A 62,275-nucleotide genomic window follows, 5' to 3' on the forward strand; every position below is an offset into this window, starting at 1 on the left:
TGTCATAATTGTGGAAGCTTCTAGGAGAAAACAAGGTAGGGCAGGAAGGGCACATAACCTGAATTCCAACTATCAAGGATATTTTCACACCAAACATATACTGCAGTGACATCTTTTGCTAAAATGATGGGAAAAAAGATTAAATCAAACAATCCATCAGAGAAGACTGATTAGTACAAAAAAGTCTGCAATAATTCATTGAAACTGCTTCTGCAGTTCCCACTACAAGCTTTACTCCCATTTGTGTCCCTTGTTTTTGATGTCATCCATGGATATCAAAGTCAGGATAAAGCAGTTCAAACACTCACTGAAAACCAAGTATTACATTAAATGTCTAAGTGATGACAGCTCTTGGGTTTCACAATCACATAGCAGTATTTTGTGCAATACATTGGATTTTATACTTGGCCTGTTTGAAAGTGAAAATGAATCTGTATGACATGGGACATTAACAATGAAAAAACATACTGAAATAAATACCAAATGTTCATATAAAATTTAGAGTAGATTTTTATCATAGAATGTTTGAATACTTCTGAAAAACAATTGAAAAAAAGTAGGATATGTTTTGGTTATCCTGTGAGGAGAAAAGGAAATAACATTCGAATTATTCAAAATGTATCATTAACTTGAGTTTAATTTCAAGGCTAACAGCATCGCCAGTTTATTAACCTTTAAGGAAGTATTTTTAACATGCTTTACAGCTCTATTCAAACTATTAGCATTTTTGATTAAACAAGCATTTTTCCTGGATCGTACTGCATACCCCAACTTTTTACAAGGTTTATTCAAGCAATCACTGCCTAGAACAAATAGCAAATTTCATTGAGAACATTTCAAATGATTTCACATACCATCTAGCAGCTGCTGTACTAGTAATACCATAAAATAAATACCAACATCTTCTATAATGATCTTCTTTCATGGATTTGAATGTGTTCTGCACTGAAAGACAAGCACTGGCTGCCACATTTGCCCCCTGCTCATGTGCATATACTCTTCAGTGGTGGCTTATCTTGTCATTGCAGGAGACAGAGCAAACAGCAGGTGGAGGGAGACAGCGCTGCAAGCAACCAGGCTCTCGAGTTCTGCTTAACAATTTCAGGCATTGATATGAACTGAATGCTTAAGCCACCCTCACCCAGCTTGACTATCGAACTGCTGACTGGGAAAGGCATGTGAGCTGTAAAGCTTGTCTGTTTTTCTCAGCTATCCAAGGAAACTACGTGTCTTTCCCTATTAGCTTGGTCTCTCACTTATCCATGCATCATTATGGCTACAGCAATGCTGATACCATGACAGCTTTGATTCCAGTCATAAAGTACATTAACTTTGCGGTTTGAGTTCTGCTAACATAAAACATGGTGGGACAGGTGTTAGTTTCCAAGTAAATTGGTCTGTGCTGAAGGTAGCAAAAGCAGCAAGTATTAACAATCTAGTCTGCCTATGAGAGCTTCCTCTAAGGCAGTTTTAGGGCAACCTTAATATTCTTATTACATCTTAATCTTCATGTCATTTAAATATTCATTTTCATAAGTCAGTGTGTCATTTCTAAACATACTTACCAGTCTTTTAGTCTTTTATTCATCTGAAAAATCATTCTCCCTCTTCCTTGAAAAGTTGTTCTCATCACCTCCTTGTACAGCAGGCAGCCATCACACAGAGGCTGCTCCTCCTACTCAAACCACAATGTCTCCTGTGCAGTGTGTTCCTGGACTTATTTCCTTAGACTGATTAGGACTAGTCTCAGCTGTATCTTGCCCTCTAAGTGGAGAAGAACTCTTAATCATCCCTTTCACATTTCACTGCAGAAAGCTCTCCCTTTTCCATTCCCTTTCCCATCCCCTTTCCCATTCCTGAGGTTTATCTTTCCTGAAGGTTACAGCATTCTCCAGTGATTTAGTCAGACAGTGGTAATGAAGACTAGCCTTAGGAAATTAGGTCAGGTATCTGTAACTTTCAGAATTAGCATCACAAATGCCATCATGTGAGTTCATGCATAGGTACATGGCAGCTGATGATCTGCAAATCAGTATTGGGTTTCCTGATATTAATATTCTCTTCTTGTTCCCTAGTGTCCAAGGAATGCTAGTCCACGTATAGTCCTCCTCTGAAACACTGTGCCCTTGAGCAACTTGATAACCAGGGAGGTGGATAAGCGGCACGTCCCCAGAACCTTCCTCAGGTTTCTGGAGGACAAGGGCTGGTGACTGCCTGTGAAGGCTCAGACTCATTCTGAAACTGCCTGAATTCAGAGGGTTGGGCACAGGATATGATCTCAGGCATGACACTCAAGGGAGAACTTGCCAAAAGGTTATGTGGTGAGTCCCTTTATGGAAAAACGTTGCTTAGAAAGACCTTAATAATGAGATGTATAAAGCCAGTTCATGGGTAGAATACATCCACCCTGGGGACCTGGCAGCCTTTTCCAGTAACCTACCTCTCCAAATAGTGGGGTACAAAGATGTGGCTACTGTCAAACCCACTTAGGAGAACAATTCACTCTGAATGCCTGTAACAGTCCTTCCTGCTCATCTAATCAGTTTGTCAGCCTTTTAAGAGTCCTTTCTTACTTTTCCTAAATGCCCCTGTCAATGTACTTATGTTCCCATAGCACTTTCTGCTGTTGGCCCAGTTCAGTGTTTCCCGATAGCTAATCTAATTCCAGTTGCTCTGAGTAAATATTTTCTACTGTGTCTGCCTCTTAGCTCATTCCTTACCTGGCAAACAAGAAAGTTAAGAGCTGAATAAATGGAAGCCCTGTGGGTTTTCTATCAATGGATGAGCCTTTGTTCTCATTCCTAAATGAATCTCACATTCAATTTGTGTGCATGGCTGAAGTGGCTCCTCAGGTGTCTAAGCTGGGGACTATGAATCTGCTGGGTAAGAAAAACTGGAACATGAACAGAGATAGCAAAGTAGACTCAATGTGTATACAGCACATATACAAGAGTGGTACTTAAACAGCTGTGTCATAAATATTTTTCGGTGTCAAAGTCCTGACATATACAGAATTTAGTTCTTTGGGGGTGGGGGACTTGAGGGCAAGGGAGCTGAGGAAGAGTAAGACAAAGGGTTTGGTTCCAGGTACTTTTTTATTTCTGACAATGAAGCTGTTTTAAGAGGTTATCCATCAGCCTGTTATTATCCTAGCCTGTTTGTCCGTTCCTTGCACAGCAATCTATAACTACTGCAATAGTACTTATACACAATTTGTTTTGGTGTCAATTCATAAACTGTGTCATGGAAATGGTCCGGGTAAACAAAAAATAACTTCAACCATTTGTTGTTTTCTGCCACCCTCAGCTGTGTGGATCTTTCCTTGTCATTTACCTTTGGAGATACTAACTTGTTGGCAAAGTTGTGCAGTTCCTGTCAGTCAGCTCAGTTCCAACACCTGGTGCTAGGCTGAAAAGACAGAATCTGGGGGTAGTGACCAGACTCTACTGCATTTCTGTCTCTACTTTGGCACTATTTTCAGCAGTATACTCTTCACTAGCAAGAATAGAAGAAAGAAGTTTTTCTTCTACATGACCTAACACTGCAGGCTTAGTAACAACCCACTGCTGCACATATGATTCAGCTGAAACTGGCAAAATCAAAATGAAAGCCACTGTATTAGTAATGCGCATTCAGACATTGGCGTGATATGCCAGCAGCATAAATGAAAAGTACAAACGATAGAGGAATTAAGTAATCCTTAAACTACATGAAACATGTATCCGGTTTGGCTAACCACAGAGAAACAAGGGCCTATTCTGAGAAAAGGCAGGAAAGATGCTCAGCATGTACTCAGCAAACAAATATTTTCCTAGTATATATAAACTGAGAGATTTGTTTATCTTTTCATATATAAAAATAATTCTTACTGATAGCATGTATGTTTACATCAAGCACAGACTAGACTAATTTGGTGTGTTGGCTATATCAAATCTTCCTTGCTTTTAATGTCACCAGACTATCAAAGATCTGTGAAAGTAACCTTCATCTCTAATTATTTTTTTAGTTCTTTAGCTAATGTGCTTGTTATTATTTGTGAAAACAAAACTTCAACTGAAGAAAAAGTTTGGACTGCCCTTTCTTCCTTCCTCTCCTTCCTCCAGATGAAAAATCAAATACTGAATTACGCAGATGAAGGCTTTAGCCAACAATTTCAACATCATGAAAACAACAGTCATCACAGTCAGCACGGCTGGGAGGTATGCTTTCCAAAATACCAAGGGAGGAACAAAGAATCATTATTTTCCCCCTTAGAAGGGACTCCTCCATTGTCAGATTTTGAATTCCTCAAACAATATGTAGCTCCACAACTTCAAAAGGATTATGTGAAAACCAGAATATTTGTCAAAAGAAGGACAATAGATTCTGATTCTATAGGCCGTATGAAGTACTTTAATCTCTTGCTGCCCTTGTGCTGGGAGTAGACCACTTCAGTGCTCTGGAGATCAAAACAGCTGAATGCTGTACTATTTCCTGAATTCTATACTAACACAAACATTTTTGAGGAAAACTAAATAATTAAAACAAGCCAATGACATAACTGGAAAAAAATTATCTAGTGGTTTGAATAAGCCTCTCATTCTCTTATTATGTATTTAGTCTAGCATATAACTCACCCTAATTTCACTCTCCTCCTTCTGCTGCTCAGACCTGTACACTATTATACTAATTTGATGGGAGCTGCCCACTATTAACATTATTCTTAGTTGCTTTGAAGCTGAATTATCTGAGACTGAGATGCATCATACTTTTTTCAAGCTTGGTTCTTTGCAAGAGCCTTCTTTTGAGTGTCTTTTAATGTGTCTGTATTTCAGTGGTGAGTAACATAAAACTGAAAAAAGGCAGGAACTGAAGCAGAATTAACATTTTCTTTGGGCACTTTTAAGTTTCTACTACTTTCATGACTATGTCTGATATTTTAGATGCCCATTGCTGCCTCAATATATACAATAAGAATCAGACTCCTGGAACACTCCATCTTTTTCTTATTAGGATACCATTCCCTTTTAATTTTGTAGTCACCACCCTCCTTTCCACCTGGACCCTGGTGCCCTGTCCCAGCATAGTGGAGGAAGAGCTTGCTGCTCCTACTTTCCTTCTTCCTGTCACTTATACAGAAATGCTGATGCCAACCCACTCCTCTCCCTTCACATGCAGCCATGGTTTTCCAGACACACTGGTAGTCTTACAGCGCCCAGTCTTACAGGGGAATGTGTGACTGCACCCTTAGCTGTCTGGTCACACCCATGTCTTCCATTACTTCCCTGTCACTGCAAGAAAGGTGACACACAGACTTAGTGAAAAAGGATCCCACAAACTAAGACCTTGTAGGGGGAAAGGAAGATCCCCTCCCTGTTTGAGAACCATTTCTTTAAGATGGTCTGTGTGACCAGCACTGTTTGCTGAACTGGTCGTTTCCTTGTCTCTCTGAAATGCTTCACAGTACGCGTTGAGAATTCACACTCCAGACTGGAAATGGTTGGTTGTACAATCCTAGCCTCCTCATACTGGTGCAGCTGTGAACTGAGGCAGGATACTCTGCACTTGCTTGGATGAACATCAGGTTGTAACATCCAGACAACAAAATAAGACAGCGTATGAAACACTAAAGCACTACCCTAACATTTGTTAATGAAGATTCAATGGCATTTTTATATGTATTTTTTAATGGAATTACAATCCAAGTGAATAATGAACAAGAACTGGGAATACATGCTGGTTTTCTGCATTTTTTACCAGTTAATGTGTCCTATCCTATGTTTCAGCAGCTGCAGACAATGGTGGTGAATTGTAGAGCCTGAACATTTTTGAACTTTGCTTTCTAAGGCTGACAAAAATGTGGACTGTATCGTGTCATGCTAGATAATTTGTAAACATTGAAATAATACAGCCCTTATCCTGAAACCCTTATGAAAAATGAAAAACAGACAAAAGGAACAGATCATAATAAGAGAATGTTAGATTCTCTGCAAAATTCATGGTAACTTGGCCACCGCTGGCTTTACAAAATGTTTTAAATGGGGTTATTTTAGAAGGGGAAGTTTGAACAACATAAGGGAAAGGAGAGCTGGCAAAGGTGGGAGCTGTGGACAAGCAGGTGTAGGAGCTAGGACATCAGCAGTTAGCCATCAGAGAAGACAGGCACTATCAATCAGATGAGTGCTCCAAAAAGGAGTGTTTTCCACAGCTGCTTAGCAACACTGAGTTGCTGGTAGGTTCCAACTGCACTTTTTTCCCCATGAAAAATCTATCCTTTTGTGCAGCCCTGAGGAGATGCCACACAGGCCTGAGTGTCTTTAGTGGACATTCACGCACAACCCCAGCCTTAGTACAGCAGTAATCATATAAGCAGTTTGCATTCTGCAGATGCTGAGGCAGCAACAGTCTCCAAATCAAATAGGAAATAAATGTGTGGCTACAGAAGATCACTACAGTAAGCCCAGTTCTCCTGTGCTGTGCTTCATGTTTGTATTGCACTAAGGAATGCAGATATTGTGTAAATTACTATCATTCTGATTCAGCGATATGTTACACTTGCTAAGCATAAAGATTCATAACCAACATTTGCAAAAATCTTCAGGCTAAAGGCACGATTAAATCTTCTATTTATCTTGACTAACTATGTTGGACATATTTACTGCTAGTTATTTCATTTACTTCATTTCCGAAGACTTTAAGACACGGAGTGCAGGTGTAAAACATTGGAGTTGTGCAAGAAGGTTTCATAGCTTCCAGAAAAGAGGGGATTTGTGCACTGATGATAAGGATGGACCTTATTTTCTTGTAAAACAAGTGACACAAACCAAACATTAAATATTAGATGCTTGAGCTGCTACTGCAAAACAAGTAACAGGAGGCAGGAACCCAGGGAAGCTGTGGAGTATCCCTCTCTGGAGATATTCAAACACTGCCTGAATACTTTTCTGTGTAACCTGCTCTAGGTGGCCCTGCCTTGGCAGGGGGCTTGGACTAGATGGTCTCCAGAGGTCCCTTCCAAACCTAATGATTTTGTGATATTTTATTTTTTTATCTATAACAAAACTACATCACTTTCTGTATTTGGTGTAATCTTTCTTTTGGGGCCTTTAGTCTTGATGCTAGAATGTTGTCCAAGGCATGGTTTCATTCAGAAAAAGAAATATTGCTAGTTTTATTTACCACTGAATGAGACCTTTTCTTTATTAGGTTAATCTTCATTGTACTGCTGACCTTGGTGATTCTCTTTTACACTATTAAAAAAAGAAAATCATTTTAAAGCTGGCATACGTAGCCAGCCACTTAGTCTAAACTTTGCTTCCCAGTTGTGGTGTGGGGAATAGAATATGAATGAAATAATTACCCAGAACATGCAGTAAGCCTGGGACTTGTGACATGAAGTATCGCTTAGGTCAAGAGTCCAGCAGAACTCAAAAAAGTCTCGAACATTTGTCGGTAACAAGAACATCCAAAATAAGCATTTCTGAAAGCCCACAGGAGTTTGTGGAGGGAGTTAGGCTTCAAGGCAGATATCAACATCTAACAAACATGGGTTTAGAAGAATGTTTCTGTGGCCAGTGGGTTCTGTAGCATTTTCTGAAGCAGGATAGAGGTCCTTGTCAGAGACAGCCCACTGAACTACTGGCTACTGGCACGAGTGTGTATGCCACTATCAGATTTCTTGCTGCAAAAGGGAGATCTGTTTTCAGATGTCACAAATTCCAAAGTAAACATTTCTGATGGTATTAAAGCTGGGGGAAGTATTTCTAAAGGACTACTTGGTGAACGTTGGCATTTCTTTTTGCAAATTGACTATTATCTTTGTTTTCTTCTGCTATATCACATGAAAAAAAATCTAAAATGCATGAGATGTTTGCCATGTAAAAAAATGAATTCCTGACAGAAGAATGTTATATGATGACAGGGTATGTGAAATGGTCACAGTGATCACATGGTGGGATCATGAGACACTGCATTAGGGTTGAGTGTAGTCTACTCAGATGTTTTTGGGATCCCTGTCTTGGAATACTAATGGAAAGTAAAACCACATGCTCTGGGAAAAAAATCAGGACCTTCCCCGCCACCTGACACCATCAGGGCCTAAAGCTTTGGTATACAAAGTATACAGACTTATTGTTTCTAATGCTAATTTAGCTGATAATTAAACTGTCTCTAAATAGTTTAAGAATGGCATAATTTGGGTGGTATGCTCTCTTTTTTGCAGCTCTGGCAAATTCTCTTGGGATGCAAATAAATCCTGCACTGCTGTCAGAAATCCTTGCCTCTATTTACGCATTTCAGGAACCATTTATGTCCAGCACTTTGTGAGGAGAGGTGACACAGGAAATATCAATACTGAGCTTCAGCACCTGATTTTTCAACACTTTTTTGCAGAGGCAGACACTGTTCCTTCAGTGTTAAGAAAATCTTTTACTTGGGCTGCTTTTGTTTGTTTTGCTACCAAAGGAAACAGACTAGTGTTTCAACTTCAGTATCTTTGTTTCATTTCTCAGAAAAGGTAATGTAACTATGATACATGTACTCATGGCCATAATGCAGGAGGAAAAATCAAAAATGACAAAACTAAACAAAAATTATTCCTGTGCAGTACTTTTGAGGCACCAACAGTGCTAAGGCAAAACAAAAAATGGTATGGATTCTGTCTTAAAGAAATTGAGTCAATAGGAACATCCTGTGACCTCTGAAGAAGCACTTCATTTACATCTGGATATTATGGTTTAACTGGAATAGCACATGCTGGGGTCCCATGAGCAAATGATCATTTCCCATGTCCATAAGTTTCTCAAAAAAAAAAAAAAAAAAACCCCAAAAAAACCCTAAACATTTTGTACAACAAAAATACTGGAATTTTATTTCAAAGGACAGATAAAATTCTACTTTTAATTCACAGCGCTTTCCATTGAAGTAACTTAGACAAGAATATTTTCCTTTTTTTTTTTTTTTTGTTCCCTTGGAAATAATGGGTTTATTTTTTTATTCTTTACTCTTTTTCTTTTCTTTTTAACTTTGGATTGAAAAATGATCCTTTCAGTGCTTTTAGAAAGAATCATTCAAAAGGTGTTTAAAGTCTGAGAAATCTGTAGTTAGGCAATAGCTTCACAACTTTGTCATTTAACTTGGACAATACTAAGTTAAAACACAGTGGGTTAAACAGCACTCAGCAGTTCCACGGATCTTACTGTAGTTTAACTCTTCATGTCATATGTTGCACCAATGAGTGTCTGCAAAACCCACCTCCATAGATGTAAATCTGGTCAAAACCATTATCAGTACCAGATAGGATCTCTTATCAGTGAACTTCAGTGACAACAGGGACTTCTGATTTCTCTCCCTGTGCCTTCTACTTCTCCGTCATCTAGTCAATTGAGCAAGCTAACTAAGCATTTGAACAGCAGAATTTATTTTCACTGTATGCTCACTGTATGCTTCCAAGACTCATACATGAGTAGTGCTGGACTTCCTACAGAGCACATGGAGACCAAAGACAGGTTCTGGTTTAGCACCTATATTTAATCACCATAAACTATAATAGAGCTGCTGCCTAGGTTAGTGTACCTGTAGACAACCAGGAAGGAAAATTAATGCATTTGATTAACACTTTGGCAACTGTAAAAATAGTGGGTTTAATACATGCTTTAAACCCCAAGCTAATAGTAAAACCTATTTTGATTCCCTGACACCTCCTGTTTAATGGCCCTTTTTCAGGTACTTGTAGCATTGCCAAGCTTCAATCACTGGGGTTAAAATTTTCCATCTTAGATGTCTCCATTGGATCAGTTTTGACTTTCTGTTTGTTTGTTTTGGGAATATTACAGCAAAAATATCTTAGCTGCTTTCAAGGACAAGGTTATGGAAAAATGAGTTTTGTCCATGTGAACTGACTCCAATGACCTTAAACCAAGTGTTTCAAGTTTCAGATTAAAACCAGGGAGGGAGGGAATTAGGGAGGGAGAAAAGAACTTTGGAAGAGAAGAGCAGAGGGAGGAGTAAGTGCACTTTGTATCAAGGATGTGCTTTTTGCCATCCCTCTGAAATCTGACCCTAGTTGATTAAATTTTGTACTGTTGGAGGTGGGGGAAGGAAGTTCACACATGTTCAATAGATTTAGCTTTTAACAGTTTAATTCCCCAAAGATGTCATCCACAAAGGACTGAACATGATGTTCTCACAACTTATGCTGTGAGTGCTGAGTCTAAGCACCTAAAATGAGGTCAGTAAACACTTCTTTTGGTCTCCCAGTGATACCTCTGATTTAGGAAGTTAAAAGTGGAGGAGAAAATAACTTTGCGAGAGGGAAGGGAGTAAATTGTCATGAGAGTAAGTCACAGGGTATTACTGAGTGGGATGGAAATAAGAGATGAGACAGTATATGAAAGCAGGGGAGAGAGAGCAGGTACAGAGGATAAGGAGTGTAATAATAACTGATGAAGTAAAGAAAGGCTTGGACAAGGAGCCTTACAGGTTTAAGACTAACTTCCATCTTGAATTTTAACATTTCATAGCCTCATCTCATAGTTTTAATTTTTAATATTCCTTTATTGTATGAAACTGCTTGTAGACATGATACAATATTACTACAGCTGTTTCACTCTCTTTCATCCTTATCCTCAGTTTAATTATCTGCCGAAGCAAATGCTCATGAGAGAATATAAATCAGTTTCAGTCAACTAGTTATATCTCTCTCTCAGAAACTACAAGAAATGTTACTTTGTAAACAAATGTCCAAACTTTCAGAATCATTGTAAATTATTTTTTATTTCAGTCATTGTAAATAAGCAGGTACTGTGAATAATACGAATTAAACTTTTAAATGTAAGCACTTCACATTTAAAGAATGGAAAAACACTAATGCTTTGTAAGCTGTTTCAGATCAAGAAGCCTAGGGTAGCACAATCCAAATGGATTCAGATTCAGACAGTGACCTCCCCAAGAAATACCCTATACCTTAGTGAAAATTAACTGTGTGCCCCTGATTTAAATTCTGCATAGCTATTTGTTCATCAGTTACTTATCAGAGAAGTCTGTGCCAAAACTGGTTCAAGGGTTCAAACTGGCACCAGTTCTGAAGACAAAGGTGTCTATCAGTCAGCCCAGTGTCATCATCCCTTCTGTTCCCAGCAACATCTTTAAATCATATTTTTCAAACTTTTTCTCTTTTCTGATCTTGACATCAGCAAGATTAGATTTTCGAAACTAGCTGAGTGTGACCTGCCAAGCAATTTGGCCATGATTCCCACACACAGCTTCAGAAACTGCTATTGGACATGTTTAGTGTTTGCCTCATCAAGTGACGGGCAGTATCATTTCAGTCTTTTACAATACTGATACCAAAAAAGTGTGATGCCACCAAGTATTTTTATATTATTAAATGTTGTTAATAAAGTGGTTGACAGAACTCCAGAAGAATGTAGATGACTTTCTTCTCTCATTAACATCTCTGACCTCCTGAATATCTTGTGGAGGTCTAGGACATATCCTTGAAGGACATCATACCATTATGCAAACTGAAGAGTTAAGTGGTATTGGACCATGTTTTACACTCCAAGTCCTCCCTAAGGTATAGCAACTACATACTCTCTTATTCCTTTAAAATATTGCTCATCATAACCTATGCTCCGTTAGTAGATGTTTCTAGGTTTTCTTCTTTATTAAGTCGTCGTGCACCCTGCATTTGAAGAAATACAGAACATTGCAGCTATAATCCATATTTCTTCCCCACTGTTTATCTCCTGTACTGTTAAATACTGCAGAGCAGAACATTTGGGTCACATAACTTCTCCCCCACCTTGTCCTCTCCCAGACTCTCTCTTATTACTACTGCCTAGCAGTGTTCTAGTAGATGAACTGCTGCTGTGGTGGGAGCTGGAGAACACTGGAGAAAAAGGATCAGGCATACTGAAACAAGGTATTATCTGCTGGAACTAGATTTTTGTGTCTTGAGTAGAGCCTGTAAACTGCATTTTATCTTCTACCGGCAATTCTGATGAAGCTTATGGCAGAATTTCAAATATGGAAAAATTTCAAATGGAAACAAGATTTATTACGATTTCAAAATAATACTTCAGGGGAGCTGAAGTTTGCATGCCTCGTGCCTTCATTTTTCTCTGCGATGTGGGATGGACTAAGACATGAGCGTTGGTCCAGACAATTATTCCACCATAACTTGCTGTGTTCCCTTCTGAAGAGGTCAAAGAGTTGGATGTTAAAAAGAAAAATTCCATGCAAGTAAATGCTAATGGGCTAATAATAATAATAATCAATTTATTGGGCTAATAACCTAGCCCAATAAACTGATTTTTTTTTCATTAAATGAAGATTTATTTTTCTTCCCAATTAGTATAAGGAAATTGTAGGACAATGTAAAATAAATAATCTTGGGTTTTAGTAATTTTTGATTGAAATACGGCAACATTTGAAGAAAATATAAAAGCACTGAGCAATAATGAACTAGCTACACAGTCTTGTGACCACTCTCTCCATTCCTTGCTGTGCCTGCAAGACAATGGTTAGCATAAATCAGAGACATCATGCACGGCATCAGTGGTGGCTACAAAGGTGGATGACCCTATGAGTGCCATTTGCAAACAGGATAGCATCAAGAGGGTAAATGGAAAATGTAACTGATTGGGTGGCACTGGATAAAATAAACACTACGTTTCTCTGCAGGAAATGCAGAGAATAACCTACCTGAATACTGCCAAAAATCAATCAATTTCTAATGCTCTTTAATAATATGCAAGCCAGGACATAATAAAAATAATACCAACTCCTTGTTTATGTTTTTCAGAAATCCAGATATTGACATTGCTACCAGTCTCTCATAAATTCTGTAGTGCAGTATCAGCAAAGTCATAGAATCACAGAATCAGCTAGGTTGGAAAAGATCTTTAGGATCATCAAGTCCAACCACTACCCCAGCACTTCCAAGGCCACACTAAACCATGTCACGGGGGGCCTCATCCACATGGTGTTTTAACACTTCCAGGGACTGTGATTCCACCACTGCCTTAGGCAGCCTATTCCAATGCCTGATCACCTTTTTGGTGAAGAAATTTTTTCAAATGTCCAATCAAAACCTTCCCTGGTTTTTAACTTGAGACGGTATCTCTCGTCCTATCACTTGTTACTTGGGAGAAGAGACCAGCCACCTCCTTGCTCTATCCCCCTTCCAGGTAGTTGTAGAGTGCAATAAAGCCTCCACTCAGTCTTCTTTTCTCCAGACTAAATAACCACAGTTCCTTCAGCTGTTCCTCGTAAGTCTGGTGCTCCGGACCCTTCACCAGCTTTGTTGCTGTTCTCTGGATCTGCTCCAGCAACTCAGTATCTCTCTTGTAGTGAGGGGCCCAGAACTGAACACAGTATTCGAAGTGTGGCCTCACCAGTGCTGAGTACAGGGTTGTAAAAAGTCCATAAAATTGAGACTAACACAGAAAACACAAACTAAGCAATGGACAGGCACATACATTTATAACCTTCAGTACAGATCAATCCGTAGTTTATAATCTCAACTCCTTAAGAAAATTTACATTAAAATCCCTTATTGTCAATTTAGTGGATGTTTTGGCTGTGTTTTGGTTGTTTCTTTTAGTTTTATTTCCAGATCTGCCTCCATTAGTGATTAGTAACTACACTTACAAATTTTTTTATATAAAAAATACTGTTTTCTTGTCATCGACACAGACAATAGTGCCAAGGTTGGAAAACTCATAAGAAAATGAAAGTACCTTAATGCATGTCCTGCAGCCAGAGAGAGAAGCACTGCACAACTGGTAGCAGCGGGATGTTTGTCCAAATGCAAGATTCAGGCCAGTAAAGCACACATATGGATCTGGTCACGTGGATCTGGCTTGATATGGTGTTTTGCTAAGCTACTTGGACTAACTCAAAAGCTATCTTCTGGCAATATAATGTGTCTCAAGAAGTATTTAAATAGTAAGAAAGGCTCTTGCTGATTGTACCACCTCCAAGTTAGTTTAAACAGATCTGTTGTTTCTGTACTCAATACAGAGAGACATTCCACATTTCTACACTTTCTGGCCAGAAGCCTTACATCCTGCAAGCCAAGCACAATCTAAATTAATTTTACACTATTAAGACGATTTATACCAACTGGTATAGGATCCAAAACCAGTCAGAAAATAAAGAAAGAAAAGATGGATTTAAGATACAGGAAACAGGTTTCAAGCAGCATCTGAAGGCACTGCATATAATTTAGAGGAGAATCATCTCAGAAGAGGAAGACTTTAAGGCCATCAACTTGTCTGGCACTTTTTATAAGCATTTAATTATCTTAAACAATCAGTGAAAACCTTTTTCTTCTGAGGTGATATGTGAGCGATAGGGCTCTGACTGATCTAAGTCCAGAAATGTATCGTAAGATACATTTATGAAAGAAAGCGGAAACAAGAATCAAAAATCTCTAAACCTTTAAACCTCTAAACCTCTAATCCTCTTTGTTTTGAGGCCGTGGATATGGTTTTAGTCATGCAATTAATTATACACAGAAATGGCAATCGCTTCCAGCAGGGTAACACAAAGCTGTGCTCTGAAAGGTCACCAAATCCTGTCTCACTTTGTACATTTGCTTTTACTGGCCGCCCTGCTCTTTGTGCCACCTCCAGCACCAGGAAGCAGATGGGACTTCCTTTCCATCTGGCTGCCAAGCAGGAAACGTTTGACTCTTTGACAGCCTCAAACGGACAGCCAAGAGCTGCAGTGGAAGAGCATGACAGGAACTGACAGGCTTTCAGACACCGCAGCAACTTCCGACTGGCGGGCCATCAAGATTGCATATGCACTCTCCCATCCTACACAAAACTGAGCATTTTTGAAAAATTAGAAATGTTGACCTCAGGTACAAATGCTGGAAATGGAACTAATTAGTCTGGAAATATATCTTGAGAAAAATCACTCTCACATTATCCAGATACCAGCAATGCCAAGACCGTGCTTGCTCTAGACTATGAACTTCCTGCCCCCCTTGTTCTACAGTATTTTTTGATGCAAGTCCATACTGAATTTTTATTGTGTAGCCATCCCTAGCTACATTTTAAATGTGATTTTCTTTCTTGCTATATGAATGCAACAGTTTCTGTTGTACTACAAATGAGGCAAATCCTGCATGAGCATCCGGCTTAGCCACTTTTTTTTTTTGGCACGGTATTTGCAAATCTGAGCACTGCACAGAGATGCTGCTGAAATTCTGTTTTAAAACTTGACTGACTTTTCCACTTGTGACTGCAAGCTTCTTTGGCATTCACATCATTTGTTGTCTGTACACTTCTTTGTGATGGGTTCTGCTTTAGATTCAGACTTCCTGACTTGGTGAGACCATTCATAATCTGTTTGGACTCTAAGTAGCTGAGCTCTTACCTTTATGTAGATCAAGAAACAAGTGGGTATCCATTCTCCCCCAGTATGGATAGCCGCGTATAATGAAGCAGTCTTTGTCAATGAAGCAACTTCCTCCACAGTCAGGACAAGAAGGTATTTTTCAGCATCACTGGAAGCAATCCTGTTAGCCTAAGCCTGGTATGTGATTTAAGATAACTAGATCTCACCATGTATCTTCTAGGAAGGCTGATTACTTTGTGCTTGTGCATGATTTCCTTTATTTAAACACCATTGATTTACATACATGTCTGCATTATAGTGACAATACTGATTTTATGATAATATTTTTTGGTCTGAAAAGTGTTCTCAGAACATAAAAATCAGTTATGCCATACCACAATCTTATCTGTGCATGTGCCTTTTAATTGCTGAAAAAATAAATTTTCACAGACATAACTAGCAGCAGAAACTCACCAGCATAAAAAAAGCCAAGCAGAATACATAATGGCCTTTGGAGCAGGCGTTTTTCTTAATTTAATGAAATACCTTGGATCAATTTATTGACCAAATAAGAACGGAAATGGAAATACTGGGAAATAATCAGCCTCTATTTAGCCAAATCACAACTATTTATGCCTTTCAATACTGCTAAAGTATTTCTAACAGAGCTGAGAGCCCTTAACAAAAACTGAACAACCAGGGATTAGCATCAATTAATTCCTTGGTTATTTGGCAAAAATTAAATAAGATCGTGACTACTGAGGAGGCAAGAAGCTGTATCTGACATTCAGTTGTATCATTGCATGGAGCACTCAGAAGCTATTCCAGTTTTCAAAAATACATGTACGTGTATTCTTAAAGTGACAAAGTAACAAAGATCTGCCCTGAGGTGCTGACAAGCAGTAACTATTCATTTTGTGTGAATTATTGTTTATCTCCCTCTAAATCCCAGATATATATCTGAAATATTTCAAGTTGTCCAGTACTACAGAGGTAAATAATGAGAAAAAGAAATTAATTCATATTCCAATTTCCTTTTCTATTACATAAACACAGGTATTTGTCAAATAAATGTCTAAACAGGGGGTGAAGCCAACTCTGTGACTATTTGCACAGAGTTGATTTCAAGACTGTCCATCAGTGTGGCAATTCAGAGCTCATACGATTTTGGTTTTGCAACGTTTGACTTGCATTAACTATGATGGCATTTTTGTAATGTGGACTCACACCTAGTAACACTAACTTGAAGAAAGGTGTTAGATATGATTGTGTACCATCATTAGCTCTCTTCCATTATTATTTAGATGAAATCTTAGGGAACTCATGATGGAAACCAGCAGGCAGGGTTACACGTTTATGTATGTAAAATTTGCAATACTGACTGGATCAGATTCTGGCAAGTTGAGAGGAAAACATTTTCTCAATGAAGTCATATTAAAAAAAAACAATTAGTTTAAGGATTTTCCATCAAATTGCAATTATAAGGATGACATCTAACATATTTTAAATCTGATAGTAGAAAAATAGGAGCATGTGAAATATCTCTGCTGCAAGTACCTAAATCAAAAGGTGTACTAGCTACCTCTCAGAAGCTCAGCATTGACCTCAGCTCTTAATTTCTTGTGTTGTATGATTCAGTCACATCTGAAGAAGCAGAGGTTTTCCCATGAAATACAAATTGAAACTTCACCAGTCACTTGCTGTCAACATTTTAATGCATGTGGGGTAGATGTACTTTAAAGAAACAGTATTAAGGCGGCTTTCACTTTGCAGTGAAAATGCTTCAGAAAACTGCTGCATGTTAGTTCTATCTTAAATATGAATATGAAGGCAAGCCTTATTAGGTTGACAGTTGATGTCATCATACTTAATATAAGGTGGAAGTTTTAGTTTATAGATAATTTGCTCATAGATCAGCTGAGGAAGATCAATGCTAGAGTCTTTCAGGGCTAATTCTAGGAAGGGAGAGCTATACAAGACTTTAAATGGGTTTCATAGCTCAGTCTTCATAAGAATGCAAAATATAGAGGAAAATTGTTGGCCTGTAGTTATATTTTCTGCTTGCTATGACAAGACTTGTGCTGCTTGGTGCTCTATGGCCTAAGGTTCAGAAAATTACCAATTTCTGGAAAGAAGAGTGGTCATCATTACTTACAACTTTCTTGTTTAAGTTAGAATCACTTCTGTTACTTTGACAAGGCAATCCAGTGTTGATTATGAACAATTTATATTCCATTATCTTCTAGTGGAAGTATATGTAACATTAGGAGATTGAAAAATAATCTTCAGGTCACTTAAATGTCTTTTAGTAGTCACCATAATGAAGACTTAATTTTACAGGATTTAGTCCAGGATTTCTATTTCCATTTCTTTTACTTTTTCTGTTACCAAAACCACTATCTCTTTCTCTTTGGTAAAGACATTTTACATGACAATTTTGTGATTTAAGTGACACTATGCTTGAACCATTTCCAATTTAATTCATTATTCTATGCTACCAACAAATGACAGAAAAATTAAGTATTCTGGAATTGCATCTTGTTTGGCTGTTACAGAAACACCATGCAATCAAGTATAAATGCCAATAAAAAGCCAAAATGTCTTGAGTGATTTCATTAGCTATTGCCTCCTCATCCATAGTTCAGTATCTTTCCTGATAAAATCATTTTTCAATCAGCTAAAAATGAACACACAAATTATACTTAAAAATTAATTCAGTTTTTATATGTGCATAAAAATAATCTTTTCTTCACTGTTCTCTCCCTTGACCTCCACCTACCTGTTTCTCTGATACAGTTACTGTCTATCCTGATCATATAGAATATTCATCACAAAGTTGGTATCATGAAAAATTAATAATATAGTAAATATTTTTGAAACAAAACATTATTATTATACATCGATGAATTTAATTCTAATTTTAAAAACAACTGTTCAACATAATCTAGAACTCGCACAATACTTGGGGCATAATATAGGTATAATATCTATACCTATATATCTAATAGTATCTACCTACGTGGTAGAGTGTGTTACAGAAAGACATTGGCCTGAACCTTTCACTTTGGCTCTAGCTGACAAACAGAACTAAGACAGATTAATTATTTCCATTTAAAATTAATTTTGTCAATCATCTATAACTCTGAAAATCTCAGTTCTTGAGGGGAGATTATCCATACATTATTTCTTCTTGTAGGGCGAATAGAAATAAAGTTTGATATAAAATGGTTCATAATTTTTCCTTCTCAAAGACAAGCAGCTAGTTACACATAAGGTAATCCTTTTGATTTCAAGAACAAAAGCCCTGTGTCTGAAGACTGAAAAATTAAACTTGACACGTAGGTATACTTTTTAATATTCAAAGGAACACTTTTCATTTCACCTAGCTGCAAGTTTTTGAAAACTAATGTGAGAATTTCTGACAAATATTACAATAATCACGCTCCTAACAAATTTGGGAAACTATTTTGAACAACAACAACAAAAGAAGGTAGATTTTCATTGTGCACATTCCAGTAGGTATATTCATGTGAAGAATAAAATTGCTATATGTCCAAAAGTATATTAATAATTTCTACTAAATGATGCAGGTTTCATCATAAGCTTCAGTTCAGGCACAAATTACTCCCTCATTTTCAGAAATCATCATTCATTACAGTAAGGTATTATATCTACTGGAAAGCACTTCTCTGAGTCTATGCAAATGGTTTACATTTTAGTCAGTCTTTAGGTGCCAAGAGATCCCTGCTCTGTGTTGTTGCATGTCTACTGATAACAAACAACAATCAACTATGTAATACTGGATATGCTACATTACTTCTGCTTTTAGGCATAGATTAATACTACATTATTCTTCAGTTCTGTGATCATGTATCTGATTCTACACAATGCTTGTGTGTCTAGGGATATACAGAGCCAGATCAGCAAGGCTTCCTTTCAGGGGTTCCTGAGTGCAGACTGTAAAGCTCTGAACCACAGAGATACATACAAAACCCTGTATGTGTGTAAAGAATCAGGCAAACAAAACCTTACCCAAATAGAATCACAGAATCATAGAATAGGAGAGCTGCAGAGGTACATCAGGTGACAGTGATGGTGTACAAATATCAGTGCTAAAGGTCTTCCTACAAACCCTTATGTCTACCCTGGTATGTCTGACTTTGCTTAAAATTTTGGAAACATTACACGATACTATAGTAGTTGCTGTGGACATCTTAATTTTAGCATTTTGTGCCTGGAATATTAACCAAGATTTCCGTCCTGGGTTCAGCAGTATCAGTCATTTTTTTCTCCTTCTTAGTAGCTGGTGCAGTACTGTGTTTTTGACTTTCACCCTGGGAACAGCACTGATAACACTGATGTTTTTAGTTACTGCTCAAATGTTTACTCTGACCAAGGACTTCCTGAGTCTCATGCTCTGCCAGGGAGGAGGGGAAGCCGGGATGAAGAAGATACAGGACACCTGACCCAAACTAACCAAAGAGGTATTCCATACCACAGCACGTCATGCCTAGGAGGTAGACTGTTACCCGGAAGGGTTAGATCTCTGCTGGGTGGGGTGAGGTATCGGTCAGTGGGTGGTGAGCAGTTGTATTATCTTCCCTTGTTATTTCCCTTATCATTATTATCATTGGTGGCATCAGCAGTGATTTGTGTTACACCTTAGTTACTGGACTGCTCCTATCTCAACCCGTGGGAGTTACATTCTTTCAATTCTCCTCACCAATCCTCCAGGAGCAGGGAGGAGGGAAAAAGAGGGGGAGTGAGAGAGAGACTGCAAGGCTGATACACAGCTGAGCTTAAACCACGACAATTTCATGAAGTTCTTTCAGGACATTTTTTTTTTTCTATGTTTAGTTGCACATAAAGAAAGAATAAGAGACTGAAAAGTTTACAAATTAGATTACAAACAGCTTCCCTTCTGCTTCTTGCATAAACACCATACTTAGCGAAATGTGAAACAATAAGGCTGAAGAAAAAACTCCTTGATCAAGTGGATTAGTTATTTGGTTCAAATAATAAATATGCATCTGAATGTAAAAACATGGGTCATTTCCCATAGATGGTGTGTACATTGAAAATTTAAAACAGACTAGAAGGTTTCAGAATGACTGCTTTAGTGTCCAGCTATTATTTACAGAGATTGCTATTTTCTTCGTATGTTAACATTTCAGTGCAAAAACCAAGCCAAACAACTGGAAATAACAAAAGAGGGACAACTGGAAATAACAGAAGTGGGACACAAATGCTGCTTGTTTAATTCACTGCAAGTGAATTAAACTGAACTTGCAAATGGAAAAGCTTAAATGGATTACTGTGAGCCTCTCCATTCTGCGTAAAGTCACTTTATTAAAAGCATGTCTTACCTTATGTTTTCTCACTCTTCACTGAAGTTACCATCTGGCTGATAGCCTCAGCCAGATTTCAAATTGGATATAAGCCCAAGCCTCAATATTATTGATCTCATGATCAGGTAAGAATTCTACCCCTGAATGATTTGTGTGCATATAACCTAGCCAATTGATAAGAGTACGGAAGTCTGTAGTTACAGGAGAACGTATTTAACTAAATTGTCAGGTTTAGACCTACAAAAACATCTTCAAAATTTTCATGAGACAAAGGTTATTTACACATATTGTTCAGCATAGAAATAAAAAAAAAAAACAACACATAATTCCATATGTAGCAATAGGTCAATTTCTCTCTTAAATTTTGCCTTATTTATATTATGTGATAAACATGCAGCTTGACGTAAATGTACAAGATAATGATTTTCTGATGTAATAATTCTGATCTAACGACTCTCTGATTCTGACGAAACTGATTTTTAATAAACAGAGCTCATATTTTAGATTCCCTGTAATGAGTTTATCTGAGCATTGGCCAAATTACCTATTATCAGTGGTTATTAAAACAAAAGACTTTAAATGTCTTTAATTGCTGCAAAAACCAGTGCTGCATATATAACTGCTGAGAATTTCTCATCATCCCAGTCTTGTCTTGCTTCTATGAATGATCCTAATGACATCCATGGAAGGCCAGTTACCAGAGCTAAAAATCTATTTAACAGGAGTTTAATTTAACAGTTTAAATATTCTCTGTGATCCATACTACTATGACTGTCAAAGAGAAGCAGCCCATTCAGCAATCTTTATTTCAGAGTGATTTTGTGAGTCACAATAACTTTTATGCTATTTTGGAAGGTGTCCTTTGCATTCGAGTTTATTTTCTGAAGTAGTAAACAATAACATACCTCAGTCTGTGAGGCTTTCTCATCTGAAATCCTGAATGCCTTGAAGCAAATACCTTGGGGAAGTCAAGGTGACCTTTCAAGGTAGTACATTTGAGTACCAGGCGTAATCCTTCTGCAGGTCAAATTAAGATTTATTTATGTAAAAACACAGCTGTCTTGATAAAGGAAGCCATGCAGTTTTGTCAGATCACAACATTCAGCAGCATGCTTGAAATCTCTCATCCTGTTGCTTCAACCCTATCACCCTAGAAAAGAAAAAGAAAACAAACAGAAAAGAATGGAACTCAACATCAGCAAAATAAATAAACACCTTTCACATAGGAAGGCTGTTAACAGAGCTGCCAAGCTACATAAATATAAAACCTTCCATTTCGCATTGGAAACAGAGGTAAAAATACTCTCCTCACTATCTTCATAAAAACTGAAAAGATTTTGAGGCTGGGGAGGAATTTTGTGGTTCTTTCTTTGTTTTCTGTAACCAGCTTAACCAATTCTTGTCTGTGAGAACATCCAAGTCTTCTGAAGACTGATTTTCTCAAAACCAGTTTCTCTTGAAACAATAAAGCACTGAAACACCTGTTAAACTGTTTTCCTCTTCAAGACAGCATATGCTTAAGTGTTATTCAGAGAAAGATTTACTAAACTGAAGCCCAAAATAAGAATCATTGGTTCCTACATAGAATCTATATATGAACATTCAGACAGAATATTCCTTGTATCTGGCATTAATTTAACGCTGCCATGTATAAATTGTCAGCATCCAAAGTGAGTTTTTCATATCCACAACAGCTCTTTTTCTCTTTCAATATACTACTGCCAATAATGAAATATTAAATTTAGTACTTAAAAGGTGTTTATTTTAGATGCCATAGCACTGTCCTTTGATTACTCTATTTAAACCACTTGAAACATGCTTAATTCATGATCTACCAATATATACTCCAACAATCCAAGTGTAAAGCTAGTAACTAAAAGTCTAGTTGCAGTCCAAAGTTGCAGTCATTTTCTATTAACCCAGCAGCTACAAATTTAGAATACCCTGGTAGCACCTGTCTACATTTTGATAATGACCAGAAATTTACTTCTAGCAATTTCACTTAAAAACTGGAAAACAATAATGTGTGGTAATTTCTGTGGCAGGAGGGGACATAGAAATTCAGAAGATTATCAGTTTTATATAAAATTATTTTATATTTAAATATGAATATATTTATGCTGATTTCATGGACAATATTTAAACATAAGGTTCAAAATCATTCTGGGTGAAGCTCTAAAAGGTAGCTTCCTTTCAATTTCCTGAAGCCCTATCAGGATCTATGACCTATATTCCATTCACAAGGTCAAATCTGAGAGAAATTATTAGTGTAATAGAAGTGCAAGCAAAACAGCAGACTACCCATGATAACAAGATAGTGAGACAAAGCTGATTTAAAATAGCTAAAAATTACAAAGACATTTTTTATAAACTTAATCCCCAGGTACGGTGTATCTCAAACGGAATAATCTGACTGACTCACAACATCCCCTGCCTTCAATACTATTTCTTATGTAAATGAAATTAGGGAATATGTATATAACAGGAGTAGTTAATGAATATAATGAATGTAACAATAGCTAAATGAATGTAATAAGAGCTAATGAATATAATAGTAGTTAAACCCCTTTAAAAAAGGTCTCCTCTCTTGAGTAACAAACTTCCAAAATGTCTTGCCATCCAGTGAAGCAAGACAAAGCCCAGACAGTGTAAACAAAAGTACTAAAGAGATATGCCTATCACATGCCCACAACTAAGATTACAAATATGTTAAACATCATATTTTCCAATGTCATGGACAAGTACTGTCAAATACTAGCGGGTGAGAAAATTATTCTTCATCTCATTTCAGTAGATAGATAAAGATTCTAGAAATCTGCAGTGGAAGAATAGCATTATTGCAATCCCCTCATACAGGGCAGCAAACAAAAGGCAAAGGCATTCCAACATAGGTACAGACCTATAGGTAATAACTAATGAAGAACCTAGCAGAATTTGTAAACTCCCAGGGCGTTTCAGATTAAAAAAAAAAAAGTGCAATGGTATTTACATATGTTCAACACTCAAGTATTGTGCTTGTGGGAAAAGAGATCATTAGTGATTCACGGTCACTGAGATTACTGAGAGCCACACAACCAGAACTCTGAGACACACCGATCTTACTACAAAAACTGCAGAGATGCAAATTGGACAACTCACTGATGTGCACAGCTGACTTTTAAGCAAAACCAGCCTTTGAGCATGAAAATAGTGCAGGTTAACATGACCCTCAACTCATTTGAAAGCATCAGCAAAGGTAGTTACAAGCACATTTTAACAGCAGAACTGGGAAGAATTGAAAAGCATTTATATACTGAGAGAAACAGGTAGCCTCATAGCCTCTCTTGAGATAGAAAATAGTGATGCTGCACAGGCCTCACATAAATGCTGGGATTACTATGATGAAATAAGTATATGCACTGCCAGAAGAAAATGCCCAGAGCATTGACAGCAAAATTATCTCCGAAGTAGAAGCCTGTAGTCAGAATATAAGTAATAAGCTGCCCCAAAATTATAACTGAGATCTGCAAGTAAGTGAACAACCGCTATACATGTGCAGGTCTACCTCTAGCTACAGAGAGAGAGAAAAAATTCTGCTTTCTTTTTTCTTTTTTGCAAACCTTTCAGCAAAATAGGGATGGACAGTTTCACTGCAGAACACTGTTCACACTTGTGGATGCTAACCAAGGTATAAAACACTGCTGCAGTGCACTTAAAATATTTCAGTAAACACAAACATTATCTGATTTCAGATGACAGAATCTGAGAGGAGACATACCATTCTCTAATTGCTATCTTGCCACACAGCAAGTCACTACAGAACCCAGCTAAACTGGTTATTCAGGCAGAAGGTATTTTTGTCTGACTTTGACTCCTTTGTTTTACATCAAAATGACATCACAATTGATCCATTCCTGAAAAAAAGTTTTAATCATAGGTAATTAGTGTTTACTGTGAAACATCATCTAGTCAAAGTATTTCAACTGTTTCTGTAAAATGACTGCTGTGTATATATCTTCCCTTATAAATACATCTTCCTCTACTGGGAGTAGAGCCTCTCCTCATACAGCAGGCTTTCCAGTCTTCTGATGATCCTTGTAGTTCTTCTCTGGATTCTCTCCAGCCTCTCCACATCTTTTTTGCATACCAGGGACCAAAACTGAACGCAGTATTCCAGGTGTGGCATGACAAGAACTGAACGGGTTGATGACTTCTGTATCGCTGCTGGTGATGTCCTTGTTGATGTAACTTAGCATCCTGTTAGGATGCGCTTTGCCGTAGCAACACATTGTTCACTCATGCTGAGCTTGTTATCCACCAGGACCCCTACCTTCCTTCCCACAGAGCTGCTCCCCTGCCAAACAGATCCCCACCTGTGCTGCACTCCTGGATTGTGTTTACACAGGTGAAAGCTATGCAGGTGGCACATTACAAAGATAATATTCCAAAGAGCCATAAAAACTCTCCTGCATTAACCCAGAAGAATGCTCAGCTACAGCTGTGGTAATTGTAGCAATTTCTTCATAGCTAGAAGTAACTTAATTCAAAAGTGTATATTATTCTGTAGTTAACTTTCAGATATGTGACTTAGAATTAGTATCCTTGTGTTAGGCATTGCCCGAGAAATAAAGAAAGAGGTGATTTTGGCCTACTGTGTCAATAGTGGCAGCTATAAAGACCGAAGATGGCCCTACAGAGACTCTGATAAGGTACTTGGAAAAGAATAACTGATACTATCAATTACCCCAAAGATTTCTAGATTGAGTGGCAAACCTTATATCAGAATTTTATAAGGGAAAGATGATTCAGAACATAACAAGCCCTAAAGATATATCATTTAAGTTTAAAGAATTAATCATTTCACTGGCCAACAGAGAAAAATGTTTTAGTCACTTTGTTTCAATGAATAATGTTATGGGAGGTTTCTTTTTAAGCTATAAAGTAAAATGTCAAACAACTCTCAAAAAATCCCTTCAAAAATGATTCAGGCTGGTCTAGTAGCTATAGGTTCATTGTAAAAACAGATACATAAATAAAGTGTACAGCAAACCATGACTTATACCTTCTGATTACTGTTAAAATCAATTATTGTATGCTAAGAACCTACTGATATTTCTATTTCAGCTGCAATCATATGCAGTATTAAAAATTGCTTACCTTACTCTACAAATTAAAATATTTCCACAACTTTGCCTTATTTTCAGATCAGAAAAGACAGCTGACACAGAGAGGTCATGGATAATGCAAGATGCTTCACTGTGCTTCAGGTCTCTGTTTTCTTTACAGTTCTAAGGAAAACAAGCAGCTCCTAGCATACAAGAATAAGTTAGTACCAAGGAAGGAATTTCCACATCAGAGCAATTATGTCTGATAAAATTGCATATTTTTCTCTCTAGAATATATGAAAGAAAGCATTCACAGACGAAAAATGTGAAGAATTGTTGAAAAGGTCCCAGGATCCTCTCTAAATAGTCAAGGCATTGAGTTGTGGTCTGACCAGCCATAGTGCCTTTAGTCACCTGTAAATTATAATCCTATTCAGTCCATTGTTAACCTATGAAACTCCTTAATCAACTTTCCTGACAAACACCATCGCAAGAGGACTTTGCTGAAAACTCAACAGCATGCATAGAGTGACCTTAAAATAGGAGTGCATCAGCTGCTGACCAGATTAATAACTGGTAACAGTCCACGGCACCTGTTAAGGGTTTTTATGATCCACTGGTCCCATACATGTTTCTATTAACCCTGCCTTTTTTTCTACTGCCTCCCAGAGAAGGTATCACACAATAGCACTTTTTTATTCCTACAGGGAGGGCATTTGATGGTCAATGCACTGATATAAAGGAAAGGAAGATTTATGGTATTGCCAGATTAAATGTTTGGCTAATCTTCAGGGTGTCTTTCAGATGATGGGTATTTCCCCATCCAAAGTAATAAAAATGTCGATATCATAAACTGCAGAAGTGACAGCCACACAAAATACAAATAAAATTCAGCTTTTACTATTACTCTCTAGTGAGCAGAAATCTGAGGACTGACTAATAACTTTTAGTACTTAAAGTTTCTCATAGAAGACCAGACACTTTTACCATAATTTTTAAAATTTAAATTATTATTTAAAATAGTGTTTACTGTCATGCTGTCAGTCAGTAATCAGAGCCTTACAGTTTAGTGTTTAAACATTACTGCTCAGTGCTAAGGAGTTTTGATCAAAGTCCAGGCAACCTGAAGAGAGATGTCAGATGCCTTTCAGGTTAAAAGTGGCATGACAGTAAGATCTGTACACTGCATAAAGTTTACTCAGTGATACAGCAACTGCAAAAGGATTTAAATTGCATCTCTACCTTGTGATAGAGCCATGTCAGTGATGGTGCTAACCTGATCTAAATCACCCACGTGACACAGAATCAGGCAGAGCTGAAGTCCTGAAACAATCTCATAGTGGTAAGTTATGTTCCAGAAATAGTGCTTTCATGAGAAAGTGGAGGCATCTCTCTGCTATGCTCCACCATGCTGCTGTATACATTCCTAAATCCAATGAGCCCTCAGAATTAAAATTCTTTATCTTTTAATATTCAGTGCAGGTGAAATTCAACTGCTTCAAAAGTCAAAGTCGCATTCATCTTTAGAATGATCAGTTTGAGGCCTCTGCCCCCTAGGTTATTTACCCTTAATTTGCAAAACTAAATGTTCTTTATTAACAAAAGAATCTCTGAATCCACACCATAAAACCAGAAGTTTTGCAGCTAGTTCTAGAAATGAACAGATCAAAGCTCAGTTAGATAAACCAGAAGATGACAGTGATAAGTAAATTGCTGATGTGGACAGTGAATTTAGAAAGCCCTTCTGTTAAATAAGAGTACATTTGAGTACTCCTATTTGCCATAATTACAGTCTTCTAGTACAGGGGAAAGGATGGTGGTCTCTGAACTTGACAGAAGTTAAACCATTTTAACTTCTGGGGGTAAAATTATTTTATATATAAACATATCAGAATTACTAAAAGTCACTGTTAACAGGAGAACAGATTTAAGATAAGGATTAACTGAAGTAAAAGAAAATGTTGCCTTCAAAGTGAAAGCATAATTGTTAAGTGAACCTATCCTTAAGTTATATTAATCTATTATTCACTACAGAAAGGATGAAGTCATATGCTGTCATTGTATACAGCTGCTATTGATAATACAAAACACATTTTCTGTATGACTTAGCAAGCCAATCATCCTACTCTATATCAATAAAATTTCTGCTTCATCTTCAGATGTAATATAAATCTTAATGTTGCAGTAACAGGGAAGATCATGACAAGCTGGGGAAAAGCCTATGCCTAAAACAATGGATGGCAACTCTTTGCTTATGAACAGACTACAAAAAGCAATAAAAGCTATGAAATAAATTATTAATCACTACTTGTTGCTGGGTTACTGGAAAACAGGAGAAAGTCTAAGGTGACCTCTTAGTTGCAAACGACTTCATGGGTGTAGATAATAACCTCTGGATACTGACCCACATGGTTCCCACTGGACACTGACCTCTGCTATATTTATGGAAAATGGTATAGTTTAGGGAAGAGTGAGATTTAGTTCCTACAGCTGATACATGTCAGATCTTCCTTCTGTCATGCTCATAGTGTTAAGAGACGCTACTGTCAATTCCAACTAATATAAAAATTTAAATAATGAGGCACGTTTGGTTTTATTTTTCCCACTCCAAATGTAAAAAGCCCCATGTCTCTATAAATATGTCAAAGCACATATCACACATATGATCTCTTTTGTTAGACATCCTAAAAATGAAATCCTGAGTTAAACTTGGTCTGTATTAATGAATTTAATACATGCTAATGTCATACATGGTATCATTTACTAACAAAGAGTATTTATTACAAAAAGCTGAAGTTACTAAATACAATCAAAGCATTTATTTGTAAAACCATTTAGAGAAAATATCAAACTGAAAAAGTAAGGCCAAAACTTCTTACAAATTTCCAGAGAGACTACTCATTAAAATGTGGGTACGGTGCTTCAATATTACACTGATGAGTGTTTGGTAGACACCCCACATCTAAACACCCCTGTGCTTGTTAGTTTCTTTCACAGAAAAAGCTGTTTTATGTTGCATGATTTAAAGCACTTTTAGGAAAGAGATTATGTTCAGCTTGGGTTTACATTAGCACCAGCATAAATGTTAAAAGCAAGAAGAACGCATTGAGACTTCTTGGGTAACACAAAGGTTTATTGCTCCAGAGATTAAGATTCTGTTCTTTTCTCTTTCCCTGACTTCTTTTGAGATGCTGAAACTCAGATATTAACATTTCAAGCTTTCTGCACAGTTTATTTTTTGAATAATTACATGCTTATTATATGTAAAGAAAATGCGTAACTGTTAAACAAAACTTTTGTCGTCATGAGTCCTCCAGCTTTAAGTTCAAATTATTATTCTGTTACATTTAATGTACCCTTCTTTTGCATCAGCTTTAATGGAACTTCAACTGGGGGATTTTTTTCTTGTTTCTCACTATTGGCTGACTTCAGCCTTCAGAATACGTCAGTCCTTTTGAAACTGAGAGTTTACCAAGACATGACATTTACTTGTAGTTCTAGAAACCTATGTTTTATAAACTATGTAAGATCAAGGTTTAGTCTTTGCCCTACTATTTGTATGAATTATTATTAGGGGCATTACTTTTCTCTACACCTATTCCTACTCCGTATTAATTACAGTTTAAAGCCTATTATAAGAGTGAATATGCTAAATCTTATTCTAAAGATGAGTTTAAGATCACCTTAAGATATCAATTTATCTATTCAATACTTAGAACTGTGTAAAAGTTTCAGAAGGGCTTGTGGAGAAAGTGGATTTCAAGGGCAAGCACAGCAGGAGTTTTAAGAACTTAAACACATATAACAATGGTTCAAGATCCAAACATGTTCATTGCTGTTTTTCTTTACCTTCTTTCTGTATTAATACATCCATTGAATTAATTAATACTGTTTTCCAAATAAGTTATTATTTAACCTGAGACCTATAGGTGGAAAACTTTGGACGCATTGCTCAAAATCAACACTATTTCTTAAAAATGCCATCTTTAGCATTGCGGGAAATCCTGCAATTTAAAGGTAAATAAGCCTTAACCATAATTACAGGTTTTTATAATTTCAGATTTAAAATTACTTTAAAAATCAGATTTAACTAAAACAAAAAAAGACTCTGACTCAGAAAAATAAGCATAATATTTTTTTTTAATTGAGCTCTTCTACGAAAAATAAACACACTGTACCCAAAACTACAAATTTAAGAGTTACTGTCTCTTTTTTCAAAGCAAGTATGATTTACACAATGGGAGACAGATGTTCCCATGTTTTTGTATGATTCACTAATTTAGATCTCAGTTTATTATTCAGATATTTGATGTTATAACTGTGCTATATTTAACTATTGATCATTAAAAGAAAGGAAATGATATTGTGCATTTTAACAACTAGGTTGTTAACAACTTGCTTTAACAAACAGATTATAACAAACAAATTTAAAGATGATAATGTGTTTATGACTTTTTACGTGATTATACCAAGATAAAGTAATTAGAAATACATTCTGCTTTGCATAGTAAAAACTGTGTATTAAGTAATGAAAAGCAAAACTGGTTAAAGCAAGGCAGCAAAAGAAAACAAAAAAACTCCTGCACTTTCACTGTACTTCCTGTGCAGTGAAACAGAAGGGGGCTCTATTTCATGGTAACTCTCAAGATTTGTTGATTAGATTTTTATTCTATTTTTACTAGAAATCTGCTGAAAAATCTAAATAACGTCTTTTCTAATAATGCAGCCTATAACAAAATGTCCAAGTCTTGTTGATGAAACATAGAGGAATCATAGCTTGTCATTTTTTTTGCTGGTCATGGGAAACACATTTCAGGAGGAGGGAAGAACTATTACTCTCCAAGACACTTTTTTCATGCTCAGTTATTCATCTTCCAAATATTTCGCACTCTCATCTTCCCACTCGCTTCCTAAGGTGCTTTTCTGCAAAAAGAATGAATAACATATTCAGGATCCCTACTCAAATTCCCCAACGGACCCAACCTCAGATTATCTACAACAAGCCAACCTCTTCGAATTGCTTCTAAAATGGTTTTCAAAAGTTCGTTACATAAGTTATCATCTATCTCACATTACTCTAACCTTGTGATACAAATGTCAGCATGCTGATGAATAGGTCACATCCAAGCCTTTCCTTCATCATATGGCTGTACAAGAGAGGCCTTACACAGTCATGCCCTGTAAAGGTTTCTCCTACAGCTGAAACAACCAGAAGACTAACGTGTACTCTATTTATAGTATTTCTAATTATGTATGTATTAAGTAGCAGTGGCTGAACCCGGGACAGGCACTTAAGATGTGCTTTAGCATAACTTCCTTTTCCACTGACTGTTTTTTTCCAAGTTGGTTCCAGTTATCTCAACGAGCTGGGCTTGACATACAATACCACTCCCATGTACGCTTACGACAGACTTGGGATGGTAATGTCATTCTGCCTAGAGACTGACAACTTTAGAAGATATGTTCAGATACCAATTCAGGTTACCTAGAGAAGTCATGATCATATGCTGTGTAAATTCAAGGTGATTGTCTTTCTTATTTTCTTTTTCCCTAGTTGTTCCACTGTGGGATAGTTACAGTGCTTTGCTCACCACCACTGCTAGAGGTCCTGCAATCTTTCAAAATACAATTTTGATATTTGCTTATATAGCTCCATTCAGACTCACTGTCACTAAATTCTGTGGATCATTATATCTCTTGGGTGTTCAAACATCATCCTACAGACTAATGTGAAAGGTTTTTGACATAATCATTAAAATCCAGACTGAGTTTTGGTAAGAGATTAAAGAAAATTGGCAAAAAAAAAAAAAAAAGCAGTTTCAAATGATGATAGCAGGACATTAAAAAACAAAAAATTCCCTTATAGAGATAATAGTTAAAAGGCCTGACATGCTACTTTATATTAAAACTTATTATCAGAAATTACGTAGCCAGAATAAACTAGTAATTGCACAAAATGTGTCAAATTCTGTCATGTTACATAATTATCATAACCATTGTTTGGAATGCGATAGTAAAATCCCACTGACTGATAATTCAGGATTTAATCCTCTGATCCAATATTCCCTTGTACATGTTTTGAAAATCTTTCACTACCAATAGCAGCACTGTTGTTGATATTTTACGTCTTCCAGAAAGTAATCATGAGAAGCTAATTTTGCTTTGAAAAAACTGGGAATAGAAAGGAAAGAAGGCAGAGAAGAAAGGTGCAATCCTCCATTTCATAGTCAGCAACAGCAAAAATAATTTAGTTCATATTTAACTACCTGGTAACTGTACCCTTAAACATTATAGTCACCTTGTTTGAACAGAGGATTACTTTCATAGCAGTGAAGTGGAAAATGTGTATTTGAATTTTGAACCATAAGGAAGAGTCTCAGTATTTTCATAAGGAAAGGCTTTTAGCTAGTATCATTCTTCATGTTGTTTCATGATTTCATATAGACTTGCTCCCACTGTACAAAAGACTCATTGGCATCTGGTAAAGTTATTTTCCCATTTTTGTGGAAACAGGCCAAGATGCACAATAACAGCTAGTAACTCTGTAGTAATGAAGTAACTATTTCCTGGAAATTTAGAAGTTTTAAAAGATCTCAAAATAAATATCTAAAAAGCAATATTACAGTATAGAAACCATAGTTCATTGCCTTACTCCTTTAAAAGAAAAGATTAGAAATGTGTGTACTGAAGGAAATGTTATTATGCAGCATATTATTATTCAGTAGATACAGAGCCATACTGCTTACTTGTCCCTGCTTTTCTAGTCATATGGCTACATCTAAACTACACCACAAGTACAGGCCCATGTCTGTGATCATTTGCAGGCATGCCTTGCACATTTTTTAGTATGAAAAGCTGAGCAAACTTTGGGATGTTTCAGGGAACACCTGCAAAGTAGGGGAATCAGGCTTATGCCCCACCTTCATGAGGACCTTGGCACAAAACTTGAAGTATGTCGTGCCATACCAAACTGCCTCTCTGGATTTCAGCTGTGCTGCAGAGATGCCATGTTGTTGTGGGGTCCCTCCTACAAGGGCCATAAGGAACCGCTGGACAACCTGCAGCAAGGCTTATTCTGAGGTTACACGCATACCTGCAGCAGATCAGGATCAGTGTGAACACAAATGATTGCTGACCATCATAACAGCAGTGTGAATATTCAGTTTATTTCAGTGTGAACTGTAGACAAGATAAGTAGATGTGACAGAAGTGTTAGCAGGGAAAGTGAGAAAATCGTTTTCCTTCTCCACCATTATTATCTACTAAAAGCTAATGAGAAAGATGGGAACACAAACCGGATCTCCTATATCCGTGCCCCATGCTAGACTTCCCCCCTGCTCCTCTCTATTTTTTCTGGTTTCATCATGTTGTGGGTGGATTTGCTGATTTAGAAATATCTTCAGCCATACTGCAGAGCAAGCTGAGGCTAACAGATTACTCTACTGAAGCATTTTGCTTGAACTCTAGACCTCACTCTGGCACACCTTCCTTTTATTGTATTACTGTCTCCTCACTTGACATAAAAAGAATAAAAATGTATACTAACCATGGTAATTGGTTTACAGGGCTCACGATGACTTTGACAACTGATGTATGTTTGATAACTACATGGCAGTCATTTATTAATGTTTTGGTCAACATTTCTCCATATTTTATTCCAGGAAATCCTTCTATTCAAACCCAGTCTCCAATGCTGGATCGTTTGGGTGTGGGTAAATCTTGCTGCTCTTACCAAGGTTTTGTATATGTTGCAAACTGATGATCTGGGAGAAAACTCTTCTAAGAATGCTAACAATATCACATCTTGTGCTTTTACCTTCACTGGTGACTTGACGTTCTTGCTTCTCGCTCTGCATCAGTCTTTCTCTCTTATCCTCTCTCTACATATACATATAAATGCAAAAACACCACTAATCACACTTGTAGTATTCCCTCATCTCATCTTTTCTTAGTTCTGTAGTCAACATTCCTGCATTTCACTTCAGGAACTTATACGTGACTTCCCTCTGCCCTAAGATTAGTATTTGCCTGACACTATCTCCCATGAAGGCCTGTCTGAAAGTCTACAAAGGATTTTCAGATAATCAGTAATGCATTATCTGGTTTAGAGCACCTGAATTTACACTGTTAAGCTTACAGAGAAGTCTTGATGTTAGTTTGAGTAGATACCTGGTTATGGTTTCATATGGCTGAAACCCTTTGAGAGTTCCCCCTTTAAAAGCCTCACATTCCTGTAGTATTGCAACAAATGAGGCCACCTTAAAATCACTAGAAGTGAAAGTACTGTTCAGACGTGCAATCATGATATGTTGATATAGCAATTTAACCTATAGCACATATATTCTAACTAGTAAATTTGAAGTGATGATGTAAAATCAGTGCAATGTACAGGCTTAGTTCTGCAAGAGCATGCAGACATCTTTGATTTCAAACAGTGAGTTAACGTGTGCAGAGATCTAAGGATTTTCCTCAGTCCTTGTAGTATTCCATCCTAGACAGAAAGAAAAGAGGTGGAACAGAACAGACTGAAGAAAAAAAGCAAAGCAGCAAGTCAAAATGGCTTTGAGGACCAGATGCAACAGATAATTTAGATCCCTAGCATGCACCTAAAATTTAGATGGTGATTATGTGCTTAAATCTGATTCTCAAACCCAGATACACCCCACTCTTCATGCTTTCCATTAAAGTCCTCTGTGTTCTTCTGAAGATGATGCAAATTTTCCAAGTCTCAATGAACTGGACAATTCAATGCCTGGATCAATTCCAAGATTCAGAAAACATATATTTCTACTAAAATGTGTGAGGTGACCAACCTGATAGGTGTGCTTAAACCATTCATAAAACACACCTGGACCACTGGGCTGCCTACAGATGTGGTAGCAAAGCTGCTTTCTATTCAAAGAGGGGATCTGGAGTGGAGCTCCTGCCCATGCACTCTACATTAGACCCTATAAGGTACTACTCTCACCATACTGTCTTCTGTGCAGCACCACCCTCAGTAACACTTGAGACCACTTTAGAATTTTACCAAATAATTCTTCCATGTGAAACACAACAGTGATGCTCAGAACAGGCACTAGAGACCGCAAGCTTTTGCTTCTGAAAAAATGCAGTAAGTAGCACATGTCAAAAAATTGCTGGTTCCTCACAGTTTTTCTTCCTGATCCAGTGATTCTTGAATTTTTCCTGCACTCTTTCAATAAGCACAATGAAAAATATTCTCATTTACTATTCTATAGTCTCTGATTAGGATCTTATTACAAAAGCTGTGAAAGCTGTCTTTATAAAAGCCTTTAGGCTGAGAAAATCACTTTCCAAAACAAATTCTTGTGGAAGTGCTCTAAGTAACCTATAGTACAAAAGATGGGCTCTATCAGCTGTGCTTCTGGCTGTATCTGAAAGGAATGTGCCATGCCCGGGTGTATTTTAGAGCAAGAGCTTAGAACAGTGCTCTGACTTTTGCACCTCCACAGAATAGAGATCCTTTCTAAAGCACAGAGCAGAATATCTCTGAGGTCCAGAAGGGGAAACAATCAAGAAGGGTGTCCACCCTCAGCTGTTCCTTTTCTAGCATTCCTACCACTTTGTTAGTCTTAGACAGCTGCCTGTTGATTTTAGGCAGTTGTATTCTGAAATTGCTGCAAGTTTTGAATCTCATTTTGATGCACTCTATTCCCAGAAACACTGCAGAAGGAGCTGTGATTTTAATTCAGTGTTCTGAATTCACCAAGAGAAATGGACTGAAAAAGATCAGGTAACAGATGGGTGCAAACTGGACCAGTGCAAATTTTATATTCACCAGAGAAGCAGCTTAAAGCAAGGGTGGGACCACCTCCAGATGGTGAAGTGCATTCATCTTCTCTAGATTGACTAGTCATTTCCTATAATCTTACTTATCACATTGAATTAGCTTCTTCAAGCCAAAAACATTTTACCATTGAGGCAACCAAGAGCAGCTTTGCTCAGTATGGCAAACTTTTGCTGACGACTGAACTGTGATTATGATGTATCTGTTTCACCCAGATTTTAAAGTCTTCTGAGTACCAATTGTGAGTGGAAAAAAAAAAAAAAAATCTTGTAAAACTAGTAAAAAAAAATTAGAATGTTGAGGGCATGCATATATCACTTAGGTTTTCTTTAGGAAAAGATCTTGAGCAGAGTTTCTAAAGTTTCTCAAATTAAAGGTAGCAGGAACAGTTTGCTTCTGTTCCTGATTTATTCACAGGAAATGGCTTTAAAGCATAGCAACACACCACAGGATAATTAGGTACTGTGTTTTGGGCACTTACAGTAGGTTTTCCTCTCATACACCAAAAGAGGAATATTTTAAACAAAACATTTCAGAAGCTTTCTACATCTTTTGACATCCGGAATAATAAACTGTCTTGCTACCTTTTCATAATCTGCAATTTCCCAGTATCTACAGGAAATCCACAAGAAAAACCTCATTTACGCATATATTCACCACAGCAAAATCACGTGGTCAGCAAGGTGAAAATAACAGCCAAAGCGGCTGGAATACATTTGCAATACAACAAGACAAAATCACCTACTCTTCAGCATTATTTTATGCATAGTTATTTTTATTGTATTATAAATATAAATAAAAGCAACACACACAAACACACCATTAAGATATATAAATATTTCAAAAAATACAAAAAAATATTTTAATGTGAGTTTTAAAAAATGTTAAAATGTAAAATGTGTATGCACAAGTATTGGAAAGACACAAGCACACACTTAGTCACTCTGTGTTTCTGTTTATCCTCTGCGTCAAGAGAAATCTGTGCTGGTTCTAACATGTCTATGTTGGAACTGCCTGAAACTGATGTTTGACGTTTTTGGGTTTAAAATATACATATATATCAATTTATACCTGCAATCACAAGTTTTATTAAAGAAATAACTAGATAGCTTTCAAGAAAATCAATGAGACCCTATTTTAATATAATGCATATCTCATTAAAAGATATTTTTAGATAAATACGTTTAGTCCTACAAGGAAGTGTTACATTATAATTAGTGTGTTGAGTACCACTGTACAATACCACTGTCTTTACAACATAAAACGCTTACGTCAGTGCTACATGGCAGAAAGATTTACAAAAAGCATGAAATTAACTTCAAAAAAATGTCACCTTTGTCCTTAACTCTGAACAAAAATGTATCACAAGTCTAGGGAGGGGTGAACCACTGCTGTCCAAACACAACCCAAATATGAACCTTTTCTGTGGCTTGGAAAGGTTACACTAAATTTGTTTGTTTGCTTGCTTTCAGTTTTATGTACTGTGGCACTTCCCAAATTCAGGCAGAAGCTCAAATACCATACAGTGCTAAGAGAAAAGCTCTTCCTCTGCTACTGTATTTCTGGTCTGATGAGAAACAGGAAATACCAGCAGTCTCATGAGAGTGCCTGTTCTCTGAAGATCTCCAGCTCAAATGAGGATCATTACACAAACTCATCTGAGCCTGAAAACTTTTTGAAATTGGACTATTTCTAAGTGGGACACATCACTTGATGCATAAACACGAAGTGAAACTATACTGTTTATCTGACATGGCTACAACAAGCATTAACTATTGATGAACCCTTTATGGAAACCTTTCCGACTCTACATACAGGTCTCTACATACAGAACATAATTTTACAAACAAATAAAAGACCACATTTTCAGACTGGGGTTCATGTCTTTGTCATAGCTTAAGCAAGCTGGATTTTTACAGACTGCATGGTCACCTTTCCTGATAAGCAGTGTCCTTCAAGTTTTATCAGGAAGTGTAAAAACACCAACCATTCTGATCTGTAGTTTTTAAATCCTTGATTAAAGGCTTAAAAACTCAAAATGTATTCAATTTTGATTATCAGCAAAAGAATACATAAGTAGAGTGGCTATATTTGTGCCAAAGTAATCTGACAACAGCCAAGAGCAGATGCTTGGAAAAAGAGTATAAAACAGACAGAGTGATCCTTTCTTTAGAAAGGATTTCGGCAATCTGGTAAGGGACCTGAGACACAAGGCATATTTAGGCCATTATGTTTACTGGCAGTATGAATCCATCCTATGTGTGCTTTTTAATTTCATTTTGAAAACAATCATATTTTTGGCCTCAAGATCTTGGGGTGATTAATCCAGCAACTTAACTATGCATTGTGTGAAAAAGAGTTTCCTTTGTTTTGTTTTCAGAGTTCCTGTGTTACAAAGTGTGTAATCATTCCATATTCACCTTCTCCATGATTTTATTATGCTTTTTCCTCTCAGCACACCTCTGATCTTTTTCTACACCAAAGGAGGTTCTCCTCATTTATTAACTCACCCTGTTCTGTACTTCTGACCAGTATTTTTGCACTTTATATCCTAATATTTACTTTCTGGAATGGGGTAACCAGAACTGCATTTAATATTCAAGATGTGAGCATATCCTGGATTTATTTAGTGGTGTAATGACTGTTCATTCTGCTCTCTGTTCCTCTCCTCATTCTTTTCATGGTTTTGGCTGGCAGTATGTGAGCTGATGTTTTCAGAGGAATGCCCAAAGAGTTCAAGATGTCTTTCCTTAAAAGTAATAGCTCATTTTAGAGTCCATTGCTTTGCACACATAAATGTCTTCCCCTGCCCCTTACATTACTGATTGTAAGACTCAAGCATCACCTTTTTACTCACTTACTAAAGATTAATAAATCCTTTGGCCATTAGCCCTAATTCTGGCCATCCTGAACATTTTTTGATTATTAGAAAATTTCTGCATATCCTTCTTCCACCACTCCACTACTTTTCTAAGTCTCTTCATGAATAGCTGAATGCATTTCCCAGCACATATTCTCATGAGACTCCAATGGAAACCTCCACTACCATGAAAACTTACTCGTCTTGTAACAAGTAATGTATCCTTGAAAGGATATTTTTCATTTTCTTCTGCAGAAGTTTGGCCTCTTCAGAAACCATTGTGAAGGACTTTGTGAATAGTTTTCGGAAATCCAAGTACACTTGACTTGCAAGACCACCCTCATCCACATGCTGTTGACTCTTTTGAAGAACTGCAATATATGAATAAGAGTGACTTCCCTCTACAAATGCCATGTAAACTTTTTATCTATGTATTTGGTTACTACATGTACTCATTATTATAATTTATAAAGACTTGAATGGTCAAAGAGACAGACTTATAGTCTGCAAGCTCCTAGAGCACCCATGAACTTCTAAAGTTGGATATCACATTTACCTCCATCTCTGCAGATGGAGTGACTGCCACAGGAGGCATGTTACATGATTTCTTAATTCACTATTTACACAGCTGAGCTCTGGTAATCTCATTATTCTTATTCATCATTCTACATCATTCTAAGAAAAAATACTTTCTTTTAAAATATAGTGACAGATTGGCATTAATATATACATACATATATATATATCCTGCAGGTTTGCTGTGTAATCCTGTAGACACTTGTTCCACAGAACTACATCTTCCCATGGCTTCTTGACAGAACTCACACTTTTCTTAGACCGTAAAATGTGAATATTAAATCTCTCAGAAAAGCAGCTAAGTTAGGTCTTAAGAGAACTACGTGTCTTTAAGAAAAAAGACTAAGCTGACCTTGAATCACTGACTAAAGAAGCTAGCACAGGCTATGGAGAACTGCAGGAAAGCTTCTATCCTGCCCACTTCCCACTTGAAATTGAAATGCTTAATAGCACCACCAGTTTTAAAGGCAGTCCCTTAAAATTCTGAAGAGCTTTGTGATTGTTGCTAATGTTCAAGCAATTTGACACATTATTTTTTTCAGGCATAAAGAGGTTTTGGAGAAGGAACACAGAACATAGGAACTGACATACCAGAGCAGAAAAAGTGGTCTGAGTAACAGCCATGCCTACTATCCTATGTGCAGCAGTGCTCAGTAGTTCTGCTACAAAGATTATAGCAAAGTGCAAAAATGACCTCTCTTCTTAACTTTCTAAATCTCACCTAGGTTTTCTTTTATATGTGTTGTCATTTTATACTGTCTTGGATTCTCATTATTTCTAGACATTTCTCTTGTGGGAAACCATTCCACATATTAAATTTCAATTCTGTCTTTAGTTTTAATCTATTTTAAATGTACTACCTTAAAATGCTATTAACATACCCTGGGATTTGCATCATGAGAGAAGATATAAAAATATATAACTATAACACTACTTTTACCTAAAATGTCTTAAATCTAATGAGTTTGCACACTAAATTCCAACCGTTATATATTTCAGACAATTTTAATTTCACTCCACTCATATTTTTTTAGCTCTGGTCAGAACGAAACATGTCAGTACAGCAGAAATCTTGTTCTACAGTAACTTCTATTCCTCAGGAGCACTAATTAGTATATATTAGCATAGACTACAAGAAAGCCTTTAGGCATTTCTGCCTCAAGGTTTTCGAGTCCATAGTTTCAGATATTTCAACCAGAATTAGAAAAATGTGAGATCTGGATTATGATTTTCAAATTAGATTTCTGAAACGTTCACCTCTCTGTTTCCATGTAGCACCTTTCCCTTCTCTCTACAATCCCACTGTTCCATTTCCTTCATTTCTCTCTTGCTCGTGTTCACATTTGACATTGTTTTCACTCCACAAGCACACATTCAGATTTTTACACAATGTACATTTTTTCTGTCACTTTATAAAAGTCCCAGACAAAAACACAGCTTTAAAGATCTTTTTGTAGCAATGTTACAGACTGCCATTTTAACAGCATCATCTATCATCTTAATAATGTCCCTGGTGCAAGACCACAGCAGCACATACTGTAGACTGTAACAAATCCTGTCAGACAGTCCTGATATAGTCCTTTCAGCTGGAGACTATTCAACGTGTATTTAGACACAGTCACATTAGGCTTACATACTGTCAGTTTTCCCCTGGTCCCTCTACGCTGCGGAACTGCATGCAGGCTTCCCCTGCCTGCTCTAGAATATTTCCTGTACATAGATTTTTCCATATGTCCCATAGGCCAATCTTCTGAGATCTTCAAGACAAGGGCTGACAGTATATCCATTATCCCTTCGCCCTCTGGAGACCCTGGTGTTACAATTTGTCCTTTGAGGACATGTGAGTGTGAGGCATTATCTGCGTGCATCTCCTTGCTGTAGATGACTTTTAAACATTTTGGGCATTCTTTCAGGTGAGGTCATAGGACTCTCAGGAGACAAGAAATCCAGTCCAAACCCATCCCGGATTCTGCTAAGGGTTTATCCTCCATGTGATCTGCCTTCCATGCAGCATGCTTTCCTCTTTCTTGGCTGGCTCCACAATAACTGGCTACTACAGTAAAAACAGTATCCCTGTTCTTCTGCCTTTTCTAAGCTTCCTGCCCAAGCACTTCACTGGGTAAGTCAACACAAGCTGTGACAGGCTTCTGCAGCCCGTCCACCTTCTCTGTAAGAGCTGTTTGCAGGCAGTCTGTTGGTTGTGCCAGTTAATGCAGGGATGTACCTCCACTGACTTCAGAATTGCATTTAGAGGTCTGCTATCCTTAATGACCAAGCATACTGTCCTGAGAGCAACTGGGAGAGACAGTGTAGATAAAATCTTCTAGCCTGCCCTCCACCCATCTACTGGAGCTTGCCAGCAGTTGAGACTCATCGTTAGACCATAATTTCTTTGTCTTCCTTTCTGGGGGATTTTCACATTCAAACCAACATCCCCAGCAGAGATCTTGGAGGAGATGGACTTCACGAGGGATGTGGCTCTCTCGTTGTAAGTCAGGACAACTCAAGTTTCTTCATCACCGTAGGCAAAACTGAACATAGAGGAGGCAGAGCAACTGCCCTAGGCTCCATACCCCACCCTGTCACCACACTCTCTTTGTCCAGCAACACAACTTCTCCTTTCAGCTGCGAGGACCATGCAGAATGGGGTTGAGCATGCACACTGCAGAGCTACCAGCAGCCATTAATGTGAATTTTGCTTGAGCCACTTTTGCATGAGAATATTGTCTATGAGAAGTGCCCTGCTGCTGTTACCACCAGTTAGAAGTAACATGATTGCAGAGTTGAACTGCAACTGCAGCCCCAGAAGATGAGAATCTGACACAGGAGTCTGTCTCCACTCACACAGAAATGTTCTCTTAAACAGTGATTCATGAATGGTAGTTCTCCAGATTGCAACAGCTCTTCTTGCAACAGATGAAATGCAAAATCCAGAGCTAAAAGCAGTAACACAGAGAGGATAATATTATTTATTACTTTATACAGTACATAGATGGTACTATACAGTGTAATATTAATACTGTAATGAAATGAGCAGTAGGCAGAGTCTGTGCTTAGGCAGAAGACAGTAGGTTTTGGAACTTAAATACATAATCTTTAAACATGAAGTTTACTCCCTGGAACCCTTTCCTAAAGCTGAACAGAGTTAAGCACAGTGGCTCCAGATTTTTGTTTCTTGTGGTTTTGTTTGTTGGTTGGGGTTAAGTTGATAATAAAACATTAAAAGTTGGATGGTAAATTAAAAATGTCAGTCTCAGTCTACAGACCCTCTCAATACTCCACATTTGCCTCTAAAAATGCCAATTTATCACCATCTTCTATATTACATTAAGATCAAGGGACAATAATGACAAATAACTAGAAAAATGCAGTCAAAATCTTCTTTATTTATTTGGTAAATAAAAGTAATCAGAAAAAAAGACATATGAACTGCAGTTTTCTTATCTTTTTATATCAACTCATCTTCTGTCAGAAGACTAAATTTTGTGGAAAATGCATTAAAAGCAGTTTTGTAAAAGGTCATGATTACAACAACAGCTAGCATTTTCTAACAAACCTCGGGGACTATTCAGTAAGTTATAATACCCAGTAGAAGACATCTCTCTATTAATAGATACAAAAATGTCCTGCTCTTCCTAACACATATGCATGCCACATACAGAAGCAATTTCCTGTTACAGTATTATCTGGACTATGTAAAAGAAGACATTCACTTTCAGGAGGACTGACTGGCAACTTTTCTTGTGTTTTCCAGCAGGCTTGAAATGATATGAAAAGCTCTGAGGAGCAGAGCTTTTATATCTTATTTATTATCCCTTTATTAGGAACAGATTTGTAGCATGATGAGACAACATATTAGCAGTAGGCAAATATTATTTTCTACTGCAACTACATACGTGATAGCAAAAAATTTTCTTCTTCTAAAGAACTTGTTAAAATGTATGTTAGTTACCTAATATAGTAACTAACAGTCTTTAAGTCACATAAATACAGTTACTCTGGGTTGCAAATAAAGGTTAATCAAACTGAGGTAATTCAAAGCAAAGTGTCAGAAAAAACTGGGGAGTCTTGATATGCCTCATACTGCCATAACTTTAAATACTGTCAGTTTTTAGGATCAGATTGTCTCTGTTGTTTTGCTTGTGCCATCTTTCTAAAAGAAATCAAAACCTGGAGAGGAATAAAGTAAAATTCAGAGTATTATGCTTTCAGACATAAGCATGTAGAAGAAAAACCACATCTGACTTAGTATAAGTCATAAGCTGTTTGAAAACAGTGTTATAACCGCATTTAATAATGATACACAGGATAAAGTACTTGAATGACTTCAGGAAAACACACAGCAAAATTGTAACTATTCTGAGAAAGAAGAGGTGGATACTTCTAAGCACATCTCCACTGCACTCCTGCTGGCCTGGCTGCATCTGTCAAGCAAGCGGTTTGCAATGCTTCAGCTGCACCAGACAACAGTCTCACTCCAGGTGCAGCTACACAGACAAACCTGGACCTGGGCTTGAAGATCTTACTTGCCTGAAAGGAGGAGGAAAGCACGACGGGAGCCAGGTGAACTATCTCACTTCTGCTACTCAAAGCTGCACCAACATGTAGCACTCCTAGCACAGTATGCACCTGCAGTTTACACTAGCAAAGCATGCCCAGTGTAAATCTAGGTGCGATGATGCTTATGCTTAGGAGCGTGAACTAAACAGTAATAATAAAGTACTACATATATACTTACAGTTCAGAAAGAAGGAATCTGAGAGAGATATTTCTAACTGTAAAGAAAGTGATTATATGGATTTAATCACCTAAGAGTAAAGATCTGAAAAAAAGATTACAGGACTTCAATAAAGCACTATAGCCTCTGCTGTGAGCACTCTTACAGAGTCTTAAATGGCATATAAATAGGAAAAGAGGTCATTGGTGTACTTTTAAAAATCAACAAACATGCTAAGTTTAGGACACACAGTCTGTCTATAAAACTAATTGCAAGCAGGTTGTATCACATTCTTTCTCATAAATTTTATGTTACAGAGCCAATTTTAGGTTAATTGTGAAGTTGGAGGCAAATGCGAAAGCATTTCAGTTGCTGAGAAATGTTTCTCTTTATTGAAAAAAAAAAAAAAGAAGAAGAAAAAAAGAAGCATCTCCGGAGGTTCACTGCTAGCTCAGTTTCTGGTTTGTGTCAACTTGTTTATATCAGCTGCTGATTTGCGTCACTGGCTTGGCTTTGTGGTTGTATCTGGGGCCTGATGGACACCCTGGTGCATTAAGAAATTCACCACAACAGTACAGCATGTTAAGATCAGATAGCACAACCTAATGTTGTTTTCTTAAGCACACACACCACACATAACCCTACTAAAAAATTACTGGAGGCAGTTAAGAAAGGCAGACTATAGTTTTGATGTAAACCAGGTTTAAATTCAGATAATGAGGAAAATGTCTGTGCAGCACCAAAAAAATGCACACCAAATATTTTCAAGGGTACCAAAAAGTTGTACATATATTTATTTGTAAAAGAGTTTATATTTCTAGGAATCGAGATATTATATATCACTTCCTCTAAGATTTTAGCACAAGCATCTTGAACAATGGCATATTCACTGTGTTGTGCCAGGAAATGTTTTACTTTGAGATGCAAAGCATTATTTTAGCTACGGCTTTAATTAGCTCATTGGAAATGAAAAAAACAAATTCTGAATATTTAAGCTTGAACATCTGATTTGATCATTTGCAATACTGAACACAACATAACTTAGGTGCTTTGCCTACAACACACATATTTTATAATATACAAAATATACAGTCCCTAATAGTCATTAGGGACTGTAGTGATAGGACAAGGGGTAATAGGCTAAAACTTAAAACAGGGGAAAGTTTAGATTGGATATAACGAAGAAGTTCTTTACTGTAAGGGTGGTGAAGCACTGGAATGGGTTGCCCAAGGAAGTTGTGAATGCTCCATCACTGGCGGTGTTCAAGGCCAGGTTGGACAGAGCCTTGGGTGGCATGGTTTAGTGGGAGGTGTCCCTGCCCATAGCAGGGGGGTTGGAAATAGATGATCTTAAGGTCCTTTCCAACACTAACTATTCTATGATTCTATGTTTCTGTATCTACAGTATATAAGGTGCCTATACAGAAGTCAACATCATATTTTAAGCTTTGTGCTCATGATTAGATGACATATGTTCACACACACAGAACCGCCTAATTAATACACCTTTCTAACTGAGCACTTCAGAAATGAGTAAAAGGTAGTGCACGATGCCTACTTGCTACACCAATGCATATAGCTGAAAATGCAGAGCAAGGATTAATGCAATTCTGAGGGCAGAATTCAATCAAGCTAATAACGTTTTACTTCAGCTGATGCTCTGCTTTGCATTTTCTGTCCAAACTTCCACAACCAAACCTTACAATCAAGCTAATAATGTTTTACTTCAGCTGATGTTCTGCTTTGCATTTTCTGTCCATGCTTCCACAACCAAACCTTACAAGTCTTTCTAGTTTCATGACAGTTCATAGGTACAGTGAACAAAGAGAATAGATGTCTATACCCTTAACAGAGATATTTTGTAAGAGAAAATAAAATGTTTTCAAAACTGTGTTTGCTTTATGCAAACTTCCTTTAAGAAATATTGAGAGTAGTTCCAAGAGCCTCAAAATGTTGACATGTTCCTGAAATAAAAAATGGATTTTCTTTTTAAGTATTACATATTGGGTCAAATTTATGTTAAGATCTTAAAATGTCATTCCAGATAATGAGTACAGTTAAAATGTTTTGTTCAATCTGGTTTACTTCTTTTTTCAAAATATTTCGCTGTTGCCCAATTTGAAATGAAGGCAGATTTTGAAATCTAAAATTCTTGAGTAAAGCAGAATTATTATCACCTCGTTTGTTCTGATAATATACCATATCTTAGATGGAGGAGTTCAAGTTCTAGAGATTAAACAATGAGTCCTGGAAGGCTCAACAAAGAAGAAAAAAATAAAATATGGAAACAAAAAACAAATCCCCAACCAACCAACCAAGCAAACAAACCAACAAAAACTTATAAAGAACAATAATCTAATTTTCCAATTTTTAAGCAATTGGTCCAGGAATAACCCAGAAAAAAGCATGTCCCAGTCTAAGTGGTCTAGGAGCTGGATTTCAGAAATATGTGGTTCATATCAGCAGAACTGATAACAGTTTACCTCCATCTTCTTTTTCTTGTCTAGGTCCTTACTAGGTGAAACAGAAAAAGTGCTGTTGCCTACACAGAAAATAGAAGTAAAGGTCACAAGAGATGCTATAGCAGCTTTACACTTCCCAAAAGATCCTACAGTGCAGGAATAACTCCTTTAGTAGTGAGCTGAATTTCATGGGGAGGTTGTGCAGTATTTGAAGCAAAAAAGCTGACTTCTGTATCTGTCCGAACACACAATAGTCATTCTCATCCTAAGGAACTTCCCTCTTTCCCTCCCTGATATGTTAACACAAATCACCATATGGCATCCTGACAGAAAGGTATTAACCTACAGTCATTACTCTTGATGGATACTTTGGTTTGCTGTGTTTGACCTGCATTTTGAAGTAGACAGGGATTACATGCAGGGTTGATATTATTTACTTTTTCAGAAGTATAATAAAAAAGCAAATATTAGAAGCAATTCTGGTTAGGTCTTTTATTAGTAATCCCTGCTAAAACACAATTTAGAGAAGCAAAGGAGTTTTGATTTTGTTCAACACCTTTTGTAAATATTTCCACATCTCTGTATCAGAACTCCTCAGCTCTGGAACTGGGAGCTTGTGAAAACATTAGGGTTAACAGAGATGGTGGAGTCTGCCACACCAGCTGGGAGAGGCACACTGAGGATCTGGTGAGTGTGAGAGAGCCAGAAAACTGAGCTGGAGTAGCTCTGTGGTTTCAGGGCTGTGGCACAGATCTTGGGCTTTAAGGCACTCTCAAGCTTCAGCACAGGAAGGAAGAACCCAGCTACACAGGAGCAAGAAGGATCAGTTTTCCCACAGTTTGGAGCATGAAGACTTGTACGGAGGATACCAGAACTCCCTGAATGCCCAACTCTCCCACAGAGAGGATGACAAGAAGAAAACAACAGGGACGAGCAGTGGTCTCTAGTGGCCATCTCACCAGATCTGTGCATGCAAGAGCACCCTCATCACATCCACGCTCATGTGGGAGCTGCTTCCCTTGGGGGCTCCTCTGCTCTCCACCATTACAAGAAGTCATGAACTTTGCCTTCCCCATGTTCTCAGGTCTCTTTTGATTCTCATTCAGCCATCCCAGAGAGTTTTCCTGGTCTCCTGTTCTTTCAGGCCTCCTTAAAACCAGTGAAAGGGCCCTAAAGAAAGCCATCACGACAGTCAAAGAAACTCAGAAAGTTTGCAAAAATATTTACTATGTGAACTCCCTTCTGCCTGTATTTGTAGGAACTGAACAAAGTGACTAAGGGGGAGCGGAACAAAGTGACCAAGGGGGAAATTTGAAATCAAAGCTTCTAGCTGAACTCACAATTAAACAGAAAATCAACATGCCCTGAAATGACAACTGAAAACCTATGTCAGAAGCACAAGTCTTCACTGTCTTTGTAGCTGCACAATCATATTTTCCAATTTGTTTAAGTATGTACTAATTGGATAAGAAACACAGGAAAATGACTCTCTGGTGCTTTGCTGACAGCTTAAACTACTTCTATTTAGTTCAGAGGTTTGACTAGCTGCTTACTGTCAGTTGACTGTTAGTCACTTACTTTAATGTAGTTAGAGAATAAGAAATCAGTCATTTGGACCAACAATCTTCTCTGGCTGAGATTGTAAGAATATGCAATTTTGGCTGTAATACTGGCTTTTTATTTCTTCAGCCATTTCAATACTGGGAGATAATTATTTCATTTTAGGAAGGTATATATATATATATTTTTAATTGACAAGTACCCATTTTGAAATAAACAACTATGAATTGAAGAGTGCACACAATGTTGCTTTTTTTCACTTAGTTTTCACACTCCTACTTAATTTTATGTAACTGACATGATAAGAATGATACCATGGATAAGGCAAAGTTAGTACAGAAAGATAATGTGATAGACACGGAACTGAATTGCAATTGCTCCATTTAAAAATGCCATGCTTAGTTACAGAGTTATGCACCAATAAATAGAAACATTTGTTCCCAAGGTCATTTTTTTCCCCCTCAACACTATTCATAAGGTATAAGGATAACCTGATTGTCGTGGTTTAACCCCAGCTGGCAACTGAGCTCCATACAGGCGTTTGCTTACTGCCCACTGGTGGGATGGGGGAGAGATTCAGAAGGGTAAAAGTGAAAAAACTTGTGGGTTAAAATAATGACAGCTTAATAAATAAAGCAAAAGCTGTGCATGTACGCAAAGCAAAACAAGGAACTCATTCACCACTTCCCATGGATAGGCGGGTGTTCAGCCACCCCCAGGACAGCAGGGCTCCATCATGTAGAATGGCTACTTGGGAAGACGAACTTCATCACTCCGAACATCCTCCCTTGCATTTTCCCCCACCTTTATAGGCTGAGTATAAACATCATATGGTATGGAATATCCATGTGGTTGTTTGGGATCAGTTGTCCCTCCCAATTTCTTGTGCACTCCCATGCTACTTGCTGATGGGGTGGAGCGAGAGGCAGAAAAGGGCTTGGCTCTGTGTAAGCACTGCTCAGCAGTAATGAAAACATCTCTGTGTATCAGCACTGTTTTCAGCACAAATCCAAAACATAGTCTCATGCTAGCTACTATGAAGAAAATCAACTCTACCACAACAAATACCAGCACACGAGTCTTCACATCATGATGCATGAGCTGGTCTAAAAGAAAGAAATACATCCCACACCCACTGTAGTTCTCAGCTTCAGAACTAGTAAACTTCCAAATAATCTCAGTGAGAAGGGTAAAAGGGTGGTTGTGAATGTACTGATAGACAAAATATCTTAATGGCTGTCTTTCTCCAATGAGTACTTGTTTATAAGCATTTTCACACTGTGTCAGTCTATGAAACAGATCTAAAAAAATTATCATTTACCTCAAGAATGATCCTGAACTTTGAAGCTGAATGGAATGTCTTCTAAAGACAAACCTCAGGGATTGATATACTTTGCAGAGATGTCATGGATGGTCACTTGGAGTCTAAGAGAAAAGGCCTTGATGGTTACAGAAATACTAAAACATTATTTATTTGTGATATATACCTTACCCCATCTTTCTGCCACTACTGTGAGGAGGGGAGGTACTTTTTAAACACCTTGACCTATCAACATAAAAAGTTGGAAGTTTGCTTTATCAACAAAGTTATAGAGGGCAGCTTGGTCATGACAGGCTGTAGCTTAGAAAACAACTATATATTAATCTGTGATTCGTCTTCTGACTCAAGTGAAATTGAAGACAATCTTGGGAAAAAACTCGGAACAGGTCTGAACTGTGTCTTTGTTCTGAAAAATATATCAGTAGAGATCTTAATGAAGGACCACATGTCGTACTGAGGCCTTGGGAAGTTGCCTTTATCAGTGGATGAAGAAGGATTACGTAACTGCCCTCACAGCAAGGTCTCTGCCCTCATACTGAAGCTTCATATCACGCTAGGCCTGTCCAAATGCTGAAGCCAGAGACACTTTCAAGCACCACTCCAAATAGCAGGACAACTACTGCAGCATTCAGTGAAGTTTGAAGTGCTGAGGGCAGCCTTTGTCAACAACAAAATATCTTGGTGTAATTTATGCAGCTGCAACCGATAAGCAATGCCAGATAATAAAGTACTTTATGCCAAATGTGGCAAAAAAAAGCCCAAGGCTTTCCATATGCATAACTACAGCAGTGCCAGCAAGAAGAATCAAGAATATTAGACTGATGCCAGTGTGTGCATTGCCAATCTTGACTTCTTTCATAAAGTTTCTGTAACATAAATAATGCTCAAGCAAGAGTACTTCAGGCTCAGGAGGCACAGTCTCTAGAGCTTTGCTATACCACGACTAAGACGCTAAAGAATGTAAGAGAAAGTCATTCTTGGCCCAAGAAAGTCAATGCCTGGCACCCATGAAAGCTGGTCTGATGACACCTGAAAGCTCACTTCAGTGGTTGCAGGGACATGGATTGTCCATAAGAAGGAATATTAGATACTGTTCAGGCTCCTGAAGCTGAACACTAAAAGGACAGTTGGATAAATTCAAAGGGAACTACCAAAACTTTAACCCAAAACAATGAAAGATACAGATCTAAATTGTCAAATATAAAAGGCTGAAGAGAGTAAAAATTATGAAGTATTTGCTCCTTCAATTCCAAAGTGTGGAAACTGGGGAAAAGCTTGTGGGCATGCCCTCACAAACAAAAACTTCTCCCATAGCAAATGTTTTGCCATACGTACAGGGACGGTGTGAATGTAGATGAGTGAGGGAGAATATGAGGGAAAGTACTGTTTTGCTAAACAGCCTGCCAAAGACCTGGCTTTCTTTAGGGATATTTATCAAAAAATTCATGTCTTTAAGCTGTTTGCAAATAACAGAGAACAGTTTTGTGAGAAATATGTAAACAGGTCAGTATGACACTCATCATTGTGAGAAATATGTAAACAGGTCAGTATGATATTCATCATGTGAATGGATAATTCATTTTAAGAATGTAATTCATTTATTGCTCAACTTATGTGTTTAACTAGTGCCAGTATCAAAGAATGAAAACACAGTTTAATATATTACAATATCCAGCTACTGGCTTGGTGACCACTTCAGGTCAAAGATGCTGCCTGCTTTCTCACAGCAGTTTAACAGAACACAGGTTTGTGTCTCAGAAGAGCAGAATTCTTTTCCTTGGTCTCCCAAGTGACCTTCAACAAATCACTTCAGCAGACCACGATTTCCCTACATATAAAATAAAGCATGATACTTGTTATTATTAGCAAGGTACTTTTAAAGCAACTGATCCAAGTTTTAGAAACTGTTCAAGTGCCATTACTTGCATATGTTTATCTGAATGCACTAGTTGGCAGGTTAATATTATTAAGCCCATTATTTCTGTGTAAACACAAACACGTTTTGACCCGATTTCTTAATTTAATGAATACATTCACGCAAGTTACCACAGAGTTGTTTTTCTGGTAACTTTTTTGAAACTCCTGGATTATCCAGAGAAGGGCTGATCTCCTCCATCACTATTTTCAAAGCAAACTGGTTTTTTCAATTTAATCTTCATTTAAACTAGTTTCCCTCACACAGAGAGAAGTCTAACAAGGAAATACTGGTGTAGCTAGACCGGGCTATTTGAGACGCTAACCCTTTCACCCATCCCTCTCACATCCCTGCTGGAAGCCTAGCAGACTTGGTAAATTGGAAGAAGCATAAACTTTTCAACTATTGCTGTGCACAATCCATCAACTCAGAGCAAATTCCTCCTCTCTTCCGTTAAAGCCAAGACTCTAAGCTGAATCTGAATAGCTAATACCTTCATGTCTTGTTCTGTTAACTCTGCAGCAAGATGTTAAGGGAAAGCTAAGGCACAACATGTAAATACTCTGCTGTTCATCAGTGAGTTTACTGGCTCATTGTTTTGTAAATTCATTGGATCATGGGATATTCATATTTCAACAGGGTAACTCAGGCTGGAATGGACCTCAGGAGATCTCTATGCCAACCTCCTGCTCAAAGCAGGATCAACTGTGAGATAAGACAAGTTTTCTCAGGGCTTGATCTGTTCAGGCTATGGAGAACACACAGCCCCACTGGACAATTTTATCCAGTGCTTGATTGTCCTCATGGTAAAATGTTCTTCCTTTTATTCAGTCTGAACCTCTCTTGATTCAGATTATACCTGCTGCCTTTTGTTCTCCACCACACAGCACTGTGAAAGAGTCTGGCTTCATTTTCTTGACAACCTTGTCATGGCTATGTCAAGGCTGCTGTTAGGTCTCCCCAAAGCTTTCTCTCTTGTAGACCGAACAGTTCCTTCATCCTCCCTTTGCAAGGAGGCTCAAGCCTCCTGGACATCTTAGTTGTCTTCTTCTGAACTCACCTCAGTTTAGTAATCTCTTTCCTTAAATGGAAGGGCTTGAAACTGCACACAGCCTTCCAGATTATTTTGCACAAGTAGGAATCTCATGTGTACTGGGCAAAGTGAGATAGTTAATTCTTCTGATCCTATGAGTATAGCTTAGGAAGGTGCTGGTTTTCTTTATTGCCAGGGCATGCTGTTTATCTTGCTCATCGTGTTGTCTGACAAGACTCCCATGCCCTTCTTGCAGAGCCTTTTCACCACCTCTGTCTAGCAGTTCCTACTGCACAAAGCAGGTCTTATGCTCATAAAAGCCAAATTCCTGCCAAAGACATCAGCTGTGCAACCAGACATTAACCCATGGAATCTGTCTGCTCCTCCCTAAGCCTTTCCTCTGCACTGTCAGGACACAAGAGAACACCACCTGAACCTCTGACACTCATTCCTAAAGCCATTCAGTCACTCCTGATATGATCAAGGTTCCTGCCTCAGACACATTAATGCTGCCAATGCAGATAAGCAAGAGGAGAAATAGTACAAGGATCAGACAAGCCTTGGCAGTTTATTTGCAACATGCTGAATTCGAGTTCCCAATAAGCACAACATCTCCCTAGATAGCAAGTCAGATCAGCAAATTGGGTCTTCTGTGTCCCCAGAGGTGAGTCCTGCATTACAATCACTCCCAACTTCCTCTTGGTTCTAATGCAGTATTCTGTTGGCTTCCCAGGGGTGGCATTCTCTCTCTTACCTGCTACCAGCACAGTGAACCAGCTCTGCAACTGCAGATCTGCCATCCTCCTCTTGCCAGACAAGCTTCCTGCCTTTCCCAGCCTGGGACTCTCAATTTGCCCTACAACTGACCACGATCTTGGCTGCCCTCCCTCTGTGCAGTTACAGGTTCAGGCTTTTGCCTCTGCAGGATCTCTATGAAGATGCTGTCAACATCTTTTTATGTCCCCTAATACTGTGCACTTTGCCATCTTCCTTCCACAGCTCCTTGCTGTGGCAAATCGCTCCTCACCTAGCAGTATAACTTTTGCAGGCAAGAACACCATTTTCTCCAGCTCTGGCCTTTGCGAGAACCACCACTACTCTCTGCAGCCTGGGATCCAGACAGCTTTATCCTCTCACCTGTGACTGGAATAGAGGCCTCTGTGTGCAAGGGGTAGTTGCTCTATCTGGTGTTGGGAACTGGGCCCTGTGGTGCAACCCTACTGTTGATAAGTCCCACGTGGCCTTCAGCAGATTTCTGACCCGCTTCCGTGTGCCTTTCTGAGCAAACTGCTGCTTCTGAGAGTCGTGTCCTGGGACTGGTAACGGTAGCTGGATAGGTACCTGACCCTCCTTACTCAGGATCAGCCTTGCCCAGCAGCAAGGGCTGGATCTGAGGACACCAGAGGAAAAAACATGCTGGAAGATCTAGAAGCAAAGCTCAGAGCTGCTCAAGTGACAGGCACTGGCAGAGAACAGGAGCCCAAGAAGCACCCCAGCTCCCCAGAATACACCCAATCACATGAACTATCAATCTGAGTGCTGAGTCCCCCTTTGCAGCTCCTAGTCACTGTGTTCCCTAAACACTACTGCTCCAGGATTATGCTGGCTCCACTGTGGGGTCCCTTCTCATGTGGCTAGAAGCCCACTTGAACATGTCCTGATACCAGTTTGGCATGCTCATGAACTGAATCCCACTGCCTGCACTGCCCTCACAGCAGTTATAAGCCCAGCACAGGCAATGTGCTGTCGTTAGGGGCAACAGTTTCCAGGGCAAGACTCTCACCTCACCCCCACTGATTGTATCCCTTCTGCAAGACAAGCCAGCCAGAGGACCCCTAAAGCACTGGTCAGTTGTAGAGGCCATAACCACTCAGCCATATCACTTCCACAGCAACCAGAAACCCACCACAGGCATCTTCAGCATCTCGCCAAGGTCCCCCCCAAGAATATAATCTCACAAGATCATGAGGCTGCTCAAACACCCTCTGAACAGGTCTCACTTACTCATGACTGCAGTCACATACTCCTGCCACTGGTGATGCCCTTGTAACATCTGAAAGTCAGTAGTATTTCTGAAGAAGTCATCACTTGATTTTTAGGACAGATTTGTATTTTCTACTTTCCAACAGTGGTTGGTTAAGACTTTAGACTGCATGGTTTTGTTAGCATCTCAGAAATTTCATTCTTAAATTCCTTAGTCCCCTTGGGTGGACAGTATAAAGGGTCTAGGTATTGTTCACAGAATCACGGAGACAGCAGCATTGAAGCATCCATGTATCAGGCACAATATGACTAGGGGCCACTTTATTAGTTACACCCACCAGTTTCTTCCCTTTCTTAGGGCTGAAGATGACAAACGTTTGTCTCAATGTTCAGGTGGATGAATCCTCATCTTTAATAATTATTTTATTCCAGTACTCAGTTTTGGAAGCTTTGTTCACTGACAAATGCTTTACCTTACTTAAATGAAATGTGGACAGCAAGTCCCATAAAACGGCATTTTTTCTTTCATTGGACTTAAAAAAGTCTCAGCCACCCAAACAAGAAACTAAGCTATAAAAGCATATAAGTTACACGTATAAGGTCATGTTGTGTCCTTCAATATGCACACACAGCTTCCACTGAAATGGTTACATGCACACTGAAGGGTAGGCTTTAGACTAAAAGACTGATACCCTGTTTAGACTAAGACAGATACCGTCAGAAGTGATAGGGTAAAAATGTGACCAAATATTTTTCTTGTATCTTTTTACACTGTCCACGCAATTCTCTGGACAGAAAGGCCAACACAAAACTCAACTTTTTAAAGCTCTACAAATGCAAATTAAATAAAATAAATGCCAAAACTCCTAAGCTGCAACAAACTACTATGAGATGGAGAAAATATTGGTAGGAAAATCCAGAATGACAAATAGACTCTCACAGATGTCAACGAGGGAAAAAAATCTTCAAAGACAAGAAGAATGTGCTTTAAAATAAAGTAGAATAATAAACTGAAATTTAATAATAAAGCAAGTAAGGCCTAAGATTAACTAAACTATGTCATGTGAAAGGTTATGAAAAGATTGTGAAGGAGGAACAGTCTTTTGACAAGGGCATGTGAAGTTCTCATTGCTATTGATAGAATTTGTACATATCTATCAGAGACAATGTGGTTTATTGTATATAGCAGAGTTCATACGTAATGAGAAAAGCTCCACAAAAATTAGGATCAATGCTTTACCATTACCATTCCTTCAGCCTTCTGACTCCACAGGTAGGCACTGCCTTATGTGGTTTACATGGGACTGAAGGTCTCTGTGATGAGACTGAACTCATATTCATTGCATACCACCAGGAGGCAGGTCATGAAGTGCCCATGACAGATGAAACTACTGCCACCACATCCTCTTAAGTTTCAGAATTAGCTGAAGGATTTGCATAAATAGCACTTTCTTAAAACTGGGACATTCTCTCAGACAATAGAAGCAGTGAATGCTGGCTAATTCTTGCCACTAAAGGATTCCAAATCTGCATTTAAACATCCAAGAGTTTTGAGCACACCATTCTGACGTACTGTATCCAAAGCAAAGTATTTTGGGATTTTAGCAGGGTTTTGGTTCTTCATAAATGGCCACATTCTTGAAATTTTGTCCCAATACAGGATAAAAAACATTTTCATATCATGAAAATTTTCACAGAACTGGAACTAGGTTTGCCAGCTTGCACTACTTAGCACAAAAGCCATTTCAAAGGAAGATGCAACTTTGCTGTAAGTATGGATGAGAACAACTATTTTGGAACACAAAGGGCTAAAGTAAGCTTAAGCTATTCTTCTAAAAACAAACAAGTATTTCCGTAATCACAGAGAATGAGCCCAAGAGGCCTGGACACTGTTTGCATGTACTGAGCTCAGAAGTGCACTGAGATGCAGTGCTTGGAATGACTCCTGCTCATGGGTTCATTGCAGAAGGGAAGGAAGGAGCTCTGTGAAGGCCTATAACATATCTCCAAAGCCACCATCATGTAAAGTGAAAACTTTTGCCCTGCAGCTTACAAGGGACATCCTAAACCCCGAATAAGCAAAACCCATTGTTTTTCTATGAAAGCTTAGCTACTTGTTGATTTGAAGGAGAATTTGGGGGGGAATACTGCACACAACTGCTGGAAACATCTGTACTGCATTAGTTCCTTTGGTTGTTGTTACCCTTTCAGCACCACAGCAGTTACATACCTTCTGCTTTTTGCAGTGCACTTGACCAAGCCAACTCACACACTAACACAGTTTTGGCTCAGGATAAAAGGACAATGCCTTTATCAGGACCCTGAGTACCCTAATTGCACTTAACAGCCTCGACAAGCCTCACCTGGGATCTCCACCCTTTGCCTATTGCTTAGGAGCCATTTTTAAAGCTCAGGTTGCAATAAGCAATCTTGGCTGTCCCTGGCTAATTCCTTCCCTTTTTTTCTCCCTGAAGTTGTCAGATGATAAGTGTTTTTAACTGTCTAGTTTTCCTATATTTTGTATATTCACTGTTGCAATTGCTTATTAGGTCAACCTGAAAGAATTAACTGTAAAACTAAAAAATGGCAGCCTTGTAGTGTATCTTTATCAACCTTCTAGGGTGACTTCCTCAAGAAGCAACTTATGTGTGTAATACATAATATTTATGTTGATAAAAGTCAGTCTGTTAACAAAGACATAAAATGAGTAACACAGCACCATGAGATTTTTTTGCAATAGACGAAGTTGCTAGTTTGTGACTTGTAAAGTTTCTTAGTGGGTCAGCATATTAGTATTAGTGCTATAAGAGGTCATCTGATACTGCTACCATGTCTGGTTATTAATGGCCAGTTTTTTTCATTCACTTAGTGAAAGTGCTCTTGTATGTGGTACTACTTAAAAGCTGGCAAGAGTGTGGTTTTGTTGTTTTTGTTTGTTTTTTTTTTAAAAAGCAACATTAGTAAATGGTTCTTAAAGTCACTTGATAAATTTAGGATCCTAAGAATAGAGCAGAATAGCTAATCTGCAGGAGAAAAATGAAGCTATATATTCAATGCTGTCAATTCCTCTTCCTCTCCAATCTTTGAAAATAATTAGTACTAATAATGAAAAAAAACAATTAAGTATCAATGGTTGTCAAACCAAACTTGCTGAAAAGTTCATTCTGCTCTTCTGTCTTGCTTCTGCTGCCTCTAAGCTATCAACATAGAGCACTTGCAATCCTACACCAAGAAGAAAAGGAAAGGTGAAGAAAATCATTCTATCTGCCATAGGTAAAAAGAAAAACACACCACCACAACCCAAACCAGGCAGAACTCCCTTAAGCAGCTGGACTTTTTGCTTCTCCCCTTCTGACTTTGTTACCAGTTAGGCTACTGAAGGGGTAAGGCGAGCATGGATTGTTCTCCTGAGGCAGCACTACCCCTTAGAGGTTTCCTGAAGTCTGGCCAGGGGATGAGGATGCTCTATCAAGCAGCAGGTTAAACTGTTATCCCTCTCTGGCCTTGGACCAGCCTGAGGCTTGTTTGATCAAGCAAAACGCCTGAACAAATATGAGAATATCATCAGTGAAACCAGCCTGACAAAAGAGCACAAGATATAAATGCCTCTGTCATCCAAGTTGCCTTATATTGTAGCTGAGTAAATGGGGGGGAAAGAGTATAAGAAAAACAGAAATTCTTTAAAGTGCTTTAACAGGGAGAAGACTAATATGTAAAGACAAAACCAAAGCAAAGGCTTAAAAGAACAAGACGGTTTTAAGTAACAAACTTCTCCTTTTTCTAATACATTTCTGCATCTCTGTTACTAAAAAGGAAATAAAATATAGAGTGTGCTTACTTAGAAAGAAAAGACCAACTTTTTTTTTTTTACTTTTTTTTACTTTTTTTTTAATTTTTTCTTTTATTGCAAAGAAACTAAAGTCTGAAGCAAGCAAATGCTGTTCAGCTGCAAACCACTTCAGGGATGATTAAGTTCAACAGCATGTGTGGGTCACCAGAACAAGGGTTTGTACTAGGAGATAATTTAGTCATCTATGGCTGATAATCATAGTAATATTTTGAGTATGCAATGCTCATTTTCTTTAAAGTGCAAAGAGGACTGTGAAATTGATGTGTCTAATGTTTAGCCATTTAGGGTTGACAGCTAATTCACTAAAAAAGATATAAAATTCCATAGATTTTTCCATTTTTATGTAAGTGATCTGACAAATTTTCTTTTTCCAGATGCTTCTAAAAGAAATGAGGCCAACTCTTTTACTCCACAAACAGGGCTTTGTGTAGTCACAATGCAGTGGTTACAAGAAGCCAAAGTATGCCTTTGGTGTTCTTTTTCCAGTGATTATTATTAGTCTATCAAACAGCAAAAAATCACAGAATTATGGGGGTCGGAAGGGACCTCTGGAGATCATCTAGTCCCCCCCCCCTGGCAAGTCAGGGCCACCTAGAGCAGGTTACACAGGACCGTGTTGAGACTGGTTTGGAATGTCTCCAGAAAGGAACACTCTACAACCTCCCTGTGCAGCCTGTGCCAGGGCTCTGCCATGTTCAATGTAAAGTAGTTCTTCCTCATCTTGAGGTGAAACTTCTTGTGTTTCAGTTTATGGCCATTGCTCCTTGTCCTGTTGCTGGGCACCACTTTAAAGAGTCTGGCACCATCCTCCTGGCACCCACCTTTGAGATATTTGTATGCATTAATGGGATCCTCTCTGAGAACAGTATTCAGCTACCTTTAAAATATTGCAGCATTCAGACATTTTCTGTGTAAGAGAAACAAGTATTTTCTGAGTTTAATATTATAATCAACCTAAGTCTGTAACTTTGATTTAGCTATATGTAAAAAAATTGGTTTTGTTCAAGAAGTGACCATCTAAAAGACTTATTTTGTAAAACAAGCAAAAAAGGCCTCCCAGTTGACTTGAACCAGAGAAATCAATCTAAATTATTATTTGCCTCTAACACGGCTCTTGTGTTGCTGACATGTATGAAAAGAATTTCTAAATTTACAACCCACAATTATCATTTGCCAATATGTGGCTTCATATCAGAAGCTGCAATGAAGTGTTTGTTTTTTATTCTGTGAAATAGGGGCTTCCCCCACCAAACACAGAATTACACATTGATTTAAACTTTGAGTAAAAGAATCAAGAGTCAAAAGCATACTTGTTAGAGCCAGAAAATGAAACAAAACAGAGAAACTGGAGAATTTTTCTTTGATAGATTACTCTTAAATTTCACAATTAAGAGCTGAAAGGGTGATTAGATTAACTAATCAACCTATGAAGAGGTCATTAGATTTTATCAAGGTACCTGTATGTAAATCTCAAAGACTTTAGTAAAATATTTCTATTGTCAGAAAATTAAGGTGTAGGTCCCTAGCAAAGACAAGTGTTTGGCTCTCAGTAGTGACAGATGCTGCCTAAGTCAAGACAAATTATATCAGCAAGCAAACCATACCAGTAATAGCTGAAGGAAGAAAAAGTTCTTGTCAACCCAAGTCAGATGAAAAATGCCTTCCCAGTTTAAAAAGGAAGGATTAGTATGAGCCTAGTAATCACCTCAGCCCTGAAAGTACCTCAGCACAGGCACTTAAGTCACATCAACTTTCTAATAAATGGAGTTAGTCGTACATTGTAACTCTTCTGTTCTCTTTTTGCAATCCTTCTTTGGACCATCTCTAGGCAAGGTTGGGCAAGGGCAATTATAAAATGATAGGGGAAAAAGTATTGCTTGGACATTATGTAACAATTGGTTTAGCAGTAGCTCCTGCTAAAAAAAGAAAAGAAATCGTGGAATGAATGAACAAACCATTGCATGACTGAAATAACACTCACGATAGTTGTTCTGAAATTGAATTGTGTCAGATCATAGTTTCTTTCTGTGAGAGAGTAACATGCTTTGTGTGTGCATGAAGAGGAGACAACAGACTCCATATATCCACCTTGTACAGATATTTGAGTTTTGTATGCCTCTTGCTTATGCAAATGCTACCTACTCTAGTGGTAATAAGCAGACAGATATTATAAAACTGGGGGAAAACCTATTAAGAAGTAGCTATCACTAATTCACTATCAATAAGGAAAGTTGTATCAGTGTGACATTTGCAGGAGTTTGCCCTGGGTCTGATATTATTTGGTGCATTAGTTAATGAATTGGGTCGTATAATAAAGAGGAAGCTTTTTAAACTGGCAGTTACACCAGTCTGTGAGGAACTGCAAGTGTTTCAGACAGGAGGGCTATAATTCAAAGTGATCTTGACAAACAGGAAATCAATTTGAAAAAATAGAAGACTAATTAAGTAAGGACATGCTCAAGACTTGGATGCACAGCAATAAGCATGCATGCAAGTTGGGGAATGCTTAGCTGGCAGCTCTGCTGAAAAGGATCTGAAACTACGAGGTTGACAAGCTGTATGCGAGTCAACAATATCAATGCCATTGGACAAAAGCACACATGACTATCATCCAGAAGACTGGTAAAGCCGTTATTTTACCTTTTTCAACACTAAGATCTACCTGCAATACTGTGTTTAATTCAGGCACATTTTAAAAGCGATCTGGGCCCAATCCAGAGTCTAACAAAGAGCAACAGGCATGGCTGAAGGTCTCTTAAAACACAGTCTGTGATGGTGAGCACTGAGATTGTTCAGCCTGGAGAAAAGGCTAAGGGGGGGGGTGTGTGTGTAGGAAATTAACTGTTCAAATTCTGAAGAATGCTGCTCTTGACTGATGCAAATAAGGCAATCTATTCTTTGCACAGAACAGGAGTAACACTGGCAGTGAAAGAGTCATTATTAGCAGAGATAAAGACGTGATGGTCCCACTCAGCGCTTGCCTGGCCACAACTGCAGTGCTGTGTGCAGTTCTGGTCTCCACAATTCAAGAAAGACGTGGACAGCCTGCAGAGGGTCTTAAGAAGGGCCATGAAGATGACCTAAGAACAAGAGAGCCTGCCCCATGTGAAAGGACAGAAAGAGTTAGGTCTTTTCTCCAAGGAGAAAAGAAGGCTCTGGGGAGAGCCTCATCACAGTGTTCCAGTACTGAAAAGATTGCTACAAGGAGAGGATCTCAGAAAAAATCACACGGAGAAGACAAGGGGTAAGTTGCATTAGAAAGAAGATGGATTATACTGGGAGAGGTTTCATCTTGATATAAGAAAAATCGTGAAAACAATCAATCACTGGTACATCTCCCTAGGGTCGTGGTATAGTCCCAATTACAAGAGGTTTCTTAGATGCGACTGGATGGGGTTTTAGATAAGCTCATCTAGGCAGGCTCTCTTTCTTCTGAAGAGGTTGACCAAATGATCTTTTTCAAGTCTTTTCCAACATGGGTTGTTCTACAACTCTCTAAACTTTCTAAGAGAAAGGGTCAATACATGGCAGAACACTGTGGATGAAAAGGCTGTGAAAATTCCACCTCTGGAAGATTTTTAAGAACAGTCTGTGATGGTATGGGTATAGTTTACCTTGCCTTAAAAAGAGGCAAATAGACTGCAGGTCAATTTGCAGTCCTGTGTCCTATGATTCTAAGGTAAGTATATCAAATGGACTTTTCTCTCAAGAGTTCATGTTGCTGCAACTACTAAAAGTGATATATAGAATTAATTATACGAGCTAGGCTGAGATAGGAAGGCTCTACCATGTCATAAAAATAAGTTTGGTCAATGTAAACAAAAGATGAGAGCTATGAACATCAAAATAACATAGTGATGCAAAGTACATTAAAAAGCATAGCGAAAAAAGAGAGAAATTTCAAATCCATTCACTAGTAACCAGGCTCATATATGTTACACAGGAGTGTGGATTAAAGTGTTGTACGGCTTTATCCAATAGCACAAAGAAGTGGGGTGCAGTGTGGAAATGGAAAACCAAAACCAAGAGAAGGTGATTCAATAAGCAGTATAAGAAAGCTTCAGAGTTGGGGTAATAAAAAAACAAAAGTGAATCTTTCAGTCTTGTGAGAATCTGCAGGCCCAAGTCAAAGAAATGATTAGAGACCAGGCACATGTAAAAGTAGAGTAACTGAACTGGGAGGTATAATGCTGAAATGGAGAATGATGGAAAATTACTGCATCTGATAGGTAGAACCTGACTACCAATGATCTTAGACTGACAATAATACAATGACCATATACAAGAAAAGGTTTGCAAAATCATACAAACACCTAGCAAGTAACCTTATCCATCAAAATACCAAAGAGACGAGAGTAGTAAAATTATCTAGTAAATATATCAGGAGTAAATCAATTAACATTCATACTGTTATTTTCCAATACATTG

General features: G+C 38.0%; 2 long non-coding RNA genes across 2 annotated transcripts; both read right to left on the reverse strand.

The window, feature by feature from the left end:
• Positions 1 to 5,702: 5,702 nt before the first annotated feature.
• LOC133225623 (uncharacterized) lies at positions 5,703 to 22,161 on the reverse strand. Its single transcript, XR_009729214.1, has 3 exons — positions 21,584 to 22,161; positions 12,453 to 12,489; positions 5,703 to 7,229 (listed from the first exon to the last, which is right to left on the reverse strand). It is a non-coding gene; the product is annotated as an uncharacterized LOC133225623 (long non-coding RNA).
• Positions 22,162 to 30,113: 7,952 nt separating this feature from the next.
• LOC133225663 (uncharacterized) lies at positions 30,114 to 33,628 on the reverse strand. The gene is made up of 3 exons (XR_009729233.1): positions 33,495 to 33,628; positions 32,856 to 32,941; positions 30,114 to 30,685 (listed from the first exon to the last, which is right to left on the reverse strand). It is a non-coding gene; the product is annotated as an uncharacterized LOC133225663 (long non-coding RNA).
• Between the last annotated feature and the right edge of the window lie 28,647 nt (positions 33,629 to 62,275).

Source organism: Neopsephotus bourkii, unplaced genomic scaffold, assembly GCF_033783945.1.
Source record: "Neopsephotus bourkii isolate Nb327-2 ecotype Australia unplaced genomic scaffold, CSIRO-AGI_Nbou_v1 NB_1765, whole genome shotgun sequence".
Lineage (NCBI taxonomy): Eukaryota > Metazoa > Chordata > Aves > Psittaciformes > Psittacidae > Neopsephotus > Neopsephotus bourkii.